The sequence below is a fragment of the Lactuca sativa genome, chromosome 2, assembly GCF_002870075.4.
Source record: "Lactuca sativa cultivar Salinas chromosome 2, Lsat_Salinas_v11, whole genome shotgun sequence".
NCBI lineage: Eukaryota > Viridiplantae > Streptophyta > Magnoliopsida > Asterales > Asteraceae > Lactuca > Lactuca sativa.
In genome coordinates this window covers 196992250-197064010 of record NC_056624.2, presented here as the reverse complement: position 1 = coordinate 197064010, position 71761 = coordinate 196992250, and the positions used below count along the sequence as shown (strand labels likewise).

The 71761-nt window shown below is 35.1% G+C and overlaps 5 protein-coding genes and 2 long non-coding RNA genes across 38 annotated transcripts in view; 2 read left to right on the top strand and 5 right to left on the bottom strand.

The window, feature by feature from the left end:
* The window catches only part of LOC111899792 (uncharacterized), a 6239-nt gene extending 3636 nt beyond the window's left edge, over positions 1-2603 (bottom strand). For 13 of the 27 annotated variants that reach the window (XR_008230344.1, XR_008230345.1, XR_002853033.2 and 10 more), the window contains exons 1-3: positions 646-2331; positions 519-563; positions 257-349 (exon numbers count right to left, since the gene is read on the bottom strand). This is a non-coding gene — a long non-coding RNA (uncharacterized LOC111899792). The other 14 variants (XR_002853044.2, XR_002853047.2, XR_002853045.2 and 11 more) reach the window with 14 other exon arrangements.
* A 243-nt stretch (positions 2604-2846) lies between these two features.
* On the top strand, positions 2847-3385 carry LOC111899758 (glycine-rich cell wall structural protein 1.0-like). Its single transcript, XM_023895600.1, has 3 exons — positions 2847-2994; positions 3113-3184; positions 3231-3385. Exons 1-3 carry the CDS (start codon positions 2847-2849, stop codon positions 3383-3385), a joined length of 375 nt encoding a protein of 124 aa, XP_023751368.1.
* An 11628-nt stretch (positions 3386-15013) lies between these two features.
* Positions 15014-20560, bottom strand: LOC111899795 (uncharacterized). 5 transcript variants are annotated; one of them, XR_008230029.1, is made up of 11 exons: positions 19771-20560; positions 19633-19692; positions 19144-19537; positions 18947-19035; positions 18413-18681; positions 18048-18322; positions 17369-17455; positions 17184-17247; positions 15591-17093; positions 15372-15471; positions 15014-15273 (listed from the first exon to the last, which is right to left on the bottom strand). XR_008230029.1 is itself a non-coding variant. In XM_052768148.1 (8 exons), exons 5-8 carry the CDS (start codon positions 18457-18459, stop codon positions 17185-17187), a joined length of 468 nt encoding a protein of 155 aa, XP_052624108.1. In that variant the 5' UTR covers positions 18460-18681; positions 18947-19035; positions 19144-19537; positions 19633-19692; positions 19771-20560; the 3' UTR covers positions 15014-17184. The 5 variants fall into 5 exon arrangements, 1 of the variants encoding a protein (XP_052624108.1); XR_008230030.1 differs by having other exon boundaries at positions 15372-17093; XR_006188409.1 differs by having other exon boundaries at positions 15014-15795; positions 16735-17093.
* A 17711-nt stretch (positions 20561-38271) lies between these two features.
* Positions 38272-42435, bottom strand: LOC122196523 (uncharacterized). 2 transcript variants are annotated; one of them, XR_006188410.2, is made up of 3 exons: positions 41831-42435; positions 41540-41639; positions 38272-39228 (listed from the first exon to the last, which is right to left on the bottom strand). It is a non-coding gene; the product is annotated as an uncharacterized LOC122196523 (long non-coding RNA). The 2 variants fall into 2 exon arrangements; XR_006188411.2 differs by having other exon boundaries at positions 41860-42429.
* A 4037-nt stretch (positions 42436-46472) lies between these two features.
* LOC111899794 (uncharacterized) lies at positions 46473-47838 on the bottom strand. The gene is made up of 4 exons (XM_023895647.2): positions 47471-47838; positions 47144-47191; positions 46636-46687; positions 46473-46539 (listed from the first exon to the last, which is right to left on the bottom strand). Exons 1-4 carry the CDS (start codon positions 47646-47648, stop codon positions 46473-46475), a joined length of 345 nt encoding a protein of 114 aa, XP_023751415.1. The 5' UTR covers positions 47649-47838.
* A 1616-nt stretch (positions 47839-49454) lies between these two features.
* Positions 49455-50527, bottom strand: LOC111899796 (uncharacterized). The gene is made up of 4 exons (XM_023895648.3): positions 50252-50527; positions 50049-50152; positions 49830-49948; positions 49455-49724 (listed from the first exon to the last, which is right to left on the bottom strand). The coding sequence occupies exons 1-4, from the start codon at positions 50487-50489 to the stop codon at positions 49634-49636; spliced, it is 552 nt and encodes a 183-aa protein (XP_023751416.1). The 5' UTR covers positions 50490-50527; the 3' UTR covers positions 49455-49633.
* A 17275-nt stretch (positions 50528-67802) lies between these two features.
* LOC111899759 (ubiquitin C-terminal hydrolase 12) overlaps positions 67803-71761 on the top strand; it is a 7095-nt gene continuing 3136 nt past the window's right edge. The window contains exons 1-15 of the mRNA XM_052768624.1: positions 67803-67986; positions 68295-68412; positions 68655-68802; positions 68902-69059; positions 69251-69735; positions 69823-69931; positions 70023-70237; positions 70323-70432; positions 70506-70580; positions 70680-70758; positions 70842-70988; positions 71068-71148; positions 71255-71374; positions 71460-71582; positions 71676-71753. Coding sequence (XP_052624584.1) covers positions 67963-67986; positions 68295-68412; positions 68655-68802; positions 68902-69059; positions 69251-69735; positions 69823-69931; positions 70023-70237; positions 70323-70432; positions 70506-70580; positions 70680-70758; positions 70842-70988; positions 71068-71148; positions 71255-71374; positions 71460-71582; positions 71676-71753 — 2070 coding nt within the window. The 5' untranslated portion in view covers positions 67803-67962. The remainder of the gene's footprint in view (positions 67987-68294; positions 68413-68654; positions 68803-68901; positions 69060-69250; positions 69736-69822; positions 69932-70022; positions 70238-70322; positions 70433-70505; positions 70581-70679; positions 70759-70841; positions 70989-71067; positions 71149-71254; positions 71375-71459; positions 71583-71675; positions 71754-71761) is intronic.

Genomic DNA, 71761 nt, shown 5'->3' with positions numbered 1-71761 from the left:
CTAAAAAACATAAATACCCTTGCTAGTCAGCCGAATACTAACCAATTTTAAGAACAACGTTTGCAAAACCAACCAATTAACACAAGAAAGACCTTATATATCAATACATGAAACATAAGTTAACAAAAAAGAATAAATCAGTTTCTTTTAACATCAATACCCCTTCTAAAGCTGATAATTAGCAAAGGAATGACCAAAAAGATCCTGCTTCCATTTTTTTTATCTCTTGATAAAGTGATCTGAGTGGAAGATGTACCTTTAAGTTGATTGTTCAGGCTTTAAACTTGGATAATTTCACCATCATCTCTTCCTTGAGATTTATGAACTAATAAATTCAACATAGCAAAACCTATACATAGACAACCATTACAGAAATCATGAGATAACACAAACTCATTAAGAAAACTGGAGTAAAATATGCAAAATTTTCTAGTGAAACTAAAGAAGTGGTAGCATAAAGAGGCAGATCAAGATCTATAGTGCCATCATTGACCTGTATTAATTACAACAACCCGTACCTTCAATCAATGAGCCAAGATCTGAGCCAAGATCTGTGGTAAATCCTTCAAAACCAAAAAAAATCAGTGTAAACTATAAAGAAAGATAAATAGGAACTTGAAAACTTAAGGATCTTAGTGGCACTACCTGGATGAAGAGCTTCATTGTCAAAAAAACAAAAATGGCTCTTAGAGGTAATTCAAGTGGCTTCCGTAGAACCAACAAATGGAACGTTGTCACCACAGACAACCATAAACCCCCTATTTGGACTGAGCTTCATGTTATGAACAGAAAAATTAAAATAAAAAAATAAAAAATAAAAAAACAATATTATAGATCTTATATAAATCGTCATAGATCTTTTACATGCAAAATCAGAAGGAAAAAAGAAGAAAATCAGGAACCTTTCAATAAAACTGGGAACCAAAATCAAAATCAAAGCAATACCCAAAATTGCTTCTTCCTTGTCATAAAAACTGGATATTTCACCTCCACCTTCCACCACCAAACCTCTAGGAAGATTATCGTGGGGAAGGTAACTGAGATTAGAGACATTAGGGAATATACATGAAGAAATAGATGGTGGCTATGGTGGTTACTGGAGGAATCTGAGTAGGTGATGGGTTAAAAGATGGAGTGATTGTGGGAATCTTTCCATGAACCTACTCTAAAATCTCGTCTGATTGTGGGAAGTTTTCCATGAACCTGCTAATAGAGACACAATTAGGGCATGAAATAAAACCGGAAGATGTAAAATCGAGGAATGGGCTGATGCGATTGCCTTCCATCTCCAATTCCTTGATTCGCCTTCATGTCCAGCGAAAAAACCATGAATGAATGATGTAGAGTGATGTTATTTTTAGGAGGCCACAAAGACACTTGAACTGAGGAAACCCAAGAAAGCAAAAAACATTAAGGACGATGCTATAGAAACGCCATTACCACCTGTTTCCTTCGTGTTTCTTTTTGAGCAGTCAACGATCGAAGGAACCCACCTCCGTTTTCTTTCTCGATGAGTATTGGAGCCAGAAGTTCATCAAGATTCATACTACGTAAGGGTTTTCCAAGATCTCCTAATTGCTGTTGAGCTTCATATAAAGTTAGGTTATATGATGAACCTTGTCTTGCCAAGCCATCTGGTTTTGGTAGTTGGGGCTCGCCACGACGCCCGTTTGATCCCATTTTCTCAGTCCACACTTGGGATGTACCCTGTATTTACTAAAGAATCGATCAAAAGTGATGAACCAAAATTAAGATGAAAACCCCTTCCTTCAATCGATGAATGTTGTAAACATACCAGGCGCCTTTAGATTTGTAAATGGCGACCTCATCTTGATGTCGAGTCTTCCGGCAGCTTTGGTAGCCTGAGAATGAAGAGAAGAGTCTAGTGCTTGAAGAGGAATAAAAGAGTGACAAATGAGTAAGGAACCATCAAAATCGGAAATCATCAAAGGAAGGAAATAGTAATCGTTACTTTCAATCGTAATGGAAAGAGTTAGAGGATTAAGGAGCACAAAGCCCTAATCTTGAGGTTAGCTTTGAGGTCTACCGATTATAGCGCGATGACGGTGAGAGAGTGGTCGATGGGAACGTTGTGTTGTGGCAAAGGAGATGTAGAACATAAGAGGAAGACGGAATTTGGTGTTTCCGGTGACGCAGGGTTTTCTGTACCGACGTAGTTGAAGGAGACGAAGGAACATGATATTGTGCAGTCGATGAAGCTAACCCTGAACAAAAAAAAAATTGATTAACTTCACCGATTGAAATTATCAACTGAAATCGGGAAACCATGATATTTGGAGGATGATGAAGCGGTGGGAAAGCTACGAGAAGTAAAACCTTGGACAGAACGGCGGTGGGGGAAGCAAGTAAACACCAAGTAACACAACAAAATAAATGAGGTCCAATCACAACAAAATACTGTTCATCATGCAGTTTAGAATTAGTATATATATAAATGAGATTTTTTTTTAAAAAAAAATCTATAAGTCTCGAAATGAGATAAATACTAAAAAGCTAAAAAAAATAATTTAAATACTAGCTAGGTTTCGATGGTTGCGTGATCCAAAAATTGGCTATACAGCAAATACCCCAAAAAAATAATTAAAAAAAGTTGTTGAAATACAAAGAAAAAAAGAAAAAAAAATAATTTTATGCATCCGAGCCAACATATGCTTAACGATGTGTTTCTTTTCGCGACACCTAGACCATCACAATTGAGTTACTTGCTCTTATGTTTAAGTATCACAAAAAAAGGCGTCACAAAAGGTTTTTTTTGCATAAAACACGTTGTATAGGGCTTGAAAGGAAGGCCCCACAATGAACTTAGGTGTTGTTTGGTTTGCAGAATGTTACTGAAGGAATCTGAATTGGAATTGAAAAAGGAATTTGTCAGGAATTTGAATCCAATTCCATATGTTGTTTGGTTGGCAGGAAATGAAATTGGAATTAATTCCAGAATCTGTTTGGTTCGCAAGAAATGGAATTGGAATTCATGTAAAATGACATAATTACCTTTTTTCTGTTTTGCTTAATTTTACCTTGTTTTCTAACTTATACGTAAAAATACATTATGAAAATTATAAAAATAGTAAAATTTTGGCGGTGGTGGCAGTGGCAGTGGTGGCGGCGACAATGGTGGGTGGCGGTGATGGTGGCTGCGATGGTGGTGGTGACATTGATTGTGGTGGGGAAGTGCTGATGATGGGGGCAATGTCAGCTGGTGGTGACAGTGATGGCGGTGATGGTGATGGTGGTGGCAGTGACAGCTAGTGGTGGTGGCGGTGATGGTAGCGGCGGTCGTGGTAGCGGCGATGGTGGCAACAATGGTAGTGGTGGTGGTGGTAGTGTTATTAGTGGTAGTGGGGGCGACGGTGGTGGTGGGTGATGACATTGGTAGTGGTGGTGGGTAATGGTAGTGGTGGTGGTGGCGGCAATAGTGGCGGTGGTTGTGGTCGGAGGCAGCGGCGACGGTGGTAACGACGATGATGGTAATGGTGGTGGCATCGCAGGCAGTGGTTGTAGGTGGCGGCAGCGGTGATAGTGGGTGGTGGTGGCAGCGACTGTGGTAGTGAGTAGTGGTCATGGCGATGGTAGTGGTGGTCGGTGGCGGTGGCGGTGGCGGTGGCGGCGATGGTGGCAACGACAGCGGTGGTAGTGGTTGTGGCGGTAGCGGTGGTGGTGGTGGTGGTGGCGGTGGTAGCGGCGATGGTGGTTAGTGATAGTGATGGGGTTTTTTGATAAGTCAAGGGGTATTTTTGTAATCTTACACTTTCCTCGATGAGAATGAATGTTTTCCATCCAACTTTGGAAGAAATTCACTTTCCTCCATATGGTGGAAAGTTTATTTCATTTAGGAATCATTTTCCCTCCTCTAAGTCCAACCAAACGCATGAATTCGAGGGAATTAGAATCATTTTCCCTCGAATTCCATTCATTTCCTGCCAACCAAACGCACCCTTAGGGTTTTAATGCTTCCCCTGTGATTCGTTCTCCAAAGAATAAGTCTGAGATGGTTGGATATGTGTTCGCGTTATGATACCAAGTCGAATGGAGATTCTTGTGAGGTGATCGAGGCTTGATAAAAAAAACTTTGTGATCTAAATACGTAGAGAAGACGCTACATGAAAGGAAATTTGCTCATACATGAATGTGCTCTCATGAGCTGCTTGAATGCTTTCAAAAACAAATCTCGATGTATACTTGCACCTTATCTGATGTAGTCATGAATGATGATGCACACAGAGAGGAACAAGATGCTCTAGTAGAGGATAGCGTACCAGGTTAGGAGATGGCGCACATTGGTTAGATCGACGAGATCAGCGAAGTGTGTGTCGATGTACAGTATGCCAAAGAAGTATTGTCGAGAGGGAGATGTCACGCCTGTGGTAGTGCATACGAGGGTATAGGATGCACCAAAGGGTTGTTGATGTGCAAGTCGACTGAGATGGATTCGAGCTCAAGTCAACTTCCAGTTTCCAGGTCCATTGGGAGTAGGTGATCGGCATGATGGCATCGTTGGTGGGGAGGATGCATGGCTTGGTGCGCTGTGAGTGTATACGTATGTTCCTACCATTGTTGATGGTACATGAGGATGGAGACGAACTAGTACAGGTGCACAAACAAATAAATAAATAAAATAAATAAATAAGTGGCGCAGATGATGTAGATTTGAAAGCAGCCAAACAAAAACAAAAAAGAAAACGGGCACATGAAGTTTGTTCTCAGCGATATTTGTGGTGATGATGTGCCAAAAGTATTTGAGAGAGAAGGAAGTTGCGCCAAGGTGTGATTATGAGAAGCAAGGTGCGCCAAACCGTAAGGAGTTGCATCAAACCAAAGGCGTTTGATGCTCACATCAGCTATGATACTGAGAAGCATATCTGATGGCTCAAGAAGTGTTCTCATTAATGTAGATGGAACAAGATGTGAAGTTGGCTCACGAATGATTAACAGGTTGCGCCAACAACAGGAGCTCATTGTGAGGGTTTGCTGCACCATATGTAGCAAAGGTGCTCCAAGTTTGGAAGCTATACAAAGCGTTGGTACATGAGCAAGGGAGTGTGCGCACAACGTGATCAATTTAGAAAGAAAATGATTAGATGGTGCTCTCTTGTGGCTCATGGTTGTTTCAATTTGGAGTGCCAAGACTATAAAGATCATAAGGTGGGTTAAAATTGTTCCTTAGGTATTAAGGATCGATAAAAAAATCAAGATGACCGCTGATTATCAGATTATGGTTAAGAGAAATGATCAACAAAAAAAATCATGTGGTTAACTACCTGATGATCAAGAGAGTATGTTGTTAACGATGATAAGATGATGCTCCAAGTGTAGAACTTGATCAAGGATTGGGTTTGGGTGCTTAGATGCGCCAAAAACAAACTTGTATCCCATTAAATAAGGAGGATGGCGCACTTGAAGGTGTCATCGACTAAGAGCAATTGCACCAAAGACATTTGATCCAGAGGGAAAGTGCGCCAAGTAGAATTTTCTTTTGATTGGATGCTCATAAATTTGTGATGTTGCGTCAAGGACTTGGTGGAGGTGATTAGAGTAGCTGCTTGGGCCAAACGATTAATGCGCCAAAGAGAGGATGGCGCTAGAGAGGATGTGCCAAGGGAGTGATCAAGATCAAGGAAGGATGTGTCAAGGGGGATGGCGCAAGAGGGATTGCTCACGAAGACTTGATCACAAAGGCTTGATCACTTGTTGCGCAAGAGAGGTATCCTCCATTTTGCTTAATGATCACAAAAAAAAGAGTTGGAGCAAGAGGGGTAACCTTATGATATGAGGGTATGTGAACAAGCAAGAAAGATGATGCTTACCAGTTGATTTCTTGTTGAATCAATGAGCAACGGAGAGACAAGGCAACACAAATGACACAAGAGATATTCAAATCTATGTTATGTCAAGAGAAAAACAAAACTTTAGAAAGTGTACACCATGATCATCATAGAGTGTAAAGGAGTAGAATGAACACTTACCTAGAGTGATCAAGGAATGTGATGCTCAACACAAAATGATGATGGACCACATGATGATAATCACTAAACACATGATGATTCAATAATCAATGTTAAGTTGACTATGATGTACAAAAAAATACACATGCAACATATCATAATTCTCATGAGATTGACTTGTGACAACTAGGGTTTCACAAAAGAATTATGATGCTTACCTAGATTTTGGAGATGATCCATACAAGAAAGGGTTGAGTTGGAAAGAGGAATTCAAAATCTACTTCAATAGCATGGACTGGAGTAAAAGCATTAGAAGGTGATGGCTGGTTCATTTTATCAAAAGGTACTACCATTTGAGGACCAAAGTGGTTTGGATCCAGAAACCTTACATAACTTTCATCAAAAGTGACATCACTGCTTTCCTCTATCACCCTGGTTCTTTTGTTTGGAACCCTATAGGCTGCACCATGAAGGCAATATCCAAGAAAGATACCTTCATCAGCCTTGGGTGCAAATTTCCCTAGTTGATCCCAATTATTCTTGATGTAGCAACGACAGCCTAAGATGTGAAAGAATTTGACGTTGGGCTTCCTTTTGTTCATTGCTTCATAGGGAGTGACTTCAAGCCTGTTGTTGATTAAGGATCTGTTTTGATTGAAACAGGCGGCTGTAGTAGCTTCAGCCCAGAAGTATTGCGGTAGGTTTGCGAAGATCAACATGGATCGAGCGGCTTCACATAGTGTCTGGTTCTTCCTTTCAATTACACCATTCTATTGTAGAGTGTAGGGTGCAGAAAAGTTGTGCTCAATGCCTTTGGATACAAGAAAGGTATCTAAGTGGCTTGCCTACCCTAACTTCTATGTAGCAATTGAAGTTGATTAGCTCATTGGTGGTTTTAGATTTGTTTCGCATAAAGTACACCCATGTGAATTTGGTGTGGTCATCTATAATCACAAGAATGTATTTCTTACCACTTAAGCTAGGAACTGCAGTGGGACCATACAGATCAATATGTATAAGTTGAAGAGGTTCAAATACATTGTGTTCTGTTATACCTTTATGAGAAAATTTGGAAATTTTGCCTTGTTCACAGGCAGCACAAAGTATATTATTGTCAAGTTTTGACAATGGTATTCCTCTCACAATATCCTTTCCAATGAGTTTGTTGATATAACCAAAGTTGAGGTGAGAGAGTCTTTTATGCCATAACTAGCTGATGTCAGAGGCAGTTTGGAAAGAAGACAAATATATGGGGTTCCCTCAATCAGTTCAAAATCAAGAGGATACTTGTTCCCATTTCTTGGGGATCAACAAGGATGCACTTGTTGGTATCCATAATAAAACTATTGGTTTTTGTGAATAGAACCTCATGATCATTGTCACACAGCTATGCAACACTGATAAGGTTATGCTTAAGACCATCTACATATGCTACACGCTTAACGGTAAAGTTCCCGTTTGATATGTTTCCATGTCCCGTAAATTCTCCCTTCATGTTGTTTCCAAAAGTAACATACTGACATGGCCTTGTGATCTTGAAATCTATGAGATAACATCCACTGTCAATGTACCATGTATCATCGTGTGGTACCCCGGCACAAAAAGCATGCATTTAGAGAGAAGGTTTAGGTACCCAGTTTGTTTGGGTCCTTGAGTGTTAGCTTCCTTCGGACTTGGGGGAGTTAGGACAATCTTTTCATGTTTTGCATCAACCACTTTGGTTGTTGCTTGGTTTTTTGAGACCTTGGTTTTGACCTTTTTAGTGGTCTTCTTTTGAGGTTTGGTCTGTGGAAAAAACAGAGAGTTGGTGAACTGAGTAGGAATTCCTAGAAAGGGGACTCCATAGTTCACAGGCATTCCAAATTGATGAAACATAGGAAATTGGGTATTTCCCCTGAATTGATTGATCATTGGAAACCCATAATTTCCCTCCAAACATGTGATTCCCTCCTATGGATGGAGAAAAAACACAATATGGACCAAGAATAGAATTCATAGGGTAATTTCTATTTTGATACATGAAAGGATTAGTTTGAACAGGTCTTGGTCTCATCATTTCAGACAAATCAGGAAGATTGTTAGGTCTGAAATTATTCTGATAGTGAATTCCAGTTTGGTTTGAAAATCTAGAATTTGAGAAACCATGATTGGAAGGAGAGGTTGTTTGAGTCCTTGAAGTTTTAGGAGGACTGGTACGTTTTGTCTTCCATTGGCTTTGTTTAGCCTTAGGTAATCTCTTGGTCTTCTTATCCTTGTCATTATTTGTAGTCTTAACCAATTTGGGTTTTGAAGGATGGACTACATTTGGACCTTGTTCTTTAGAGACATCAATTATCTCTTCTCCCTTGTCTTTAGAGACATTAGTTGGCATTATAATTGTCTCCTGTTGTTTAGGACTGGGTGAAGAGATTTTGATTGGAACAAAAGGTCTCTTGAGTATTTCAACAACAGTTTTCTTATTACTCACAGTCTTCAAGGTGTCATCCTTTTTAACTGGAATTGGAGCCTTTCCAGTCTGTTGTTTCTTAGAATATTTACATCCTAAGTCCTTTGTTCCAGAGACAGAAGCATTAAGGGATGTAAATGTTTCTTGACTGAGGAATTCAATGGGTTCAGTCTTGGACTATCCTATTGGCTCATATGATCTGGTTTTTTTAACACTAGACATTGAGTCGGGGATATTTGATTTTTCAGAAGTGGCATCTTCTGAATTGAAACTTTCCATGGTGGGACATTCAAGGGAAAATTCTACTTAAGAGTCAGACTTAGTGCCCAAGTATGGAATATCATGAGATAATGTGTCTTCTAATAGGATGCTAGAGAATGAAGTGGCAATTACATCAGGACTGCAAGTTACCACCTCTTATTGATCCTCATTGTCTCCAGTGAAGAAACTTGGATCACATGGTAACAACTCTGGTTGAGTATTGAGACCCATAATTTCCTTATTCATTTCATCATAACCAAGACCATATTTGATCCATGATGGTTTTGGTCACTTGAGAATGGCATGTGAGTTCTGTTCAAAAAGGATTTTAGATGCCTTATAACTATTGATCTTTGTATTGATTTGGGTGTACATCTCACGATTGTCTTTTGAAATAATGTCACGTTGATTCAATACAATTTCATATTATTCAACTGAAGTGAGATGTGCCTCAGTTTTGATTGCAAGGTCATTCTCTAACCTAGCCATATTACATCTCAATTCATCAAGTTTGTATTGAGTATCGGTCAGTTCATCTTTGTGGTAACTGATACGATATTCAGTATTGGTGACATATTCTTTGATTATTTCAAAAATATGGTCAATGTCATCAAGAAAATGCTCAATAGTTAAATGGTTATCACGAAGCATAAAGTGTACATTTTCAACAACTTGTTGATGGATAGGAAAATGCTCTTTGTCATCATCAGCCATGAAGCATAAATAGTTCTTATAGGCTTCAGTTTCTTCTGTTTGATCCACTTCATCATCTGTTTCCTAGAATTCCACATTTGGAGTTTCCATGACCATGAAAGCTTTGTCTTTTGACTGATTCTTGATCTGCTCCGCCTTTTGAAGATAGTATGCTTCGTCTTTGACCTTCTTGTTTTTCATTCTGTAATCCTTGGAAAAGTGATTTTCACCTTGACAGTTATGGTACCTGATTACTTCATTATCGTCATGGGACTTCAACTTGTTATCTTGAACCCTTGCATTCATCCTCTAAGAATTGTAACTTTCAAAATTTGAATTCTGAGAGTTGAAGCTTTGTTGACTGTTGCTTCCTCCTTGGAAGTTTCTGAAGTTCTAATGGTAGTGTTGGGGTTGCTGATAACTCTATGCTCTAAAGTTCCCGGTTGTCTTGTTCACAAACTTCTTGAAGTTCGGATTAAACTTGGTCAGGAGTGCCATACATTCTTCATATTCCTTTTCCTCATTGATTTGAGGAGATTCCATTGTGGTTCCAGTGAAAGCTTGATGATTAGCCATGCACTCATTTGTGATCTGAAGAGGTTGTTAAGTTGGCATGTAAGGATTCTGGTTGTATTGTTGAGCCATACTCGAAATTTGATAAGGATATACTCCATATCCTTGGTTGGCAAACTGATCAGCAAAGTGATTTGGGATTGGATTGTGATGTGTGATCAAGTTTTGAGAATGATTTACCGTGGGTGCTAAATTTCCTAGGGCAAGTCCTTGAATATCAAAGGGAGTTGCTTGAGCTAGATTGTTGGCTTTCGGCTCATGTTGTTGCAGTTTGGCATACAGATCAAACAAAGACATGGCGTCTAGATTGGATGTAGTTTGCAGTATGATCATATGCATTGTATCCCATTTTGGAGAGAGATTGTTCAAGAATTTCATATTGAAATCCTCTTGCGATCTTTTCTCCTTTGAGTTTCTTCACCCTGTTGAAAACAATGTTGTACCTAGAATATGCATCGAAGAGAGTTTCATGAAGTAACATCTTGAAGTTGTCCATGTCTGTCAATGCAGCTTTCTTCCTCTTTGCAAGGATTTTATCAGTTCCCTCAAATTGTTTCTTGAGTGCATTCCAGACATTAAAGGGTAAACTCTTATCTTCATCAGGAAGTTTCTCATAAATGTCATGAGGAATTCCAGATAAGAGCTCTTGCATTTCCTTAGCCTCAAACTTCTTGATTTTTCTCTCACAAAGTTGAGCACCAGAGGAAACAGATCCAGAGATAACTTTGGAGGTTTCAGGAGAGACATCAGCTTCAGGGACTCTGATGTCCTTCAGAAATTCTGGAGTATGTTTTCAGTGGAGATGAAGGTCCAGATGTCAGAGTCATGACCTTCAAGGTAGTACTTGATGCGATCTGCCCATGAAGTGTATGTTGGATTAGGTGTCTAAGCCCATAACTATAATTGGTATGTACTTGACCTGATAGTAGCATGGTCCATTTCAGGTTGCCTTCACCAGAACAATTTGATAAGATGGATTTCGAGATAGAGGTTATTTTTTATTTATTAATATATTATAAGTATAATATATTAATTGAGAAATCATATTATTTAATTAGTATTTATCAAGAACTAACTTAGAATTAATTTAGTGATCAAAAGAGACTAATTAAATTAACAGGGGCTAATTAAGTAAATCAGTGATACTTATAGTTTGGGCTAATGATCCATGTTGATTATGTGGACTAAATATTTGTGGAGTCCATGAAGATTTAGACTAAAGGGCTTATCATATGGATTATTGGATTAAAGACCCAAGGGAGTGGATTAGGGTTTACAAGTTGAAACTCTAGGAATTCCACACTATAAATGTAAACCCTAATGCACCTAAAATTGGCCCAATGATTCCTAATTGAACCCTAGCTGATTTTAATGCTTCATGACCTCTCTCCCATTATCCTCCACTTGTTCATGGTGTTTGTGACTTGTTTGAGGCATCACACTTGGGGTGCTAAGCTCTTGAAAGGCCAAACTCTACATGCTACAACTAAGAGGTATTCTTATAACTAGTTTTTTATGTTTCAAGTATCCAAGTTGTATGCTAGTTATAGCTTTCATGCTTTGGACAATTTTTGTTGCATGTATAACTAGAGAAAAATTAGATCCAAAGCATTAGGGTTGTATGTGCACCATATGAGTGTTCAAGTACATAAAACCCAGCAGTGGTATCAGAGCCATGGGTGTTTTCTGTTATATTGATGCATCGGTTGATTGTTCAAAGCAAAAGAAAATCGTTTTTTGGAATCTGATAGATGACCAAAACGTGGTCAAAGTTACCACGACATGGTGGACCATCTGTGCGCAGATTTTCAAGTTTTTGGCCATTCTTAGATTAGGATCATTACCAAAAACTGTTTTGGACTATTAAAATTCGTTTTTCTTATAAGATAATGACTATCCTCATCTAATTAAAAGATGAATTGTTAAATTATAAAATAATTACCAGATTATATGATAAACTTATTATTTGTATTATTTGATTTATCTTGCTACATGAATTGTAATTAGGTCAAATTGGTAAAAGATAATATGATTATTTTATTGGTTAAAAATTGATCTAAATGGTTTTGAGTGGTTACAAAGCTTGCCATCAAGTTATGGAACTGAAAAAGTTTTTTAAGGAGTTACAAAACTTGTCATCAAGTTTGGAATACAAAAGATTTTCAAGAGTTACAAAACTTGCCCTAAAGTTTTGGAACTTAAAAAGTCTCTTTTATGAAACATTAACACTAGTAATTGAAAGGTTTCAAAAGGTTCAACTTTTGGGTTCATAACTTAAAAATTAATTAAATAGTTTTTAATTTTGAATTTTTATAGCCTTGATGTGTTTTGAATAGTTCAATTACACTCTTATGGATTTTATTAAGTTAATTAAATGTTTAATTAAGAGAGTATTATTAAATCCATAATGATATGGTTTAAGTTTAATTAAATTAAAAGTATAATTTATTAATAGTTTAAACCATCTAGTATTTTAAATGTGAAAATACACCCTTATACTATATAAAATTAAAAGTTTATTATACTATATATGTATAAGTAAAAAGTCAGTCTTACCGTTAGTAGGCCTCATTCACGAAGCTGGTCTATAAGGGGTGTTTAAGGAAGCGACCTGTAAAATGACTGCTATTGGGTATCCATTCTTACCCACCGCACTCTTGACCAATGGAGGGTCGTTAGCCAAATGGGTTTGATAGGACACTTAAATCTATTGGTTTATTAGCATAATATCATTCTTATGGTGTACATGCAACCCTAATTGCTTTGATCCAAGTTTTTCTAACTTGAACATACAACAATGAATACCAAAGCAATAACCCTATGACTAGCATACATATTTCGAAATTGACATATGATTAGGGTTAGAAACTTTACCTTTCTTGTTATGTAGCAATTACGAGTTTAATCCTTCATGATATTGTCTTCTGAAAGCCTATTGCCCTAAGTGTTGCACCTTTAATGGAGTCACAAACACTTAATGCAAGAAGATGACTTAGGAGAGAGGTGAAATCGGCAAGGGCGACTCAAATAAGACATAGTGGCCGATTTTCATATGCTAAGGGATATATTTATAGTTGAGGCTATTAGGGTTTTATGGTGGAAACCCTAATTTCATTGCTTAGGGCTTAAGAATTCTATGGATCACTTCTAGAAAGCCCCTTGGACAAAATCCTTATGGTCTTCCCATAGATTTCATCCAATCTCTTCTATTAGGAGTCCATATCCCAACTAGCAACTAACAGTTAATTGCAATATCAGTCCCCTTTATTTAATCAGTCTCTTATGATCACCAAATTAATTTCTGATCAATACTAATTAAATAATATGATTTCCAATAATATATTAATCTTGTAATATATTAATAAAACCATTTATAGTATGAAGTTATTATTCATATAATAAATTCTACTCTCTCTCCTCTTGTCATCCTATCAAGTTGCATGAGTGAAGACAACCCAAAAGGACCATGATCATAATCAAATAAAGTACATACCAAAAATAGTTATGGGCTTAGACACCTAATCCAACAGTCTCCCACTTGGATAAGTCTAATAACTATTATTACGTACGACTTCAAAATCTGATTAGCAATCGTAGCTTTCAAAAGCCACTGTCGAACTCTGATCTTATCAGCAACGCGTGCTTTAGATAAGGGATCATATATTCCTCCATTCTAGATATCGTATTAACTGAGACATGGATTATAATCATTTTCTCTGTTCATGTGTTGTTTCCCGATTTCCGATTTATGACGACTGACAACAAACTACAGTTGAACACATCAACTTAGTCCAGGCTTGGCCAACCTCTTAGCGTGTCATCACTAAATCATCGAGGGGCCCACATATATCGCTTTTATCCCACTTTGGGTAAAAGGAACGGATAATCTTCGACTCATATATTTGCTCTATTTACTCATCAAATCACACACAACAATATGTTTTATAACACCAAGTTACTGGTGTTTACATATTATCAATGAGCAACCGACTTGTAAACTACAACTATATGTCTCCATTTCAAGGATATAAGATATTATTGTCTCACAATCACGTGAGCGTGAGTTTAATCCAATACTCAAATCTTATTTCAGGAGCACTCATGAATATTGCATCAAACTTGTGCTATATCTAAACACTTAGACAATCTACAGTCGGATTCATGACAGTCTTACCTCATTACCTACTTCCAAAGTATGATTGACTGTGGATGTTTGAATAACCTAGTTATTCTAGAAGTCAAAACATGCGAAGTAAAACACAAATAATCGAATCCAATATGGCCTCAACACTTTGAGTATAAATGAAACATCTTTTATTTAATCACCATATTGATTACACATTATTCATTGTATAATGTTTCGAGTAATCAAATTAATACTTGAATTGAAACAATAGTCATCCCATGCTCCAAGCATGCATATTATGTTTACCTATGGTCCTTACTTTGTGAAATAGATCAACTGAACATATTTCCAATGATGCTCATTTCACAATTCCTAATCCTTACCACAAGTGTAAGAATCCCAAATTCTTACCACTATTAGAATATGTTAGATTCCAACATTTTATGCAGTGATCCTTTTGTAATGACATAACACCAAAGGCACAAAGACTTTGCCAATGAGATTACAAAGCGCTCTATTGGAGATTGTTACAAGACAGCTCCATAGATATGAAGTCTTGCATTCAAAGTACATTCCTTTGAACATCTTTCACTACTAGAAAAAAACGCCTTTTAAGACACGCAATGTGTGTCGTAAAACGCTCAGACGACACGCATTTGCGCATCGTCTATAGACGACGCGCAGTTACAACACACATTTAAGACACGCAATGCGTATCAAGAAAGGTCCTGTCATAAAGGAAGACGACATGCTTTTGTGTGTTGTAACCTTACGACGCGCGTTTAGGACACACATTGTGTATCATTATAGCCCCTGTCATAAATGAAGATGACACGCATTTGCGTGTCATAAACTTCAACAACCATTTACAATATGCTTATACGGCGTGCCTTTACGATACTCTTTTACGCATAATATAAAAATATAGAAAAAAAATATATCCCAAAACAATCAATTTCATCCAATAAAATCATGTCAAAAAATTGTAATACATTGATATTAAAGGGATTTGATTATACATTGTTATTAAGAGGTTTTTCCTAACTATATAACCTAATACTACATTGATATAAAGGGGAACCTTCTTGTTTCAGTAACTCATCATTAAGCTGTCTAAAGAAGCTCTGAAACCCTTCATATATCCAACCAATCATCATGTCTCTTAGCTTCAATATCAATCCCAACTCTTGATCAAAAACAACACAGAAATCCTACACAATAATTAAAGAAATGTAGAATATCAAACTTAAAAACAAAGGAAGTAGGATATTCTTTGCTATTTATATCAACAATTTAATGAGAAACTTACATGATGCAATTTTATCATGATTTTAGGGTATAAGTCAATCAACGTCTACTGCAATTTTACTATCTTTGTTGGCAGATGGAAGATGATTTAGACAATATATCTGTATAAATTAAGTTGCAGAGTTTCTTGAGTAGGATTCGTTAAAACTATGGAGCTTTTGTATTTAATTTGGAGCTTTTGTATTAATTTTTTTGAATCAGGTGCTGAATTTCGTGATACCTTAGCCTTACTTGTATAGTATGTTCGTAGAAAGAGTTGTAGTCTCACTCAGTTAGTTGACATATCACAAATCATCAACTCTCCTCTATCTCCACATACTGCACACATGTCATCACTGTTGCTGGTTGTGATACTTTGACCATTTGCAAGCAACAGAGCTATATCATGGAGTGTTATCACATTAGGCATATAAATATGCCGATACCTGAAAATCAAAATGAAAATATGAAAATGGATACTTTCATACTTTTTTCAATTATAAGCTAGGTTTTTACATTTTGTTAGGCAGTATTGAGGGTTTCTTTCAATCAAACTTCATTCTATGGTGATTTGTCAAGTATCTAATATGTGGGGCCTTTAGATCGATTCACATATCCCCAACTCTTTTCTATTAATCATCTACCCTAATAAATAAGAATGATTTTGCCACATGTCCTTCTCTCATTCAATTTGCCACATGTCATTTTGTCATAATTTAAAGATATATTTATTTTCCACTTGTCATTTATTTCATTTTCCATTTCTAATATATTATTAATTAGTTTCCATAAATTAAACCTACCATAACGATATTAATTTTAAATTTTAAATTTTAAATTTCAATTTCAATTTCAAATAAATTTACAGTTTAAACCTTTGTTTTTAACATTTTGTTATAATTAACTTGTTTAATATACGGGTCTGATAACTAAACAATAATTTTAATTTATTTATTTTTTGCATGTTTTTTTTCTCATAATTTTTATTTATTTCAAATTTCGAATTCAAATAAACTTCTCATTTAATCGTTTCTATTTAACATTTTGTTTTAATCAACCCGTATAATATACGGGTTTCACAACTAGTTTGTATATTATAAGATATTTGGCTAATAACTTGTTGACTAATTAGAGAAGTAGGATTGAATGTTGGAAACTGTATCACTAAATAACAAGATAAATTGAGTACGATGATGTTTCTTTTTGACTTTATGCACAAAGAAACGACTAAACATCTAAAATCATGAAATTGATACTTTTACATTAAATCCTAATCTTTTATAAATATTTTCCCCAAGTGTGCTAAATGAGAGTACACTTGGGGAAAATATTTATATAAGATTAGGATTTAATGGTGAAAGAAAATAAACAAGGCCTAAACATACGTTTTGTGTTTATCTTTGTAATTTATAATTATTTCAGCAGTCAAACGTATGATGCTCCTTTAGCTTGCAGCATCGATTTGTGGTTGATGCTAACTTGAATAAAAGAATGTTAGAAAAGCAATCTGCGGAAAAGATAGACATTAGATTATTTTTGAGAAAGAAAATAACATACCTCAGCAGCAGGGTCAAACATATTTTTTAGCAGTAGACACTCACTAGGGTTTCCAATTGGCTCTGAGACAATTTGTGGGGGCAAAATGGGAATTGTAGCTACTCCTGCTGCCACATTCATGCCTAAACCACCTCCTTGAACTGGACCAGATCCATTAACAATAGGTACTCCAATAGCCCCAAGAATACTGCAAAGAACCATCCAAAAATTTTAAAAAGACGAAAATGCCCCTACCCTATGTAACTAAACAAACACAGATTGAATACCCTAAACGCACCCTATGGTAATACCACTGTGATCAAGTTTTCCATAAGCATAGCTCTTGATTGAGCATTTAGTGCCTGTATAAAATAATAATAATAATAATAATAATAATAATAATAATAATAATAATAATAATAAATCAAAAGCATGATTGTTTTAAATAAATTAATTAAAAAACTTAGAATTATATGGACTCACCAAACCTCCACCATCATCATCATCATCAAAGTATGCTGCTTTTGCTCCTGTGTCTTGTGCACTAGCATGATCAGTAACTGAAGACATCTACAAATACAACCAACAAATTGTATTAAAAAAACTTTAAGAAGTTATAGAAATCCAAAGATAAATTGAAAAGGTGTAATAAAAATGGCCTTAAATGTGAATGGTGGTGGAATCCTCCATTCCTATAATCTTGTGCAAAAAATGCAATTACACCAAAAATGTAATTGTGGTTAGACTAAAAAAAGCGCATCAACTATGCCTAAAATGTAAGTCTGCTCAAGCAATTGTACCAAAATATGTCACCTGTGCCAAAAATAAAAAAAATGCAATTACACGAAAAATGTAATTATGGTCAATGTAAAAAAAACATAAAACTAAAAAACATCACAGTCATTTACCTAGAATTAAGAATTTGTTGATGCAGGATAAAAAAAAACAAAATAAAAAATATAATCAAAGAAACCACCAAGCAAAACTACGTTTCTTATACTTAATTTCCCGCATCTATGTGGATAAAAAATGACCATTCGTAATATGACAAAAGTAGCAACTTTTTGTTCCACCCAAAAAGGTCTTTTTCTATCATTTGTGCAAAAGACTTAAATGCCCTCATAATCATATCGAGAAAAGGAAGAAGAATTTTGAGATATACCTCTTTGTCATGGTTTTGGATTTCCATTAAACACGACTCAACAGACAAAGGAAGTTGTAGAGGCTTGCTGTAAAGTTTTCTTTGTTCAATAGGTCTGAGACTGTTCCATTCTTTGAGAAATTTTATAAGGGCAGGTTTGTAAATTGAATCATCCAAGTTGTCTGGATCTTTTGTCTCAAGTTCCTCTGGTTTGAAATCTTTAAACAATGGGGTAGGTCGTGTTTCTACTCTTTGGATACATGAATACAAGTGGATTCTTCCAGTGTATTTGCTGACTTGGAAAAAAAAAACAAATCAACTATAAACAATTACCATTTCCTTTTTCTTTTTTCATTTGGCTTATGAATTTAATATCAGTTCTTTACCTCAAAGCGAAGAGAATGTGATGAGATGCAACCTGTTTCATCTTCATCCCGGACAACAGGGTCCTCTTCACTTGGTTTTTCTATCAGATTACATGTGTCAGCTTCTCATGAAGTGTGTCTAGAATCTGGTGAATCTGTCCGCTATATGAATACTGAAAGCATCTCACTAGCTCATTGCCAGAAGATTCATCATTATATTCCCCTGAAATGAACAAATCTTCATCCCCTTCTCTTTCTTCAACAGTTTCAAGTAAAGAAACATCGTTAACCTGCAGAAACACAAGAAAACATATGATAAACTATCTAATTAAGTGAATATCAAGTTTCAAAAGCAGATATGTTCCACAAAACATGCAAAAAAAACAAGTGATCCATGAGTTCTGAAGAGAGTGTTCACTTTAAAATGTGACAGTTCCTTTCTCTTTTAAAATTTCTCAGCAAGTTAAATGTATTTGGTCCACAAACTCCTAAAGATGAATCAATATGTAATCCTAAAAGTGAATTCCAAAAATTAATAAAGAAGAGATACCATACCATGATCTCCTTCAATGAATCATACTTCCCATCTATAGTAGATGAAGTACGATGCAAACTTCTATTCAATTTTCTCTAGTGAGACTCATCTGGAGTGTTATGAAATAAAGATAAAAAATAGTCATTGATAGTTTAAAACACTTAATCATAAGTGGACCAAAAACTATATGGATAGACGAGTAAGTAATGTATCTCACCTTGGCACAAAATATATAAACATTGACTACTTTAGTTTGACCACGCCTATGTGCTCGACTTTCAGCCTACTGTAAAAGCATTATTATCATTTGTATAGAGGAGGGATAGATGAAAAACAGCATTATAGGATTAGCCGCTCTGATACCATAGTAGTGGAAGAATCAATCGTCTTTATTGATGATGATCATTAAATATATATACTGATTACATTCTGACCTAAAACTATATATGGTAAATATATTTTACATAAATACAAGATATATATTGCTAATAATTTGGTATACCGCATATTTCTATTGCAGAATCGATATCTGATTGCTTCAAAACCAAGTTTATGATTTGTCTTCGTATTGGTGGTAATTGCATCAAGACATGCTCCTTCAATCGTCTTATCTATATAACATATAAGAATATGAATACCGAAGCTAAGCTTCAAGATAATAATGAAAAAGATGATAAAGCAAACAATGAAAGAGATTGTGATTGACCATAACAGTCTGCTTCAGTAGCACATTTAGCTCATCCAAGCGAATACCCTTTGAGAAATCCTAAAAATATCAAAAAGCATGTAAAAAATATGCAGAATTTTGAAAGATATGTGTGGATAACACCCAAAAAAATGCTACCTGATAGACAATCCCATGATAAGTTCGAAGGTGGTGATGGACTTATGAACGGCGGTGAGTCGTTGTCGTGTGGCTGCAGACGTAATGGTGGTAACAGGGGGTTTATGGAGAACAGATGAGAAACCTGGTGGAGAATTGGATGGAACTGAATTCGAAGCCATAATCACCAAAATCAATAAGTCTTTCAGTAGACGATGATGAAGAAGAAGACCAATCGGAAGGACCGATGAAAGAAACAACAACTAGGTAGAAGGATGATCGGAAAAAGGCGTGCGAGCATCTGCAAAATCTAGGAATTGAAATTAGGGCTATAAATCATACTAATCGAGATATGGAGTAAGGTTTAGAGAATGAAAATACACATGCTGCAAGAAACACATGCAGAGAAACATAAGATTATGCGATGTTCTGGTATGCAAAGCCGGCGGGATGCTTATCAAAAGCTTTGAGAAGCATCTGAGTCGGTGTTCTTATCAAAAGCTTTGAGAAGCATCATAAGTCGTAACAACGATACGTGCATTCTTCATGTTTCTTCTCTTTTCTTTTATGTCTTAAAGGGAGACTAGGGCTTGAAATTTCTTGATCTTCAGAGTGACACTAGAGCAGAGATCCGATGAGACGATTAACAAGTAAGGTTAAGAGTAGCGGAGAAGCGGAACAGAGAGGAGGGAGAGGGGAGAATTGATTGCGAAGATGTAAGATAGAAAGATGGTAGAAAAGAACAAGGCGGGTTTTCAAAATTTTGGGGATTCCATTTTCCCCCGTATCTACTAAACGCGCGTTTAAAATTATAAAGCGACACTTACAAAGGACTCGCATTTAAGATACAACGCCCTCAGTGTTCATTAAAATTATAAAGCGACACTTACAGAGGACTCGCATTTAAGATACAGCGCCATCAGTTTTTTTTAATTTTTTTCCTTATGACACTAATTTAAGGGCACGCAATAATGCGTGACCTAAATCCTTAAATTTTTGAAGATATGACACTTTTTTAATGTCACTCTCTTTTGCGTAACATAAATCAATGAGTTTCGTGGTTTGCACGTAGTAAAAGGGTCTTTTCCTTGTAGTGCTTCTTGTATAAAAGTTTCTAATCTACATAAATTCTTAATATCCAACTCCCATTATGGAAACATTTCCATATTTACCATATGACAAAACATTATAAATAGAATCTTATCTATTTATAATAATGTCAATATGGTCCATCCATTATCATACTTCCAACTGGCCACAAATGACCAATCATTAGTGAACCTTAGATCGTCTCTGGCAGTTGTTTAACGTATTTTAGTCATATCCGGTTCTGGTCCTTTTCCCTCTTAATGCCCTAGGCATTTGGAATAAAAGAACGGCCAAATATTACAACATATGAAATCGATCCTATACCTGAAGCATATGGGATACGATACATACTGTCTTACATAAAGACATGATATTATGCTCCCACTAGGTTTGACATGTATTCAGAAAATAGTTGGACTTCTAGAAATCAATACTTTATGACTTTCTTGCCAAGGTTCATATTATATAATGTTTCGATAAGACTTTATCTAAGCTCATACACCTTTTATTAGAAAGCTCATATGTGTGTCTAACACTTTCAGAACTTACAACAATAAGTCTTAAATGTTTAAACTAATTGTCAAATCTCACAATTTGAACTATGAAGAGGGATTCAGTAATCATAATCGAATTTGAGGATGCAATTTACACAATCACTATCTCCTTAAAATCTTCCTAGTGAAATTGTTTCCTCACAATCATTCTCATGAAATGGAGAGAAACCTTATCACTTAGATTTTATGGTGTATGTTTTCCTATCCATATTAATTTTGTCATTTCAAACCACCATCATAAGACAGGGTTTATGACAAATTCAAACTCATATGGACTAAACTTGTTCAATCTTTATTTCTTGCCATCTGGCAGCACAAGGGCCTACCATGTCTTCCAAGTAGTTGAGCAGGTCACCCATATAGATCAACGAACTTTCATTGATTAAGGTGCTTTGCCTTTATGCATTCAAATGAGAACTCATAGGACTCACATGCATAGTCAACTTTAAATGGAATGACACAGAAATAAGAATGTGTCAACATGATAGGTTACAAACCTCAAGTCGTGTGCTAGTGATTAACAATAGGTTTACTCTTGATTGGTTCTTGAAACTTTTCAAGATCATTTAGACTCCCACTGACCTCTTGAAATATAAGATTCTCTTGTCAAGAAACATCCGTTGACAAACAAATATTCAAGAGTTAGTGCGAGTTCTTATCAAGAAAAACATATCACACAATTGGTCTTAGTTGATCTTTGTCTTATCCAAGACATCACAACTTACCAATTTCAAATGTGCAGGAATAAGAAGACATTTTCTACTCCACATTTGATGAGTGTGTTATAAACCTTCTTAATATGTGTCACTCAAGTCACAATCTTGGAGTATGACTCTAAAAATCGATTTTGGAACGAAGTATGATTCACCTTTTGATTTAACCATTTCAAAATTTTCCAATTTCTCTTCTTAGCCATACTAGTGCGCTAAGGTGTCCTTAGAGCATCAATTGTGACATGGTTTCATAATCATTAAGTTAATCATAAAACACGATACTTAAGTACTCTCCCTTCTTTTCAGATTGGAGAAACTTTTATCTTTATGCCTAATTGATTCTTTTTATTCATTCTAATATACATTGAAACTTTCTCAATGATTCAGAATCACACTAATTTTGTAAGCATAACTATATTTACTAAGACTTCATCAAATCATGACGAATATTCTTATTGTTCCTTGTGGTGGACTTGACCTAGTGAACAACAATGCGTACTAGATCTTTCAGTCCTTCACTTGACTCACATACTTATGTGCATCAAGGAATTAGTCTTAATTTCCCAAATACGAAGATTTTCATTCATCATACAATACCAGTTGCATGATTCCAAGTTTCTGTCCAACTGAAACTTGGGTGATGAGAATCATTCTTTATTTGGTAAATTTTTGACACTATCACAAACAACATAACTAAGAATCACTTCCATTTTCAATATTAATAACAATAGAAACATACAAACATCAATTTTCACAAAAGGAATTGCAAGGATATATATATATATATATATATATATATATATATATATATATATATATATATATATATATATATATATAAGACAAAGATCAAAATTTATTTTATTTATAAAAATGCGGAAAAACTTATCCTTACAATGCAATTACAAATAAAAACTATGTTACTAAATATTTCTAAGCAATCTATCCTAACTCTTAAACAGCAGCTCAAAAATCCGATCTTCGAACCATGCGATCGAAATCCATTTCTTCGTAATCAGACTCAACTCACTCTTCCTTTATGCTTCCTTTCTTTTCTTCGATCCCACAAAACATCAAAATGTAATCTTACCACATCATGTATTAAGAATCTACAAATAGGAACTTAATAAAGTTAGTGGATTTACCTGAAGCAGAGTCACACATCTTGACTCTCTCATCCTCGCGATCTTTCAGGTAAGTATGGCAGCTTCATAACCAGTTCCCCTTCTTATGGCAGTAGAAACAAACGGACTCTTTCGGAATAGCACATGGGACAATCTCAGATTCAACCTTTCTCTTTACTATCCGGTCAAACGGTTTGACCTTGGCCGATCCCTTTCCATTGGGAAGAGAAGACTTTTCTGGACTTCCAATGTTGCCATCGTCAACATCCATGGAAGTTTGGGAGGTTGACCTACCAGTCAAATTTTCTTTACCAGTGCGCCAAATCATTGTTGATTCAGCAGCAATAAGCAAATAGGTAAGATCAACGAGGGTCAGGTCGTAGTCCATCATATAGTAATATTTAATGAACTCACAATGAGTCAGGAAGTGATTGAAGAACCAAGTCAACAGCCAACTTCCTTGAGACACCGACATCCAACATTCCCAGCTTGTCAATATGTAACTTCATCTCCAAGATGTGTGCACACACAGACCTCCAGCTCCATGTTTGCTTGCCAATAGGGCTTGAGTGACCTTGAACTTTTCAAATCTTCGAACACATGGGTCAGGGAGAATAATTGGAGGAGGTGGAGGAAGTGAAGCATGATTTCCATTTCCACAATCCAATAGTGAAACATCATCTTCATGTGGAAAGCTTTTTCCAAAGGATTCGGGAAGGCCATAGTTGTTAGATTTTGACATCTACAAAACGGGAGAAATTCAAGTTAGTTGATTCAATCCTTAATATAACACCCAAATGAAATATTAAGGCTAGGACCCAACACAATATTCTACAACTCGGAAGAGGGATGTCGTAATCCAGTTGCAGAATATTTGAAGGTAGGTAAATGACGATTTACCAATTTCCACCATGAAAAACGAAAATGAAAATTAGGTTTTAAATGAATTGAAACTACTAGATCTTTTGAGATTCATTAAACATTTCAATGGCATGTTAATCTTGATTATGCCCTTCAAGTTTGTGACTGGGATACTGAGGATCAGAAACAAGGTGTGAATAACGATGCAAATTAGCTTAGTACTCTTGAAGACGTATATCACCTAATCAATGTGTCGGTTAGACACACACGCTCCATTGATCTATGTTAATCTAAGAGCTACCCATTGACATCCTTCATTGGTCCCATATTAGTGTGTCAGTTAACCATACACGCTCCACTAACGACCAACAAGGTGCAATGTGCAAATTCATGGATTGGCACCAAATTTATATTTTTCTTAAAGTAACTAAGATTTGGAAATTTATAAAAGGGTTTAGTTACTTCGTATTTCATTATACTTATTAATGAGAGTTTGTGTCCTATCCTACCCGTTTGGCTAACGACCCTCCACTAGTCAAGGGTGCGGTAAATAAGAGTGGATACCCAATGGCGGTCATTTTACAGGCCACTTCCTTAAACACCCCTTATAGACCAACTTTATAAACGAGGCCTACTAACGGTAAAACTGACATTTACTTATATATATATAATATTAAACTTTTAATACTATATAGTATAAGGCTGTATTTTATATAATTTAAAATACTAAGTGGTTTAATCTATTAACAAATTAAACTTTTAATTTGATTAATCTTAAACCATATTATTATGGATTTATTAATTCTCTCTTTTAATTAAACTCTCAATTAATTTAATAAAATCCATAACGGTGTAATTTGAACTTTTCAAAACACTAGGGTTTTAGAATTTAATATTTCCAAATTAATACCTTTTAATTAAATTTTAAATTCCAAAACTTGAGAACAAATTTTGAAACCTTTCAAAATATTAGGGTTTAACTATTTAAATTTCAAAAACTAAAACTTTTAAGTTCAAATTTAAACTATAAAACCTAAAGGGTGTAATTTGAAACTTTTCAAACTTACTAGGTCAAATATTTGAATCATAATAATCCTATATTATCCATATTTAACCAATCCATGAATTTTGATAAGGATATCCATACTAATATTTAAATATCGAATTTTGGCAAGAAAAAACAAGTTTTGGTAATTATCCCAATCAAAATCTGGCGAGAAATTTGAAAATCCGAGCACCAGAACACCCAACTCGTCGAGTTCATGCAACTCGTCGAGTCCATACATGGACTCGGCGAGCCAGCCTGTCAGACAGCAAAATTTTCGATTTTCTGATCCTTTGGCAGTTCACTTTTGCATCTATTCAATAGAAAAACGACCTAGGCTCTGATACTACTGTTGGGTTATTAGCATAACATCATTCCTATGGTGTACATGCAACCTTAATTGCTTTGATCTAGGGTTTTCTAACTTGAACATACAACTATGAATACCAAAGAAATAAACCTATGACTAGCATACATATTTTGAAATTGACATATGATTAGGGTTAGAAACTTTACCTCTCTTGTTATGTAGCAATAACAAGTTTAATCCTTCTTGATCTTGTCTTCTGAAAGCCTATTGCCCCAAGTGTTGCACCTCTAATGGAGTCACAAACACTTAATGCAAGAAGATGACTTAGGAGAGAGGTGAAATAGGCTAGGGCAACTTAAAGAAGACATAGTGGCCGATTTTCATATGCTAAGGGATATATTTATAGTTGAGGCTATTAGGGTTTTATGGTGGAAACCCTAATTTCATTGCTTAGGGCTTAATCAATCTATGGAGCCCTTTTAGAAAGCCCCTTGGACGAAATCCTTATGGCTTCCCATAGATTTCGTCCAATCTCTTCTATTAGGAGTCCATAGCCCAACTAGCAACTAACTTAATTGCAATATCAGTCTCCTTTATTCAATCAGTCTCTTTTGATCACCAAATTAATTTCAATACTAATTAAATAATATGATTTCCAAATAATATATTAATCTTGTAATATATTAATAAAACCATTTATAGTACGAATTTATTATTCCTATAATAAATTCTACTCTCTTTCCTCTTGTCATCCTATCAAGTTGCATGAGTGAAGGCAACTCAAAATGACCATGCATATAATCAAATCAAGTACATACAAAAAAAACATTGATGGGCTTAGACACCTAATCCAAAAAAATCCTCATTAAAAGTATAATGAAATACAAAGTAATTAAACACTATATAAATTCCCAATGTTAGTTACTTTAGGAAAAATGTGAAGTTGATGATAACCCATGAAATTGCACATTGCACCTTATTGGTCAGTTAGTGGAGCGTGTGTAGTTAACCGACACACTAATATGGACTAACGAAGGATGGCAATGGGTTTCTCGTAAATTATCATTGATCAATGGAGTGTGTCTGGTTAACCGGCACATTAATTAGGTGATTAATGACATCGAGAGTACCAAGATAATTTGCATGGTTATTCATACCTTGTTTGTGATCCTCGGTATCCCAGTCACAAACTTAAAGGGCATAATCAAGATTAAACATGTCATTGAAAAGTTCAATGAATCTCAATCTAGGAGTTTCATTTAAAACTTAATTCGTTTAAAATTTTGTTTTCGTGGTGGAATTGGTAAATCGTCATTTACCTACCGACAAATAGTTTTCAATTGGATTACGGCATCCCTCTTCCGAATTGTAAATTATTGTGTTGGGTCCTAGCCTTAATATTTCATTTGGGTGTTATATTAAGGACTTAAATCAACTAAACTTTAATTTCTCCCCATCTGTAGACGTCTAGTTTTGACAACTATGGTCTTCCTTATCCTTTTGGAAAAAGCTTTCCTCATTAAGATGATATTCCACATGGCGATCAAGGTGAAAGATCAATCTATTTGTCGTGCATTAATGGAACTGGAAATCATACTTCACTTCCTCCGCCTCCTCTAATTATTCTCCCTGACCCACGTGTTCGTCGACTTGAAACGTTCAAGGTCACTCAAACTTATTAGCAAGCAAACATGAAGATGGAAAGTTTGTATGTGCACACATCTTAGATATGAAGTTGCATATTGACAGGTTGGGAATGTTGGGTGTCGTTTTCCCGAGGAAGTTGGCTGTTGACTTGGTTCTTCAATCACTTCCCGAGTCATATGGTGAGTCAGTTTGTTAAAGACTACTATATGACAAATCACGACGTGACCCTTATTGATCTTACGTATTTGCTAATTGTTATTTAATCATCAATGATTTGGCACACTGGTAAAGCAAAATGGATTCGAAGATCTATTTCCCAAACTTCCATGGACATTGACAATGGAAACATTGGAAGTCCATAAAAGTCTTCTCTTTTCCAATGGAAAAGAGAAAGGCTAAGTCTGAGATTGTCATGTGTGCCATTTTGAAAGAGTCTGTTTGTTTCTGTTGCCAAGAGAAGGGGCATTGGATGCAAAATTGTCGTATCTACCTGAAATGAAAGGTAAAGTCAAAGTGTTTTACTCTGCTTCAAGTAAGTCCACTATCTAACTCTATTAAGTTCCTATTTGAAGATTCTTAATACATGATGTGATGAGATCACATTTTGATGTTTTGTAGGATCAAATAAGAGAAAGGAAGCTTAAAGAAAGAGCAGGCTGAGTCTGATAGCGAAGAGATGGATTTCGATCGCATGATTCAATGATTAGATTTTTGAGTTGATGCTTAGAAGTTATGATAGATTGCTTAGGAATATTTAGAAACATAGTTTTCATATGTACTTGCATTGTAAGGACAATATTTTCCGCAATTTTATAAATAAAGAAAATTTTGATTTTATCTTATTTTATATTTCCTTGCAATGGCATTTGTGAAAATTGATGTTTGTATGTTTCTATTTTTAGCAATATGGATTTGCTTCTTTCGTTTGTGGTAGTTTCTAAATTTACCAAATAAGGAAAGATTCGCATCACTCAAGTTTCAATTGGATAGAAACTTGGAATCATGCGATTTGTATTGTATGATGAATGGGAACCTTCATCTTTGGGAAATTAAGACTAATTCCTTGTTCACATATAGATGTGAGTCAAGTGAAGGACTAGGCGATCAAGTACACATTGTTGTGCACTGGTCGGGTCCAACACAAAGAACGATAAGACTATTCTTCATGATTTACTAAGAGCTTAGTGAACATGATTATGCTTACAAGATTAAGTATAATTCTGAATTATTGAAAAAGTTTCAATGTATAGCAGGACGAATAAGAAGAATCAAATAGGCAGAAAGATGAAAGGTTCTCTAATCTGAAAGGAAAGGGGAATACTTTACTATCATGTTTTATGATCATCTTAATGATTATGAAAACCATATAACAATTGATCCTCTAAGGACACCTTAGTGCATTTGTATGGCTAAGAAGAGGAGTTGGGAATTGTTGAAATGGTTAAATAAAAAAGGTGAATCATACTGCGTTCCAAAATCGAGTCTTAGTCATACTCCAATATTGTGCATTGAGTGACATATCTTAAGTAGGTTTATAGCACATTTGAAATTGGTAGTTGTGATGTTTTAGATAAGACAAAGACCAACTAAGACCAATGTGACATCCCCATTTTCACAACCAGAAAAGACCGATTTGTTTATTCTTTGTTTGAAAATCAGAGTAACCTTTTAAAGAAAAGTATTGCGGAATTTGTTCCCAAAAGATAAATATGATAAAGATTTATCAAAGAGTTTCTAAAGAAATGTATTTCATTATATTAAAACCTCAGGATGTCATGTTCGATATAGATTAAAAGCATAAACAGAACAACATAGGCCTTACAACATTTATTTATATCTACTGGCCTATAATCCATAATCCATCATCAAGTCATCCAACTATGCTCTTGTGCCACTACCTATAATAAATGAAACTGAGTGAGTCAGGCCTGGGAGCCTGGTGAGCACATAGGGTTTTCAACTCACAATAATAAGTTTATTAATTTCATCAAACCAGACAAACCCGATTACCCGTTCCCGTTATCCTCACTTTATGTCCCTAAATCATCTAATATAAGGGACCTAGCCTAAGGATTTCCATCGGGGTGACAACACTACTTTGGGGGTTCCTCAACAATTTATGTCAAATAAGGCAACCATGTGGGGGAACATTGAGTTGAAATAAACACCTATAGGTTGCGAGCCTGCTAGCGTTCCACTGGACTGTCTAGAAAAGTTTGTGGTCGTCATCTATACTCCGCTAGATGACTGGATCAACATCAACCTCGAGACCTCTCATCATTTTATTTCATCACACACCATCTATTACATCTACCCATATTTTACCCAACATTTTTGTAAATATAAAATACATATACAGTTTAAATCATTTAAAACATGTATAAAATTGTTAACCCGGCATAGATAGCAAGTATACAGATAATATGCACACATAACACGTAATTTATATAAGATACTTCATATCTATGTGTAATATGAAATTAACTATGCACTCATCTGTTACAGTGACGATCCAAAATTCGAGCAGCGCTTCGCTTCTTAACAATATGATTTCCTTCGATGAAACCTAGTATTATTACCACTAGATTTTAGTCTAATATTTATTGTGACTAATTATTAGTCTAGATTCATCATTAACTCAGAGTCTACTTCATGTTTTCTCATTCCATGTGTATGTAGCTCCCATATGGGTCAAAGTTGTCGATGGAGCAGCTATCAAAGAAAAGCCTTAGATAAACCTTCGGTAGTATCCAACTAATCCCAGAAAGCTTCAAATCTCCTTGGGACTTTTTGGTTGTTTCCACTTCATCACAACTTCGATCTTTGTTAGGTCAACCATTATCCCTTCATGGTTAACCACATGACCCAAGAATTGGACTTCCCGAATTCAAAAATCATATTTTGAGAACTTTGCATATAGCTTCTCCTTCTAACACTCCTCGTAAATGTTTTCCATGCTCTTCCTAGCTTTTTGAGTAAATCAAAATGTCATCTATGAACACTATCACAGATTTATCGAGGAATGGTTTACAAACCATGTTCATCAAATCCATGAATGTTGTTGGAGCATTGGTTAGTCCAAACAACATAACCAAGAACTCGTAGTGTCCATATCTTGTTCAGCTGATGATATCTTGACCTTAGATCGATCTTTGAGAAATAGTGCGAACCTTGCAACTGATCGAATAGGTCATCAATCCTTGGCAGTGGATACTTGTTCTTCACAGTTGCCTTGTTCAACTCTTTGTAATCTATGCACATCCTCATGCTTCCATACTTCTTCTTAACGAATAACACCGACGCTCCCCAGGGTCATGAACTATGTCAAATGAAACCGTTGTCCAACAACTCCTGAAGTTGTGTCATAAGTTCCTTCATCTTCGTTGGTGTTAATCAGTATGGTGCTTTCACTATGGTGTTGTCCCTGGTAACAAGTCTATTCGGAACTTTACTTGTCTATCAGGCGGTAATCCAGGAAGATCTTCGGGAAAAACTTCCGGATAGTCACACACCACTGGTATACTTTGCATCTCATTTTTCTCCTTCTTAGAATTGATCACAAATGCCAAGTACGATGTGCATCCTTTGGACAAACATTTTCTGGCTTTCATTAGGGAAATGATTCCAGAATTTACTCTACGTTTGTCCCCGTACACCATAAATGATTCCTTTCTGGGTGGGTTTACTCTTACTATCTTCTTCCTGCAAAGTATCTCGGCATCGTTGGCGCTAAGCCAATCCATTCCCAAGTCGATGTTGAAACCATTTAGCTCAATGGGTAACATATCTTCGTGTAATTCGTGTATGTTTAAGTCGATGACGATGTTCTTAATACGATCACTAACAGGTAAGAATTTGCCACTGGAAACTTCCATAATTAGGGCATTATCAAGTTTTTCTACAGGCAATGTTAGTTTCCCACCAAATTTATGCGATATAAAGCAGTAATTTGCTCCAGAATCAAATACTATATTGACAGGTAATCTATTTAAAAGAAAGGTACCTGAAGCGACATCTGCTGCCTCCTTCACAGCTTCTAGCGTCATTTAAAAGGCTCTTGCCTTCGGCTTCGGTGGTACATTGGGCCTTGTCGCCTCGTTCTTCTTCAGGCAATCCTTCGCAATGTGACCTTCTTGATTACAGCTATAGCACACCCTTTTGTTGGTGGTGCACTTGTTGGCGTAATACCCGGTCTTCCCACACTTGTAGCAGGTCACCTCCTCGCTATATTTCCCGAAGTGCTTCTTTTTGCACTTCTCACACCACTTTGCTGATAGGTTTTGTATACTACAACATCCTATGGTGCACATACAACCCTAAATACTTTGGATCTATGTTTTCTCTAATTATACATGCAATATTGTTTCAAAAGCATTAATCCTACAACTAGCATACAATTGACATAATCAACATAAAATGAATTATAGAACTACCTCTTTGTTGTAGCTTGTAGTTTTGGCCTTTAAGAACTTAGCACCCCAAGTGTGATGCCTCAAACGATTCACAACACACCCTTGAACAATTGGATGACTTCAGAGAGATTACTAGGCACACAAATCGGTTATGAACTCCAAGAACACTTGTTGTAACCGATTTTAGCCATGGGGTTATGTATATAAATGTAAGAATCCAAGAGTCATGGGTAAACCCTAATTCATACACTTTGGGTAATGATCCATATTACATGTGGGCTAACTCTTCATGGAAACTTACATAAGCTTAGCCCATTATGGATCAATAGCCTATACTATATATATATATATATATATATATATATATATATATATATATATATATAATTGATTTATATAATCAGTCTTCGTTAATTTAATAAGTCTCTTTTGATCACTAAATTAATTCCAAATTAATTCTTGATTAATACTAATTAAATAATATGATTTCATACTAATATATTAGAACTTATAATATACTAATAAATCATAAATAACCTCTTACCAAATATCCATCCTCAAATTGTCCTGGTGATATGCATCCCGAAATAAACCATGCTACTCTCGGGTCAAATCCACACCAATTTGATTTCTGTCCATCTATTGTTTCCCGATTTCCGATTTATGACGACTGACTAATTGAACAAATCACATCAGTCCAGGCTTGGCCAAGGGTGTCATCACTAGATCATCGAGGGGCCCATAGATATCACTTTTTTTCCTTTAAGGTTAAAAGGAATGGATAAAATTCGACCCATATGCTTGCTATATTTACTCATCAAATCACACACAACAACAACATGTTTTATAACACCAAGTTACTGGTGCGTTTACATACGTCAATGTGCAACCGATTCGTAAGCTATAACTCACACGTCTCTGTTTTAAGAATATAAGATATTATCGTCTCACAATTACTCGTGATAAAATCCATGAAGTGATTCAGATGAGCGTGGGTTTAATCCAATACTCAAATCTTATTCCAGGAGTACTCATGAACATTGCAGCAAACTTGTGCTATGTCTAAAACACCTAGACAATCTACAGTCAGATTCATGACAGTCCTGCCTCAATACTTACTTCCAAAGTATGATCGACTGTGGATAGTTTGAATAATCTTATTATTCTGGAAGTAGAAACATGCAAAGCGAAACACAAGAATAATCGCATCCAATATGGTCTCAAACCTTATGAATATGAATAAAACACCTTTTATTTAATCACCATATTGATTACACATTATTCATTGTATAATGTTTCGATTAATCAACTTAATATTTTAATTAGAACAATAGTTATCCCATGCTCCAAGCATGCACATTATGTTTACCTATGGTCCTTACTTTGTGAAATAGATCAATTGTAACCATTTCCAATGATACACATTTCTCAATCCAAATCCTTATCGTAAGTGTAAGAATACCAAATTCTTGTCATTTACTATAATCTGTTAGATTCGAAACTTAAATGCAATAATCATTTTGTAATGTCAATGCACAAAGGTCACAAAGATTATGCCAATGATATTCCAAAGTATTCCCTTTGGACATTGGTTACTGGACCAATTCCATGGAAGCGAAGTCCCATATTCAAAGCACATTCCTTTGAACATCCTTCTTGCATTAAAGTTTCTAATCTTACATAGATTTCCATAATTCCATATGACTAGCACTTCTGAACAAAAGTTATCTCTTCTCAGAAATTGTCAATATGGACCTTCCAAAACTTATACAATACTTCCAACTGTCTATAAACAACCAATCTTTGGTAACCCTCAGATTGTCCTCGACAATTGCTTAACCATTGTAGTCATATCTCGTTCTAGTCCCTTTTCCCTCTTAATGCCCTAGGCATTTGGAAAATTAGAACAGATTAATATTATAGCATATGTAATCAATCCTATACTTGAAGCATATGGGATACGATACATAATGTTTCACATAAAGACATGATACTTTACCGGTCTCTTGCTATAACATTTCCATATATAGAATTTCTTTATGTCAAATCTTTTCAACATAACATTCATATATATCCTTTAACTAAATTTGATTAAAATCTCAATCTAAGCTTTTAGATTTGAAATGAAGTATGGATTCCTCTCCCTTAATTATAGCAAAACAACTTTTCAAACCCTACAACTTTGCGAATTAACACTTTTGTTTTCTATAATTAACATTGCTAACTTGCAACACTTACCATAATAATCGTGCTCCCACGGTCCCACTAGCATAATAATTAAATTCTTATTAGCATAAAACTTATGCTCCCACTAGCTTTGACATGTACCCAAAAAAAAACTGGATTTCTATAAATCAATATTTATTGACTTTCTTACCAAAGTTCCGATTTCTGATACCAGATGCTTCGATAAGACTTTATCTAGGCTTCTCAAACTCATACACCTTTCCTTAGATAGCTCACATGTGTGTCTAAACAATTTTAGAACTTACAACAATAAGTCTCAAATGTTTAGACCTTTTGCCATTTATCACAATTCGAACTATGAAGAAGGATGTCTTAATCATAATAAAATTTGAGAATGCAAATATCACCAATGCTATCTCCTTAAAATCTACTTAGTGAAAATGTTTCCTCACAATCATTTTCATGAATTGGAGAGAAACCTTATGACACTTAGAATGTATGGTGTATGTGTTCCTATCCATGTGAATTTGTCATAGCCATAATCACAAGATAAGGTTAGTGACAAATCCAAACTCATATTGACTGAATCTTAATTTTCTGCCACCTGGCAACTCAAGGGCCTACCATTGCTTCCAAGTTGTTATGAAAACAACTGAGAACTCATAGAACTCACATGCATAGTCAACTTTAACTGGAATGGACACAGAAACAAGAATATGTCAACACGATAGGTTAAAATCCTCAAGTCATGTACTAGATTAACAATAGGTTTACTTTTGATTAGTTCTTGAAACTATTCAAGATCACTAAGACTCCTACTGTCCTCTTGACATATAAGATTCTCTTGTCAAGAAACATTCATTGACAACAAATATTCAAGAGTTAGTGCGGTTTCGTATCAAGACAAACACTTTCGACAATTGGTCTTAGTTGGTCTTTGTTTTATCCAAAACATCACAACTTACCAATTTCAAATGTACAAGAGTAGAAAACATTTTAATTTACATTTGATGAGTGTTATCAACCTTTCTTAAGACCATGTCACTCAAGTTACAATCTTGGAGTATGACTCTAAGACTTGATTTTGGAACGAAGTATGATTTATCTTCTTGATTTAACCATTTCAACAGTTCACGATTCCTCTTCTTAGCCATACAAATGCACTAAGATGTCCTTAGAGAATCAATTGTGACATGGTTTCATAATCACTAAGATAATCATAAAACACGGTACTCAAGTACTTTCCCTTCTTTTCAGATTGAAGAAACTTTTATCTTTCTGCCTAATTTGATTCTTCTTATTCGTTCTGCTATAAACTGAAACTTTTCCAATGGTTCAGAATTACACTTAATCTTGTAAGCATAACCATATTTACTAAACATTAGTAAATCATAACGAACAGTCTTATCGTTCTTTGTGGTGGACCTGATCAGCACACAACCAAGTGTACCCGATCCCCTAGTCCTTCACTTGACTCACATATACATGTGAACAATGAATTAGTCTTAATTTCCCAAAGAAGAAGGTTCTCCTTCATCACACAATACAAGTTGCATGATTCCAAGTTTCTATCTAACTGAAACTTGGATGATGAGAATCTTTCCTTATTTGGTAAATTATGACACTACCATAAACGAAGGAATCAAATCCATTTTCCAATATTGCTATCAATGGAAACATATAAGTAACAATTTTCACAAATGTCATTGTAAGGAAACTTAAAATAAGATAAACTTCAAAAAAACTCTTTATTTATAAAAAATTACGGAAAACTTATTCTTACAATGCAAATACATATGAAAACTATGTTGTTATCTATTCCTAAGCAATCTATCATAACTCTTAAGCAGCAGCTCAAAATTCTGATCATCGAACCATGTGATTGAAATCAATCTCTTCACGATCAGAATCAACTTATTCTTCCTTTAAGTTTCCTTTCATTTCTTCGATTCTACAAAACATAAAAATGCAATTACATTACATCATGTATTAAGAATCTCCAATTAGGAACTTAATAGAGTTAGACAATGGACTTTACCTACCATCCTTGCGATCTTTTAGGTAAATATGTCAGCTTCGCAACCAATGCCCCTTCTCTTGGCAATAGAAACAAACAGACTCTTTTGGAATGGTACACGGGACTATCTCAGATTTAGCCTTTCTCTTTACCATTTGGTCAAATGACTTGACTATGGCTGATTCCATTGGGAAGAGAAAGCTTTTCTGGACTTCCGATGTTACCATTGTCAATGTCCATGGAAGTTTGGGGAGTAGATATTCCAATCAAATTTGCTTTACCAATACGCCAAATCATTGTTGATTCAACAGCAACAAGCAAATAGGTAAGATCGATAAGGGTTATGCCGTGATCTGTAATATAGTAGTCCTTAATGAACTCACTATACAACTCAAGGAGTGACTGAAGAACCAAGTCAATAGCTAACTTCCTTGAGACATCGAATCCTAACATTCCATCCTGTCAATGTGTGACTTTATCTCTAAGACATGTGCATACACAGACCTTCCATCTTGGTGTTAGCTAGCCAATAGGGTTTGAGTGACCTTGAACTTTTCAAGTCTTTGAATTTGTGGGTTAGGGAGAATTATTTGAGGAGGTGGAGGAAGTGCAGTTCCACTACAACACAAAGAAGGGATTAACTTTCACCTTGATTGTCTTGTGGAATATCATCTTTATGAGGAAAGCTTTTTCCATAAGATTCGGGATGACCATAGTTGTCTGACCTAGACATATATAATGGGAGAAATTCAAGTTAGTTGATTTAAGTCTTTAATATAATACCCAACATGAAATATTAAGGCTAGGACCCAACACAATATTTTACAATTCAGAAGAGGGATGTCATAATCCAATTGCAAAATATTTGAAGGTAGGTAAATGACGATTTACCAATTTCCACCATAAAAAACAAAATTGATTATTAATTTTTAAATGAATTAAAATTCCTAGATCCTTTTGGGATTCATTGAACTTTTCAATGGCATGTTTAAATCTCGATTATGCCCTTCATGTTTGTGACTGGGATGCTGAGGATCACAAACAAGGTGTGAATAACCATGCAAATTAGTTTGGTACTTTCGATGTCATTTATCACCTACTCAATGTGTCGGTTAACCACACACGCTCCATTGATCTATGACAAACATCGAGCTACCCTTTGCCACCCTTGTTAGTCCAAGTTAGTGTGTCGGTTAACCACACACGCTCCACTAATGATTTGGCAAGGTGCAAAGTGCAATTTCATGGGTTAGCACCAAATTCATATTTTTTCTAAGTAACTAAAATTGAGAATTTATAAGAGTTTAGTTACTTGGTATTTTCATTATACTTTTAATGAGAATGTTCTATCCTACCCGTTCGGCTAACGACCCTCCACTAGTCAAGGAAGCGGTGAGTGAGAGTGGACACCCATTAAACCGCCGTTTTATAGGTAGTACCCTTATACCCCCCCCCCCCCCCTCCTTATAGACATGCTTCATAAATGAGACCTATTAACGGTAAGACTGACTTGTCTTATATATATATATATATATATATATATATATATATATATATATATATATATATATATATATTAAAGTTTTAACATTATAATAGTATAAAGGTATATTTTAAGCTTTTAAAATACTACATGGTTTAATTCTTATTAATAAACTATACTCTTAATTTAATTAACCTTAAACTATATCATTATGGATTTATTAATCTCTTTTAATTAAACTCTTTTTTTATTATTATTATTATTATTATTATTATTATAAGAAAAAAAAAAGACAAACTATATTAGGCAACGTGCAATGGGCAAGTAAATAAAGTGAAAGTAAGATGTTATATTAGACAAAACAATGAAATTACATTGCTTTTATCTTAAATTTAGCCCAATCATAATGCAAGAAATAGTAGTGTACTTTCATTTAATTGTCTAATATAGCATCTTACTTTGATTTCTTATTCTAAGATAAAAATAGCAACTCACTTCTCTTTTATCTAAGAACAAAAAAAATTAATAATGTTTTAATAAGAAAAAAAACTAATAATAGCATTGTCTGATGGTTTTTATCCAGCCTACTTATGATTCATGGCTTTTTTGGCAGCCTACGTACGAAACACAAGTTGATAGGGTACTACTTTTAATAACGATATTATGTTTAATACTTCTAAAATAAGGTAAATGCAAGAAAGATCAACTAACTTCAAATAATTTGTTAAAGTCTTACTTTTAAAAAGTTTTTTTTCTTTTATTCAAATTAACTTTTTATTTTTTTTTTTAATTTCACTTTTTTCATCAAAGCGTTGTACTTTGAAAGTATAGCTATAATTAGACATAGTTTGAAGACGATCACCTAATTATAGCATTGTGTTTTCAAAGTATAATATTGTAATAAGAAAAAAACCAATTATATCATTGTCTGATTCTTTTTAGTCAACCTATTTATGGAGCACAAGCCGAAAAGGTATTACTTTTTACCAAGGATATTGTATTTAATATTTCTAAAATTAGAGTTAAAGGCAAGAAATAACAACTAACTTCCATTGATTTGTTAATATGACTATTGTAAAAAGCTATACCTATATTTAAATATGGAGTAAATTACGCGAATGATCCCTATGGTTTGGGTTAATATGCACGCTTGGTCCCTAACTTATTTTTTTAAGTCGGAAAGTCCCTAGTGTTTGTTTTCGTTACGCGCTTGGTCCCTACTATTTATTTTTGTTACACATTTGGTCCCTATCTTACCTAAAAAGACTGTTATTTAAATAGTGAAAAATAGTGGCGTGGGTAAGGTAAGATGAGAGGATGGGATTGGAGGTGTGTTTATTTAAATAAATCAAAAAAACAATGGCAAAATAGTCTTTTTTTAGGAAAGACAGGGACCAAGTGCGTAACAAAAACAAAAAGTAGGGACCTTTTGAGTTAAAAAAATAAGTTAGGGACCAAACGCGCAAATTACCCAAAACCATAGGGAGTATTCGTGTAATTTACTCTTAAATATGTTGTGTAGATATTTGTATATGGATGTACCTATGTGAATAGTTTACAATTATCACTTGTATCTGGATGTATCTATGGGTCGGAATGTATTCTTTTAGATTTGTTGCTATTTTTGGTGTTTACTCTAATGAAATAGAACATGTTTGAAGGAATGGTTTTTTTTTGACTATTTGATGATTTTCATCTAAACTTACATTTTCAGCTTAATTTACACTGATATTGTTTAAAGTACATTAGTGTTTAAACTTACATTGTTAGCTTAATTTATTTCTCAAAAGTCAAATCCAACCATCTCATAGTTATTCACTGTGTTATACTCACCTCTCAAAAGGCTTGCCTACATCAAAACAAACTTCATATCTAAATAATTTAATTTATAGAATGATTTTGATTATGGCAGATATAGCAAAAATGATCAATGTTGAAGGAGTTTTCCCTAATATATCTACAACTGATCTCAAAATAGGATGCTCAGGTATTTGCTCTTTAGCCATTTTGTGCCAGGTGAAGCATGTGGCGACTAACCTGAATATAAAAAACCAAACAAAATTCAAAATAAGACACTTGTTTCTATTTGAGTTAATACAAAAATAGTGACTACACATACAAAGTCATGGTATGATGAGTTACTGAAAGATCAACGCCTTTAGATTTATAAAACTCCACTTACACTTGAACCTATTGATTAAAAATGGTAATATATAAACCCGAAACTACTCGCGTTGTACCTATTGTCCTCCTTAATAAATGAAAATGACTTTGCCACATGTCAATCTCTCATTTATTTGGCCACATATCATTTTGTCATAATTTTGAAATATATTTATTTTCCACTTGTCAATTACTTCATTATTCATTTCCACTATATCATTAATTTAGTTTCCATAAATTAAACCTATTATAATAACTATTAATTTTAAATTTGAAATTTCAATTTCAATTTCAAATAAATTTACATTTTAAACATTTGTATTTAACATTTTATTATAATAACTCGTTTAGTACACGGGTCTAACAATTAAACACGTTAATTTATTTTTTGCATGTTTTTTTTTCATAACTTTCACTTATTTCATATTTCAAATTCAAAATAAACTTTTCATCTAATCGGTCCTGTTTAACATTATGTTTTAATTAACCCGTATAATATACGGGTTTCACAACTAGTTCAAAATATGGCACATCTAAACCCAAAAACAAAAGCAAAAATCAATATCCAACAAAAAGTTCTTACGATTCATTCAATTTTACTCAATTGTCCCTAAGAAAAAGTAAACAGACACAATACATGTAGCATGTAAACAATAGAACAACAAAAGCATCATCATTTTGATAATCCCCAAGTAATCCTAGAGTGCTTCTAGTTGATCTGCTTTATTATAGTTATTTTGCTCTAGGGGTAGATCGGTCTTTTATTTAGTTATTTTGCAGGTTAGAGTTGGTGGTGATTCAAAGTAGTGGGGATATCACCTCGCTAAGATGTTATTCCCTTTTGTCCTTTTCTTTAGTAGTAGTAGTATATATATATAGTAGTTAGTAATAGGAGTGAGATAGCTAAGAATTAATCTGTAAAGAACTTTGTTCTTCTTGGAGAGACCATTCCTCTCGAATGAATGGAAATCTATCTTTAATTTTCTGGTATTATCGAGAGGTTTTGTTCGTGTGAATCTGTTAGAATGCCTGGGGTATATGATAGATTCAACAAGGATCTATCACATTTCCGTTTTGTTAAAAGTTAAACCTCGAAGATGATTTGGAACAGGGGTTAAATTTTATATTTACGATTTTATATATTATCTGATAGACTCAAAACCCTTGTTTCTTGTGGTGTTGTAGGGCATTTTTTATTAAACATTGTCATGTTTGTGCTATCAACTTGTGAAATAAGATACTAAGTGACAACTCAAGTATCTATCTATATCAAGCAAAATACTAACCTACATTTAGGAGATATATTATCTGATAGACTCACAAAATCCAATGATGTTGTATCCAGCCTCTATTCTTTTGACATGCTCTTCTCCAAGGTGGTGCATCTTTGTTGTCTCCGGGTAGGGACAATATTGTTATGTTAGAATAAATCTTAATATAATCTTTAAAAAAAAAAAAAAAAAAAAAAAAAAAAAAAAAAAAAAAAAAGAGGAGTAGAGAACCTTTACTTCATACCTTCTTGTAAAAAAACATAGAATGTTAACTGATAAATAGAAAACTTACATCTTGCATATCATACCCGGAACCACCTTGAATTATATTAAAAAAAAAAACATCCAACCATAAAAAGATTAAGATAAAGGTGTTTAGTTATTTGATTGATAATGTTCTTAGTTTCTTACCAATCTGGGATGCACGAAATTAACTTCACTGGGTTGGAAATTTCACACAGTTCTTTAGTAATTTTTAACAAAGAGTTACCTTCAGTCCATCTATGATTGTTACTGATCCAGATTTGCAAGCACACATGAAGTAGAATATATGTCCACAAATCAACTACAATATATTGATTCAACAAATACAAATGACAGATTAATCAATAGCAGATATTTGATTTTTAAAAAACAATAAACATCTATGATAAGTTAAAAAAAAACCATAAATGATCATACACCTTTAGAACATCAATGATATATTTTGAATTTGGATCTTGTCGAATAGACATATTAATTTATCAACTCATCTGCAGATATTAATTACTTAAATTCGCAAAAGGGTATTAACGTAATTCACCCATGTTTCTGATCCCGTGTGTGTTATTCATCTTCTGTAGTTTTCACATTTCTCCATTCACTTCTACTGTTTCAATCTCATCAAGATTCAAAATTTAAGAAAGTCATAATACCTTATTTTGTCTGTAATCTTCAGGCATCATAGCAGTTTCAATACAGGAGTGTCACATGGAGCAGAACATACGCCATCTACTTTTAAACTCGCCAAATTTACTGCACAATAGTGAAATTAACATCTGTAAATGTGTTTAATCTTTAACTTATTTGCATATTGATAATTAGAGAGATGAAAAAGTCACTATTATAAGACACATAAATGTCAAATGAACCATAAAAGAATCTCCTAGGCATTTAACCGAACACTTGGAGAGAGGGGTAGAAAAGTGGAGGAAAATAATATTTACATATAACATTCTGGGTAAACAGGCTTCACCTTCTACTTAGATGTATACAAATCGAAAAACCGTCGACCAGACACTGCCTCAAAACATTGGAAAATATGAGTCGAAGATAAAGAGGAATCCAAACCGAGTTCAATTCTGATAAGCTTAAAAAACATAACTTTCTGTAGAAAGTGTGAAGACCATCAGTGGTGGCGTTGGGCAGTCGGCGGCATGAGGGCCGACGATCTCAACGAAGAAAGTCTAATCAAATGGAAAGAATGAATATGGCATACTGGGTTTTGATCGAGATTATCAAAAGGTTGGAGAAGCACTGGAGTTGGTGATGAAATATCGTCGGTAACTGATATGATTAGGGCACCGTCAACATCGGCATAAACTGGAATGTCTGCTTGCTTGCTTCAATGGAGGTAGAGGCAGACACCTCCGAGAGAGTAATCAGGAATCAACTGAATCCCATCCCTGTATAAGCTTCGATATGAAGCGGGGTAACGTAATTCGATGCAGGAAGCGGTGACCGGATAAGGAAGAATAGAGGAAGGACGTGTATCTTGCAAGCCGATGACTCACATTTTAGCTAGAGCCAAAATTGACCTACCGGCTCCAAACCAGCCAGCCAAAAGTGGTTTGGCTTGGCTCAAAACCGGCCACTGTTCACAATAATAGTTGGGATTTATTGTAACTAGGTGGAGAGCCCCGTGTTGCGGGGGTCGGATGCGACAATTTTTTCCGTTGTTTGTTCTTTGTAAATGTTATTTGATTCCTTATCACCTACCAACATCATCTAACCCATGGTATACTTACAAAATATATGTGGCAACAACAAAGATGTGAAACTCCACCAAAGCACAACAGGGCAAAATAGTCAAAAGTTGAATTGAAATGAAGGAAGCCATGTCACGACACTCCATTCATAAATTGCCAAATCTAAAACAATAAAACTTACAATAACTTATATTAATACAATAAAAGCTGTATAATTCTTTGAATTTGACCAATTTTCATTAAAATGAAGATATAATTAAATAAAATTCTAATTCTTACCGATAAAAGCAATTTCGATAACCCAAAACAACAATAACAGTCATACAAATCTACCTTTAAGCATTTGGAAGACGACGAATAGCTGCAAAAGTTTTCATTTATTTTTTTTTCAATTTTTTCATATATATTAATACCTTATCATGTAACTCGGTTATTCTTTGTATAACGCTGGCCATTTCTTGAGCTGAATCTTCGTCTTCTTCTTTTGCCTTAAATTTTTTGTCTCTTAATTGTTCCTACCAACAATTTATAACATAAAATTTAAAAAGTTGTTACATTCATTTTGTATTTTGCACCACGTAACCCTACATATCTTCAACTGGCTCACAAAAAGTTCATATCCGTAGTTAGTGAAGATTTCTTGGAGGTCTTGACCATGTCTCCTTAAGCGGGAAAGCGAAAAAGCAATCAGTTTAATAATATAATTAGTTGACTTTTACCGTAATTTTATCTGCAAAAAAATGTGAAATAAAGCATACATTTAGATGATGAAAAAAACATGAATTAAGGGTTAATTTTATTGTCATTTGTATTTAAGTTTAATTCCAGACAAAAAGGTAAAATGGTCATTAATTGTTTACTCACGCGGTTCATCTAGTTCAACAACACTTTCTCAATAACATGATCTATCCATAAATGTTCAATTACGGGCTATTTTTAGCTATTGTCATTTGTTTTTCACTGTAATTTCAAACAAAGGGTAAAATGGTTATTTTTGTTATTCAACTCCTGGAAAAAAAAATCCCTAATTTTGCAAATGTCAAAGAATTTACTGATCCAATTCTTCCTATTATAGCATTCTAATTAAAAGTTTAATTTTTTTATTGTTTTATATAAATTCCCTGATTTCAATTTTATCATAAACAAGTAAAATGAAATATTATTTATTTACCGAAAAACTTTAAAAATGCAGGAAAAGTATTAAAAAAAATTATTATTTACACAAAAACTTCAAAAACCGGGAATAAATATAAAAAATCACAAAAACTTTACCATCAATTACCTTTCTCAAGCCCCATGTTCGTAAAACAAAACGACTGTTGGCAACTATAGTCGAATTTCTTCCGGTTTCCATAAGAGTTCGCGAAGCAGAAAAGGCAAGAATTAATCATGTTAAGGTAATCTTTTTTAATAAACACTTCTCTCTGTCGATATAATTCACCATAAAACAAATATGATTTACAAAAAATCAACGAAGGGCAATTATGTCATTTTCCATTATTTACATTCCAAATCCTCTAATTTATAAAGAATTTCGTTACATTTCCTGCGAAGCAAATGCTAGACATATCCAGTTACATTTCCTGGAAATATACAAAGTAATGGAAATGAATCTCTATGTCGATATAATTTACCATAAAACAAATATGATTTACAAAAAATCAACGAAGGGCAATTATGTCATTTTTCATTATTTACATTCCAAATCCTCTAATTTATAAAGAATTTCGTTACATTTCCTGCGAAGCAAATGCTAGACATATCCCGTTACATTTCCTGGAAATATACAAAGTAATGGAAATGAATTCCGTTACATTTCCTACAAAGCAAATGCTAGACATATCCAGTTGTAACAGCCTGGATTTTCAGGTATCTTTTATTCATATATTTTTGGTGTTTTGTGGGGGGGACTCGGCGAGTTGGAGCTCAGACTCGCCGAGTAGGATCGCGGATTCTAGACGCGGGTTCGTGCCTGGACTCGGCGAGTCCAAGGAATGGCCCTTCATTGCGGCTACCTTGACCTTGAGAGCACCAAAGCAGCTGAGAGTTCTTGTGAGTGAGATAAGAGGCCATTATTCACCAAATTTGTGTGTAATTGCAAGAAAGGAAGGGGAAAGTCAAGATAGAAGAGTTGGGGAGCTTGGATCTACTTCCATTTCGTCAAGGGAAGCTTCTTGAGGTATCATTCAGAGCTTATTTCCGTGTTTTCGTTGATATGGTCAGATCTAGGGTTTCTTCATGCCTTGTTTGCTTTGTAATTGAAGTGTGAGAGGTCCCATGGGGATATGGTACCTAGATCTGGACCTTAGCAGGTCTAGAGAGTCCCAAATGTCATGCTTTATGTCCTTCCTTTTGGGTTGGAGACTAAGGTTGCCATCTTAGAGGTCATTTCTTCAAAAGAGCCTTATAGGTGTTGCATGGTAGCCAAGACTGTGACTTTACGTGATGAATGAGCTTAGGAGGGCCAGATCTATGAGTTGTTGGAGCGGATCTGACCTCAGAAGCGAGATTGAGTTGATGCATGGCATGGACTCGCCGAGTCCGAAGAACAGACTCGGCGAGTAGCATGAAGATTGTCCTTAACCACTCAGCGAGTGGTCCTGCCGAGTTATGGGTTGACTCAGTGAGTCAGGGAGAGTTAGAGAGGGTTGACAGGTGGACTGAGTCGAGCTGGAACTCGCCGAGTTGAGTCGTGGTGGCCCCGCGATTCATGCCAGGTGGAACTCGTCGAGTCAGGGGAGTACTCGACGAGTTAAAAGAGAATCCTAGAGAGTTGGTGAACACGTATAGACTCGCCGAGTCCGGTCAAAGTTGACCATTGACCGTTGACCAGAGTTGACCAGTGTTGACTTGACAGGGTTAGTCAACCTTAGCTGTGAAAGTGTTAATTAGAGATATATTATATTATAGGAGGATTATAGCTCAGGGGATCGAACACGAGCGATTTCAAGGATTTGCGAGTTATCGAGATACGCGAGGTGAGTCTTCTCACTATACTTTACCTTGAGTAGGTAACCAGAGTTATGTGACAAAGTATTTGTATGCTATGTATGTTGTGTGTTGTACTGCATTATTTCTATGTGATTTATGTTGTGCATGTTTACAGAGTTAGAACCGGAAGGTTCCCAGAGTTAGAACCGAAGGGTTCACAGAGTTAGGACCGGAAGGTTCATAGAGTAGGGTCCACGGACCCACAGAGTTATAGCCTCGAGTGGCTATTATGTGTATGTGTGGTATTTTGGGGAAGTCACTAAGCTTCGTGCTTACAGTGTTTTGTGTTATGTGTTTCAGGTTTCTCTCAGGATCACGGGACGACACCGGCTCGATTGTACACACCAGAGAAAGAGTCATGTTTTGAGGATCCTGGTTTATTATGCAAGTGAAAATGGAGTTATGTTTTTGTAATTCGATTATGAATGAGATTTTAAGAAAAGTGTTTTAAAGAATTAAAAGATTATTTTTAAATGAAAAATTGTTTTGAAATTTACGGTGTTACACCAGTTACTTCAATTCACAATTCTTTTTGACAGATTCCAGTTTCTTCTAAAACATTATGTGAAACAGACACCTCCTAACTGTATAAAATTAGGTAGGTGGTCGACAGAGATTAAAAATAGCATATTTATCAGGTTATGTGTTTGTATACGTTTGCATACACATATGAGGTCACATGTTCAAGTCATGGAAACAACCTATTCAAAAAAGTGAATAATTACATGTATACAGAAATGGTCAATGTTCTTGATGGTTGTGATATTTGGATGAGTACCTGTCTGCAGAACAACACTTAGTGGCTCGCATTTCTCATCTACAAAAGCACAAACAGAGAAATAAGAATTTTTTTTTATTGTGATAAAAATGAAAAAATCCACACCATATTTCAGAAAGATGAATAAGAGAACGAAAAAAGTAAAAATTGAGAAGATATGTCTTCATCACCAACTATTCTGCTTGTATACCCAATCAATTAAAGGAAAATTCTAATCGGTGAGCATCAGATGTTTATATACCCACAGAAAAGAAATAATAAATTTATAGTTTACCTTATTTCCAAAGTATAGACAGCATATTTCATAACAGTTTGGAAGATGATTCCTATAGCAAATAAATGAAAATTAGAATAATAGAAAAGTTAGACTATGCGGTATGGGTCCAACGAGAAGCAACGAGGGGTGAGGTGGCACCCCTCAACGGCGTTATGACACGGGGAACACCGCCCCCCCCCCCCCCCCAACTTGTTGCATCTTGTCATGGCAAATCTCGTTGGCGTTGTGACGAATTGAAACGGGAGGAACACCAACTTTTTGTTTTTTTTTCTTTTTTCTTTTTTTTTCTTTGGTGTTGCATCTTGTTGCTTCTTGTTGCCCATTTCCCCACTTGGTGTTATAACACCACTTGCTTATGTGGCATGTGAGGTGGTGTTGCACTTGTTGCCCACACCCAATGCTCTTAATGTTCACTAAAATATACTAACTCACTCTTCAAAGTAATAGAATGGCCAAATCCATTGGAATAAAGAAAAACGCATGAATAAGAGTAGGTATGAGATACCAATCAAGTGGTGGGATTCATCTTCTTTACGAAAACCTTGAGCAAAACCTTGTAAAACAAAATTATTAGTCAAATTTGAGAGAAAAATTACAATATTCAACAAAAATGTAGGGAAGAACAACAAAATATGACCCCTAACTATGATTCATCATCATTAATCATGGACATCTTCAATAATCCTTCATATAAACCTGTATCTCACAACTATATAAACTTGTATCTCACAACTACGAAAACTGAACGTATAGAAAACCGAGCCATAAACAGATTTTTGTGAAAATTTGAACCCATCATGAAGAAGAAGAAGAAAGCAATGCGGAGATGTACCAACTTTAGGTCTGAAGGGACCCGAAACCTGAAACGAACATTGGTGGTGGAGCGTATGAAATCGGCGACCATCTGAATCGGATCCGAAGACGACTTCTCTGAGGTGGTGAGGCGGTGGAAGGCGATGAGGTAACGTTGATAAGATGAGAGGCGGTCGGGCAATAGAAGAAGTAAACATTGAAAGTGATTGAAGGTTTTGAGTAATAGGTGGAGGGATTAAGCGGTGGAGATTGCCCACTAAAAAGAATGAAGAAGCAAATGTATCTAAAGCGGTGAAAGAAGGAAGGGTAGGTAGCAGGGATTAACCAAGGAAGAGTATCTGTCGTATGGAAGGATTGGGAAGATTTGAGGTGGTGGGTAAATCAGACCAAGCAAAGTTAGGCGGTACCCTGATCCACAAATACAGCAAAATGTGACAAATACAGCAAAACTTCAGGGACCCAATTTGACAGACAAGGGAAGGGACGATTACTATTCCTTTTCTTCATAACTTTAATATATATATAATAATTTGTATGATAAATTACCATTCATAACTTTAATATATATATATATATATATATATATATATATATATATATATATATATATATTAAAGTTATGAATGGTAATTTATCATACAAATTATTATATATATATATATATAATAATTTATATGATAAATTATTATATATATATATATATATATATATATATATATAATAATTTGTATGATAAATTACCATTAATGGGTTTTCTCCGTTTATAAGAATATACTTTCAACAAAAATTATTGTTTAAACTCCCGCTGTAACATACGGGCTGAAAAACCTCGTTAGTAACATGAAATGAAATAAATAAAAATTTAGAAATTAAAGTTCCATTTTTAACTATGGTTCAACTTATGATCGTTAACAAATATGGTTCAATGATTCATTTCAAGAAATAATTGTATCAATATTAGTTGTGGGTTAACTCGAATAATTCTTCCATTTGTATAATTTAACCAAACATTGTTTGTGATTAAATCTAATATGCTACTCTAAATTCTAAATTCTAACAGTTCTAAATTTAATGTACATACCCCCATTAATGTTGATGGAAACGTCAACTGCAGCTAACGACATTCAGAATGTTGTATAAATCTAGAATGGAATCATAGACAAAGACAATGCTATTATTTGTTTCATGTTAAAACTTAGAATTATGGCGGGATTCTAAGTCTTAATGAACTTTATTAGAAAACTAACAAATTGATTAAGTTTATTAATAATGTAATGTGTGTCGAGTTGAATATGAAATTAAACACAAAGATTTATATAAATAAAACATTGAAAAGTAACTGTACATAATCGTTTCACATAATAGATCAAACTAAAGTTTCAAAGAAAACCCTTATGTTTAAATCAAATAACTTGGTTACACCTGATGATGGCAAAAACCCCAATACAATCAAAATTAAACTAAAAAAATGCAATGAACATAGCTTACACTAATCAAAAGATGAAGTTCTTATGCTTCTATAACGTTCGTCCATTTAAAAATATGGCTTTTAGGTTTTAAAAATTAAATTCTCGTGAAATTAATTGAAACAATGCTTATATATTAAAAATATGGTGTTGAAAAACCATCTGCATAACCATACAGACTCAGTTTTTTCATTGAAAACAAGAATATAGCTATGATTTTTTCATTGTTGTCGACTGACTAATGTTCTTTGTTTCAATTGCCTTTTCAGTTTACAGGATCTTCAGGTCTATATTCTTCCATGGTTCTATGCTACATCTTGAGCGTATTCAATATCTTGGACCTCGTTCATATAGGCTTAATTAGAGCTGTAGACAGAGCTATGGGTTGAGTTCATTTTTGTACATTGGCTACAAGCAATGCTATATTGAACCTTCTTATATCATTAATGGTTGCATACAATCAATCCAGATTACCCTTATCACTACTATTTCATGGATGAGTGTAAACTTAAGGGATCGCATTGAAACAAGTCTAAATAGAGTCCAATCCAGAAGGTTAATTTGATGACTTTGCATCACACTACATTCAGAGATAGTAACTTGAAACACACAATAATATTCAATTCGTTGTTTTTATTTCATGCCAACTATTTACCCTTTTTATTAAACAACTGAATTACATCGCCATTCGCCAACTCCAAGCCAAGCGTAAAGCGTTACTTCTTGGCTGGCTTAGGCGGCCGTACTATAAGAACCGGACATTTCGCGTGATGCGCACAATAATCGCTAACACTCCCCAAAAACGCCCTGCAAAATTAAAAATAAAAACCCAATCGATGGGTTCGACGTGGTCAACAGTTAATAACACAGTTTTCCTGTGCGAATTGACAGACAGACAGACACCTTGATTACCTTTTGATTTGGCCATGGCCTCTACTCCCAACAACTAGAAGATCAACATTCATCTCCTCCGCAGCTTCAACTATCATTTCTTTTGGATTCCCTCTGAGCAACACCGTCTTTGCTTTAGTCTACACCATGCACGATTCCACAAGACTTTTTAATTAATCCCAAAAAAATTAAATGTACCAATTCTAAAACTAAATAAAAACCTCCCTCCACCAACCTAACCTTGTGCTGTTCGCATAGCTGTGTGGCACGAGAACGAACTTCAGCTGCTGCTGCTTCTTGTGCCTTTTTCACCGAATCCATTACTGCCGGCGTCGCAAATACCACTATATATCACGTGGCAAATTTAAATAACTCATTTCATTCTCACCTCAACTCATAAACCTTAATTTCGTATTAATTAAACCGGAGAACGTTCCACGTACTGGGACCAATAGGGGTGGCGGTGAATGGCTGCTGGAAAGGAGGTTGCACATGAACCACCGTCATCATCGCTGGCTCCTCTCCCTCCTCCGCCGGAGCTGGGGTATTGTGGAGAAAGAGGTTTTGAAGAGCCCATTGGAGAGCATATAAACTTCCTTCACTCTCGTCTATGGCCACCAATACTTTCATTATTGTCTCCTGTTTCTGCAACTGCACCATGCTCTCCTCCGCCATTGCCATGCTTCTTATCTCGGTTTCTTAGTTTCTCTAAATTATAAAGGGTCGGAAGATACCATATATAGCCGTAATAATACACGTGGCACGTATACACTCAGGAAACTGACACGCCGTTAATGAGTCATACTCATATATATCGTCTTATCGAATGGATAGCAATAACATCTGCTTGGTTTGGTTTCTTTATCAGATGTTATCCATCGGTTGTAACTTGTAAAGTTGTAAATAGTTTTTTTTATTATTATTAAAGTTTTTGTATTTAGGTGGCCTTTGAAACTTTTTATTCGAATTTCAATGGGTTTTTCATGCTATCCAAATTTCAAACTAAAGAAAATAAAGAAAATGAATAAACTAATGATCAAATATTCGTCAAAAAGAATAATTTTATAAGGATCACGACGAGCTCAAACTAGAAAAAATTAATGACGATGTTCGTGTCGAACTAAATTTAAATGATGACGATGAGCTCGAGCTAGAAGAAATTATCTGACCGATATGGACAAAATAAAAAGGAAGGGGAAGGGGGTTTATTCCAACTCATCGAATTTCAATAGCGACAAAAAAAAAATGTAGAAAGCACCGGGACATTTGATCGATACAATATAAATTTCGTTGAATGTTTCGCAACTTGACAAAGGAAAATTTGCCAAAAAAAAAAAGAGACGTGAAAAGAAAAGAAATGGGAGTTATGCAACTCTTGATGCAAAAAATTAACAATTTTTTGGGACAAACCCTCAAACTAATTTTGAAGATGAGGAAGAAAATCATGAAAAAGATATTTCCCACTAGATTATTTCATATTTTTTTAAATAGTTTTTATGTAATTTTTAGATATGTTATCTAGGTTTTATTATGTATTTTTTATTTTAAGTAATGAAATCTTTCTATTTTTATTAGTTTTTTAAGTTTATTAATTATTTATTAATTAAATCTATTTGATTTTTTAATTATAGCCTTTAAAATTAAATTAATTTTATTTTTAAAAAGATAAAAATGAAAGATAGTAAAATATGACTATTTTTTGGTTTTTGAAGAGTGCAAGGTGAGTGAATAAAAATTAACATGACGCTGGAAAAATGAAAGATAAAATATAAAATACACCCTTAGATCTAAAAATGATCTACACAAATTGAAAATGAATAAAACGGATGAGGGTATGCAATTTTGACCATGATAGCATTCTATGACTAAAGGCGCTTGCTAAGTTTGTCTATTCAATGATTTGTCATTTAAGCTCGTAATATTCAAACACTATATGAAAATATCATTTATAGAACGTTGGTAAAAGATTCCAGAAAAAAGTAATTATAAAATATCCCTCAATAAGATGTGGTCAAAACAACCAAAGTGTCAAACTGTAAAGTCAAGGACTCAAGGATGCTATCAACATGTCTCAGAGGTTAAAAAATCAAAAACTTGCTAATACGGCAATTTCATATGGGGTCATCCAACGAATTTTCAAGGTATAAAACAACAGCTTTTCACAATTATAATAAGTTAAAATCTACAAAATTTACATATAAAGTCATAAACTATGTAGATCAGTAATACTTAGATTATATTTTCAGTAATATAAGCTACATTTGCTATAATTTCTAGTTATTAAAATTAGTTCAATAAACCATATGACCTAATATTTAAAAAGTGACAAAATAATTAATTGGTAATAATATTAAATTTGGGTTGCATTTGTATCGTCTTTGGCCCAAAGAATTGAGCACAGCAAACCATTGTACACAATGGTACCGTTTTTTTTACCTTACCGGTTAATAAAATCGGACCGGTTTTCATTGATTCAAATCGATGTTTTTAAAGAGATCTCAATAATTTTCGAAGACTGGTTTTTGGAAGGTATTTTTAACCCAGCTAAATCATTTTTTATATTACTATTAAATAACATGATTTATTTTTAAAAAACTCGTTAGTTTGATGGTGCGATTGTGTGAAACTAATTATCTCAACAACCGGGTGGAAATCCGGTGAATCGGTTATTCGGTAGGTAAGTTGGGACCAAGGAGGCATCGGCTGCTTTTGGAAAGCAGCTAGAGGGCATCAATATGAGCCGAGGCGGTAGTAGTGATTTGGGACTCGAGGGTGGAGTCGTTTGCTATCCGGTATGTTAAGTCACTTGCAGCTTGGATTAAATAATCTCAGAGCAATTGATTGGACCTTATTGCACAACTCTCGTATGAGTTTAACCGTTGCAGGGATGTGTCTTTTACTCGAAGGATTATCTAGGCCTTATGTCAAGTAAGAGGGTTCTACAACAATGAATGGTCAGTGATTCGTAGCGGACTGTCTGTCAGGGAGTCAGACCGGGTTTCAGAATTTTAGATTTTGGTCAAGGTGGTAATGATTATTCCTCAAGGGTTAATTTCAAAAATGTGAAGATTTGTTCATCGCAAAGAAGTGAGGGCCCTGCTAAGGCCCGGTTCGGACGCAGATTTGGCATGTTGTTGTATGTATGATTTGCTCCTTTAGTTCGTATCAGATTTGTGGATGGGGTGTTGGGTTGTCTGGTGTGGCTGGGTGTTAGTAAGGAGCAATTTCGAAGACGAAATCTAATTTAAGTGGAGGAAAGTTGTAACACCCGGTTCCGAATCGTTTCATTATTCAGGGTTGTGGCCCGATTATCTTTTACCATAAGGCTTAGGGCCTTGGGGAGGAAGAGAATTAACCATTTTTGGATATGGGCATTATAGATTAGGTGATCTGAGAGTTCGGTTGTGTTTCGGAACCCAAGGGTATAATCGTAATTTGGCAGTTCGAGCCTTTATGAATTTTGGTTTTTTTTTTCCGGGAAGTCTTAAGGCGGGGTGAGTTGGTAGAAGTGTAGGGCTTCTCGTTGCCTTTTTGTGGATATAAGGATTGCGAAAATGGACTTAGAACGAGGGAGTTATGGGCAAATGAAAATTAAGTGTTGTAGATGTTCATCGAGTACGCGGGGCGTAGTGGGTGAATGAATCGTGGCTTCCTTTTGAGTACGTCGGGCGTATTGAGGGGTACACGGGGCGTACTCCCTTTAGCTAAGAAACCCTAATTTTATGGTCTTGACCCTATTTAAGCTTCTTTTATTCTTTGAACCTTGCCTCTTATCAGCCTTCATACCTCTTAAACCCTAACTTTGACCCTTACCCACTATTTTAGAGTTCTTAAGGTCTTGTGAGGAATATTGGAGTGTTTTTATGCATTTTGAAGAGATTAAAGGTTGTTGAAGGATCATCACTTGGAATAGGGCTTGTAGATCCATAAGTTACTCACCTTTTTCACCTATTGAAGGTAAAAAGCTCTCATATTGGCATTTATTTGGATAGATCTTGTTTGGGGTGGTATATGGCACATTTTGGTCCATTTGGTTTGTCTTTATGAGGTTGGGCTTGCCCCAAGAGTTGGACGCTGGATCTGGATGTTTTAGGTGCCAAGTTTATTGCCATAAGAGCTTCATGCATCATGTAGACTCCATTTTAGGGCCATTTGAGCCAAATACCCCATGCATGAACATCAAGTTTGTAACTTTACGTGTATTATGGACCCTAAGAGGCTAGATCTATGTTTTGGATGTGTTAAACCCGACTAAAATCATCTGTATGGACATGGAATTTGGTGGACTCGGCGAGTCGTTCATGGGACTCGACGAGTCGGGGTATGGTTCCCCAAGCCTTTTCTGCTTTGATCGAATTGGTTGAGTCTAGAAGAGGACTCAACAAGATAGATGCAAATCTGGACTTGGGAATCTTGGAACTCGGCGAGTTCAAGGCAAGTCCCAACTGCATGAAGGCGTACTCGACGAGTTCATAAGGAACTCGACGAGTACAAGGCTAAATGTGTCTTCTTGCATGTAGAAGGACTCGACGAGTTCAAGGATGAACTCTTCGAGTCAGTTGTTGAGGGTCCCGGCCTTGTATGAAGTAGAACTCGACGAGTGCATGCAAGACTCGGCGAGTAGGATCGAGGTCTTAGTGTTTTGAGGATTTGGGGACTTGGCGAGTTTTGGGTCAACTCGGCGAGTCAGGTCAACCAGGCGTTGACTTTGACCCAGAGTTGACGTTGACCAAGGTGTTGACCTTGACTTTGGCTTTGAACTAAGTAACCTTTGTAAGGGTTAACAGTATGTAATGGTAAATTAAGGAAGGTTGTTATGCGTAGGAGTTGAGAGGAGTTAATCCCGACATCGAGGACAGTTCAGCTACTGCACGACATTGAGGTGAGTTACCTTCGAGTAAAAGTGGGTTTAAGGCACCAAGGCCGACCCACTAGTAGAGTTGTTTGGTAGATGATTGTCTTTGTGATAACCATCTAGGTTTGCTACTACCTGATGTGTTTATATGTTACTATGATATGATGTTATGTGATAGGAGGTAGTAGGGGGAATAGTCCTCGAGTATGGTCGTAAGGACCGAAGGGTAGGTTGGGCACCCTAGAAAGGCCTGGTAGGGTAGATCAAGCACCCCCAAAATTGCTTGACATGGGTAGGTCGGGCACCTCAGAATCGCCTGACAGGGTAGGCCGGGCACCCCAAAATTGCCCGACAGTATGTCTGTTGTATGGTATGTGGTATGATGGGGGAAGTCGCTAAGCTTTGTGCTTACGATTTACAGTTTTGGTTTCTGGTACCTCTTCGTCGAAGGGGAAGGAGCTGGCACGGTAGCAGCGCATCGCACACACATGATTTCCGCATTTTGAGATCCATGGGATTGTAGTATGATATTATTACTATTGATGTTATGATTTTGAGACATGTGATTATGGTTTTATGGTTTTATATAATATTGATGATGTTTTTCAGTAAACGGTTAGATAAGTAACATAATTAAAAGCAAAATTTTTGGTCTTGAAAATTGGGATGTTACAATAAACCCCTAAGTGGAAATTTGAAATTCACTTCTTCCCAAGAGTTATTTTCGAAATTCTCCTTTTTCCTCCTCTCTCCTCTTAAGCTTCTAATTGATAGGGTTTGGGTGTGAACCATTAAAGCCACGAGATTTTTGGTGCTTGCTTTCTAAAGCTAGACCAATAAGGAATCATTGTTTGTTTACTACAAAAAACAAAAGATATGTAATTTCTATGAACATTTATTAATTTCGAAAATAGCTACATACTTCTTATTTCTAGGGTTCTTAATATTCAATTGTTTGTTGCAAATCATAGTGTTAATATAGTGTTGGATTAGTGTCAAAGCCCATAACTATTTCGGTATGTACTTGACCCGATTACGAGCATGGTCCTTTTGGGTTGCCTTCACCAAATCAACTTGATAGGATGATTTATGGAGAAAGAGAATAATTTTGATTTATTAATATATTATATGAATAATATTTTAAAGGAGAAATCATATTTTTTAATTAATATTAGTCGAGAATTAATTAGGAAAATAATTTTGTGGCTAAAAGACATTAATTAAACTTGGGGGATTGATATTGTAATTATATGATAGTTGAAATTGGCCTATGTATCACCTTGGAACATAGGTTGGACGAATTATATGGGAAGCCCATAAGGAATTCGTCCAAGGGGTGTTCTAAAGGAAGTCCATGGGCTGCTTAGGGCTTAAGCAGTCTAATTAGGGTTTCTTAGTTGCAAAACCTAATAGCCTAACTATAAATAAGGACCCCTAAGCCCCAAAAACATGGTGAACTGATTCCTTAAGGTTTCTAGACGTTTTTGGGTGCTTCCTTCTCTTCTCCAAGTCATCCTCTTGCTCTTGGTGTTTGTGAGCCATTAGGGGTGTGACATTTGTGACACTAAGCTTTCAAGAGTCAAGATCAAGAAGTTTGTGATTGTTATTACTACATAACAATCAATGTAAGATCTAAACCATATTTACATATATGATTACGATTATAATATGCTAGATCTAAGGTTAATGAGCTTTGGATAATTTGCATCTACAATTAGATAAACCTAGATCCAAAGTTTTAGGGTTTTGCATGTGCACCATATGATTGATGATTTGCTCAAAACCCATCAATGGTATCAGAGCCTAGGGTGTTCTTCTATTATATTTGATGCAAAATCATGCTTTTAAAGCTGAAAATATGCGAATTTTGAATCTGACCTGATTCACGTCATGAACACAGTGTGTTCACCTCGTGAATTCAGTCTAACAACAAATTTTTGAATTAAACCAGACTCATGTCCTGAACAAAGTCTGTTCACCTCGTGAACCCAGTCTGACAGCATGCTTTCAAAAATTTTGCCTTAATTTGCTTTGGATAATTACCATAAACTACTTTATTCAAATAAAAATCAGATTTTTTATGGTAATTGATATCCTAATCAAATTAATGGATAATTGTCAAAATTAAGATAATTATTTGTTTTATTAGATAAAGATTGATTATTTGTAATTTTGATTTGAATTATCTTGTGAAAAAAATAAATTAGGTCAAATTTAGATAATTCAAATTATTTGATTAAATTTAATTATTTGTAATTTGATCTAGATAGTTTTAAAAAGTTTCAAAATTTGCCCTCAAGTTTTGGAATTTAAATTTTTTATTATAAAGTTTAATTTTGAAATATTTAAATTCTAAATCCTAATGATTTGAAATGTTTCAAAACTTGCCCTCAGGTTTTGGAATTTAAATTTTGATTAAAAGGTTTAATTTTAAAATGTTAAATTCTAAAACCCTAATTTTGAAAAGTTCAAATTACACCCTTATGGTTTTATTAAATTAATTAAGTGTATAATTAAAAGAGAGTTAATAAATCCATAAAGTTTTGGTTTACATTTAATTAAATTAAAAGTATAATTTATTAAATTAGACCACCTGGTATTTTAAAAGTGTAAAATACACTCTTATACTATATATAACATTAAAAGTCTGATATTATATATGTATAACTTAAATTGCTAGTCTTACCGTTAGTAGATCTCATTCACGAAGCCGATCTATAAGGGGGGGTATAAGGTTATGGCCTATAAAATGGCCGTTTAATGGGTGTCTACTCTCACCCACCGCTTCCTTGATTGGTGGAGGATCATTAGCCGAACGGGTAGGATAGGGCAAACCCGTTCCATTAAAAGTATAATGAATTATAAAGTAACTAAATGTTTTTTGACAAAATTCCCAATCCTAGTTACTTTAGGCAAAAGTGAATTCGATGCAATTCCATGAAATTACACTTTGTACCCTTGCGAAGACGTTAGTGGATCGTGTGTGGTTAACCGACACACTAAATGGTTCTAAGCAAAGGTAGTAAATGGTGACTCAATGTTTGTCATAGTTTGGTGGAGCGTGTGTGGTTAACCTGCACATCGAATATGTGACTATAACATTGGGGGCACCATGTAAGTTTGCATGGTTATTCACACCCTGTTTTGTGATCCTCGGCATCCCAGTCACAAATCGAGGGGCATATCGAGATTTAAACACGCCATTGAAAAGTTCAATGAATCTCAAAGGATCTAGGAGTTTTTCAATACATTTAAAACTTAATCTCTTTTTCGTTTTTCATGGTGGAAAATTAGTGAATCGTCATTCACTTACCTTCAAATGTTCTGCAATTTGGATTACGACATCCATCTTCCAAATTGTAGAGCATTGTGTTGGGTCCTAGCCTTAATATCTCATTTGGGTGCTTTATTAATGAATCAATCGATCAACTAACTTGAATTTTTCTCCCGTTTTGTAGATTTCAAAGTATGACAACTATGGTTTTCCCAAATCCTGTGGAACAAGCTTTCCACATGAAGATGATATTCCACGATTCGATCGAGGAACAAGAGATCATGTTTCACTTCCTCCACCTCCTCCTATTGTTGTCCCTAACCCACAAGTTCAAAGGCTTGAAAATTTCAAGCTCACTCAAACCCTTTTGTCAAATAAACATGAAGAAGGAAAGTCAGTGTGTGCACACGTCTTAAAGATGAAGTTACACATTGATAGGTTAAGAATGTTGGGAGTCGTTGTCTGTGAGGAGCTAGTTGTTGACTAGGTTCTTCAGTCGCTTCCTGACTCATATAGTGAGTTCGTCAGAAAGTACTATATGATATACCACGACGTGACCCTCATCAATCTCACCTATTTGCTTATTGTTACTGAATCAACGATGATTTGGCTCACTGGAGAAGCAAAGTTGATTGGCAGATCTGCCTTTCGAACCTCCATAGGCATAGGCAATGGCAACGAAAGGCATGCCATGGTCGAAAAGTTTGACCATAAGAGAAAGGCAAAGTCTGAGGTAGTTCCATGTGCTCTTCCAAAGGAGTCAGTCTGCTTTTATTGCCAAGAGAAGGGGCATTAGAGACGAAGTTGCCCTGTCAACCTGAGAGATCTAAAAGATGGGAGAGTCAAGACATATGGCTCTACTTTAGGTAAGATCCACTATCTAACTCCATTAAGTTCCTATTCATTGATTCTTAATACATAATGTGATAAGATTACATTTGAATGTTTTACAAGATCAGAGAAAAGAGAGGAAACTTGATGGAAGAGCAAAATGAGTCTGATCACGAAGAAATAGATCACGATCGCATAGATTTAAAGATCGGATTTTGACCTTATGATAGAGTTGTTAGGAATATTTGATTGCATAGTTTTTCAGTAGATTTTGCATTGTAAGGACATGTTTTTCGCTGCTTTTATGAATAAAATAAATTTTTGATTTGTCTTATATATATATATATATATATATATATATATATATATATATATATATCCTTGCAATGAAATCATTGTGAAAAATTGATGTTTGTGTATTTCTATAAATGGATGTGATTCTTAGTGTCAAACTTTTCTAAGTAAGGAAAGATTCCCATCACCCAAGTTTCAATTGGACAGAAACTTTGAATCATATGATTTGAATCATGTGATGTATGGAAATCGTGGTACTTAGGAGATTAAGACTAATTTCTTGATCACACAAATATGTGAGTCAAGTGAAGGACTAAAGGAATAGAACACAATGTTGTGCACTAGTCAAGTCCCCCACAAATAACAATAAGACTATTCGTCATAATTTCCTAAAAGTCTAGTAAATGTGGTTATGCTTACAAGATTAAGTGGAATTCTAAATCATTGAAAATTTTCAATGAATGGAAGAATGAATAAGAAGAATCAATTAGGCCAAAAGATAAAAGTTTCTCCAATCTAAGAAAAAGGGGGAGTGCTTTTGTATCGGATTTTATGATCGTCTTAATGATTAAGAACCATATCACAATTGATCCTCTAAGGACATCTTAGTGCACCAGTATGGCTAAGAAGAGGAATCGGAAATTGTTGAAATGGTTAAATCAAAAGGATGAGTCATACTTCGTTCCAAAATCAAGTCTTAGAATCGTACTCCAAGATTGTAAATTTAGTGACACACACTCATCAAATGTGAAGTAGGGAAATTGTTTTTCTTACTCTTGCATGTTTGAAATTGGTGTGTAGTGTTAGTCTTGATAAGGATCTGCACTAACTCTTGAATATTTGTTTATCAAGAAATGTTTCTTGATAAGAAAATCTTATATGTCAACAGGTCAGTGGGAGTCTAAATGATCTTGAAAAATTTCGAGAACCAATCAAAAGTAAACCTATTATTAAACACTAGCACATGACTTGAGGTTTGTAACCCATCGTGTCGACATGATCTTGTTTCTGTGCCATTTCGATTTAGTAAACTATGCATATGAGTTCTATGAGTTCTCAATAGAATGCATAAGAGAAGCACCTTATTCAATGAAAGTACATTGACTGGAATAGATGAGCTGCTAGATAACTTAGAAGCAATGGTGGGACCCTTGATGGCAAGAAATTAAGAATGAACAAGTTCTGTCCATAAGAGTTTGAATTTGTCACAAACATTATCTTTCGATTATGGTTATGGCAAATTCACATGGATAGGAACACATACACCATAAAATCTAAGTGACATAAGGTTTCTTTCTTTCATGAAAATGATTGTGAGGAAACGCTTTCACTAAGAGAGATTTTAAGGAGATATCGATTATGTAAATTGCATTCTCAAATTCGATTATGATTACGACATCCCTCTTCATAGTTCGAATTGTGAGATTTGACAATTAGTCTGAACATTTGGGACTTAGTAATATAATTTCTAAATTAGTTTAGACACACATGTGAGCTATCTAAGGGAATGCGTATAAGGTTGAGAAGCTTAGATAAAGGCTTATCAAAGCATATCGTATTAGAAACAATGAACTTTAGAAGTCAATAAGTATTGTTTTCTAGAAGTCTAGTTGGTTTCTAAATACGTGTCAAAGCTAGTGGGAGCATAAATGTTATGCTGGAAAGGATATAATCATCATGTTAGTGGGAGCATGATTATTATTTAATTATTGCAAGTTGGCAATATTAATTATAGAAAAACAAAAGTTTTACTTTGCAAAGTTGCAAGGGTTGAAAAGTTGTTTTTTTTCTATAATTAAGGGAGAGAATGTTATACTTCGTTTCCAATCTAAAAGCTTAGATCGAGAAATTTTAATTAAATTTAGCCAAGGGTATATTTATTATTTGCATTCTCAAAATTTCGATTATGATTACGACATCCCACTTCATAGTTCGAATTTTTGAGAACACGGCAAATAGAAATATTGTGACGATATTATAGTACGAAACTGGTAAAGTATCACGTTTTTCATTGCGCCATTGTATCCCATACGCTTCGGGTATAGGATCGATTGCATATACTGTAATATTCGACCGTTCTAAAATTTTCCAAATGCATAGGGCATTTAGAGGGAAAAAGGAAATAGAACCGGTTTTGACTAAAATAATTAAACAACTGCCAATGACAATCTAAGGTTCGCCAAGGATCGGTCGCTTGTGGACAGTTGAAAGTATTGTCATGGATGGACCATATTGACATTATTATGAATAGATAAGATTTTATTTAGAATAAGTTGTCATATGGAAAATATGAAAATATTTCCATATTGGGAGTTGGATATCGAGAATAAATGTCTAGATTAGAAACTTTTATGCAAGATGGATGTTCAAAGGAATTTACTTTGAATATGAGACTTCATGACTACGGAATTGTCTTGTAACAATCTCCAATAGAGTATTTTGTAATTTTATTGGCTGAGTCTTGGTGACCTTTGTGTCGTGACATTACGAAAGGACTGTTGCATAAAATGTTAGAATCTAACATATTCTAGTAGTGGTGAGAATTTTGTATTCTTACACTAATGGATTAGGAATTGTGAAATGAGTGTGATTGAAAATGTTTTTCAATTATACTATTTCACAAAGTTAGGACCATAGGTAAACATAGTGTGCATGCTAAGAGCATGGGACAATTGTTGTTATAATTCAAGTAAGAAGTTGATTATCCGAAACATTATACAATGAATAATGTGTAATCAATATGGTGATTAATAAAAGGAGTTTTATTTATACTCAAAATTTTAGGGCCATATTGGGTTCGATTATTCTTGTGTTTCACTTTGCATGTTTTGACTTCCTGAATAATAAGATTATTCGTACGTTGCACAGTCGCTCATACTTTGGGAGTAGGTATGAAAGAAGATTGTCATGAATTGGTTTGTAGATTGCCTAAAGCGTATTAGACATAGCAAATGTTTGCTGCAACATTCATGAGTGCTTACGAATATGATTTGAGCATTGGATTAAACCCACGCTCACTTGGATCACTTCATGGATTTTATCACAAGTGATTGGTGAAACGATAATATTTTATATTCTTGAAACCGAGATGTGTGAGTTGTATCTTGCGAGTCAGTTACACATTGATAATATGTAAACGCACGAGTAACTTAATGTTATAAAACGTATTGTTGTGTGTGATTCGCTGAGTGAATGCAAGCGAACATTGAGTCAAAGTTTATTCGTTCCTTTTACCCAAAGTGGGATAAAAGCGATATCTGTGGGCCCCTCAATGATTTAGTAATGACAAACGCAAGTGCTCGGCCGGGCCAGGACTAATTTGATTTGTTCAATTAGTCAGTCGTCATAAATCGGAAATCGGGAAACAATACATAGACTGAGAGAATGATTTCAATCCATGTCTCACGTCTATACGATATCTAGAATGGAGGAATATATGATCCCTTATCTTAAGGACGCGTTTTTGATATGATCTGAGTTGACAACAACTTTTGAAAGCTACGATTGCTGATCATGAGCTGAAGTCATAGGAAAAATAGTTATTAGACTTATCCAAGTGGGAGACTGTTGGATTAGTGTCTAAGCCCATAACTATTTCGACATGTACTTGACCCGATTACGAGCATGGTCCTTTTGGGTTGCCTTCACCAAAACAACTTGATAGGATGAGCTATGGAGAAAGAGAATAATTATGATTTATTAATATATTATATGAATAATATATTCAAGGAGAAATCATATTGTTTAATTAATATTGGTCAATAATTAATTAGGAAATTAATTTTGTGGCTAAAAGACATTAATTAAACTTGGGGGATTGATATTATAATTATATGATATTTGAAATTGGGCTATGGATCACCTTGGAACATAGATTGAACGAATTATATGGGAAGCCCATATGGAATTCGTCCAAGGGGTGTTCTAAAGGAAGTCCATGGGTTGCTTAGGGCCTAAGCAGTCTGATTAGGGTTTCCTAGTTGCAAACCCTAATAGCCTAACTATAAATAAGGTCCCCTAAGCCCCAAAAACGTGGTGAACTGATTCCTTAGGGTTTTTAGACATTTTTGGGTGTTTCCTTCTCTTCTCCAAGTCATCCTCTTGCTCTTGGTGTTTATGAGTCATTAGAGGTGTGACATTTGTGACACTAAGCTTTCAAGAGTCAAGATCAAGAAGGTTTGTGATTGTTATTGCTACATAACAATCAAGGTAAGATCTAAACCCTATTTACATATATGATTTCGATTATAATATGCTAGATCTAGGGTTAATGAGCTTTGGATAATTTGCATGTACAATTAGATAAACCTAGATCCAAAGTTTTAGGGTTTTGCATGTGCACCATAGGATGGATGATTTGCTCAAAACCCATCATATAGATCTTTTAGGTTGCATCTGGACTTAGGGTTTAATTTTTTTTTTTTTTCCGCCAAAATAAGATTTTTGTAACCTATAAAACCCATCAATTATTTCTCCCCATCCATATACACCAAAGTAGACAGTATAATATGGAAGTAATGATCTTGTTGTTTCTCAGGCAATTGTCTCACTTTGTAGCATAGTCAATGAAATTCGCAACTCCAAAAAATGGCCCAGTTGGGATACCACACCACCTTAAAATCCATTCCCTAACAGTTGTGGAAAAATTGCAATTGATGTCAACACATTTTTGTGTCCGGTTTATAATATGCAACCAGAGTTTATTGAACATGCTCATTAATTATGAGTGTGTCTTGATTTCTTCCATTTAGCATTAGGTTGGTCATTGATAGGGTTTGATATCCTATCGTATGCTATAGTACATGAATGAATTTCTTGGGTATATCATTTGAATATTAATAATGTGCCAAAGAAATACTTGCATGCGGTTGTTATTATTACATTTTCGTCTATTTGGGGCTTCCATAATGCTTTAGTTATGGCAAGAAAAAAATCGATAAATGATGAGCTTGTTAATAAAGATCGGAACACAATCTTATTGATGGATAGCTCGTAGATATACCAAATTAATAGTTAAATAGTTTAAGATGGATAGCTCGTTGACTTTTTTTTACAACTAGAGTTAACACTTTTCATGGTTTTCAATAATAATACCGAGTTGAGTTTTTTTTTACCCATGTTGAGTTTTTTAAGCTCGATGGTCCATTCTTCATGATTTTCACTCCCTTTTGCAGGGAAACGAGGGTAAAGTAAGACTTGAGCCAAAGTATCAGTGGTTAGACCATGTAAGATTCGTCTTCTGCCGTTAACAACACTATGACCAATGCCATTAGTGTATGGGTTCGAACCATGGTTCGAGTCATGGTTACATAAATAGGAACATCCACGTGATCAATAAATATTTTCTCTTTTCTTCATTTGGAGATTGAAAGATGATTGCAGAGTTGTGAATGGATGATTTTGGAAAATCGATGTAGTTAACGATGCTTGTGAGTGAGCTTTTTGTTGTTGGGTTTGGCAACAATGATGAAAACACCCAATGAGCCTAAAAAGAGCGCAAAAAAGAAGACGATGAATGGTACATATTAACTTAGATCATATAATATAGATTATTTAAAAGGTAATCTCCAGAAAAATCCAAATATTTTGGTTATTGGTAAAAAATAATGAAAAACCCTAAAATTTTGATCAGTTAACGACAAGCCCCAAAATTTGGATCAATTAACGAAGAAGAGGAGACACTAGCTAAATCTGTGAAACCGGTCACGAAGGGTTATTTCAAAGTTTTAGCCGGTAATCTGTCTTTTTTTGTAAACAAAATTTAATTTGGGATTAAACCGTAAACCAAGCCAAAATATTATGGCTTTATTAGAGATTTTCCAAAAAAACATCATCTCCAACTTTGTTGGAGTAAAATTTGAGTAAAAAATAAATTTTTTATTTTTTATAGTTATAAGTCCAAAACTATTTTTTTTTAAACGATAGTCGAAACCCATTAGACCGGTTATGCATTTGGAGCTATTAGACCTGTTAAACTCAACAAATAAAGGGGTACGATATACTAAAAAAAACACTACTATATTGCACTAAGAGGTAGTACAACACATGTAGAGTCGATCCACAGAGACACGGGACAAATGAGTCTATACATCTTTACGTAAGGTATTTTGGTCACCAACAGTAAAGAGGGGGGGTTTTGAATGCGATGATTAGAACAACTAATTAAAGACAAAAGTAATTGACTAAATAAATGAATTAAATTCAAAAATTGTAAGGACTCCAAATCTATGTATGACAACTTAGCAATGCAATTCCAAAATGACATGATACTTGCTCAATTCTATCTAAGTTGGTACTTGAAAGTGTTAACAAGCTCTAACACTTCCCATTCACCACATTATTTAACCAAAACAAACTCTCTGAGTAACCCTAACCTTACTAACATAATCTAAACAAGCTCTTAGAATTAGATTAAAAGATTGTATCAAGCTTTATGTGAATGTTCCCAACGACACCCAATACTCCTCACATGGTCGGGAGCGTAAGAATGTGTGAATAAGATTTACACTAAATTCATTCATTGGAAATCAATTTAGTGCTTGTTACTTAGTCTAATTCACAAAACAATTACGGATTTTGCAAAATAGATAACATGAATGACCTAACCCTAATTCAAATGGACAATAAGAATCACAAGTAGAATCAAACATCTGATTAAAGCAAAATCAAATTCACTAGATATATATTAAAAGCAAACATAAAGTCATATGATTGAAATCACAACCAAGAAGTCAAAACATGAAGTTGGAGAAACTAGAGTTCTAGCCACACATGGCTAGAACAAGATCACAAGTTGCAAATATGGAAATACTGTGCAATTACAACTTACAAATAAGAGAAATAATGTTTCCAAATGATAAATGATCAAATCTTTGCAAAAACCTTCGAAATCCCCTCACCAATAATGCTCTGATATGATGTGTGTCTGTAAAAATGGTCTAATTACCGTCATATGAAAAATAGGAAAAACTGCCAAAAGTTGGTTATATGGTCGAACACGGACCGTGTCAAAATAGAACAAATCAAGACGGCTCGTGTTGAGTCGAAAATGGCATACAATCCTCGATTTTTCATTCCAAAGCACAATGCTCAAAGTTGTTTATTTGGGACAACACAACCCGTGTCAAAATAGACTAAACTGACACGGGTCATACTCAGTGTAGTCAACAACTCCTTTTCTAGTCAAACACGACCCGTGCTCCTTTTGCAGTGTAAATCCAACACGACCCGTGTATCCCTCCGACTCCGATTCCAAACTTCATTTTTTCAACTTTTCCGTTTTTACCCCGATCATCCCGAAATCTTCACCAATGCTTCCCGACACCTCCCAAAGAGTGTTCCAACCTCCTGTTTGCCTGAAAAGAACATGAAAGTGTGCAAATAAGGTTGTTCTAGAGACTAACATTAATATGATGAAATACAAGAAAAATGAAGAACAACTATACTAAATAGATGCATAAAAAGGAACTAAAAGGTATCCAAAAGACGCACAAATTGCACCTAACATGAGCTTAAAAAATAATCAAAACCAAAAACCGACTAAACCGGTTATGCATTTACGTTTTAACCGACAAAATCGATACCAAAAACCGACTAAAAACGAACCAATTTTTTAAAAAACTAGTTTCGTTTTAACCGACAAATGTACACCTCTACTAAGAGTTGCGTGGTTGGCTCAACATTGGCCACTATGCTCATTAAAACTAGAGGTGTATAAAATCAGTGTAAAACAGGTTTGGTCTTATAAGTTAAATACAAAAATGGATAAAACGATTTGGTTCTTAACGAGTCTTTTCTTGAAAGAAAAAAAAGTGTGAACATTATATACTTTTTGTAATTAGTATAATGTGGTTTCCAATAAACTGGTTTTCATTTGTTTAGTTGGTAACCGGTCTCTTAAGTAATAGAGAAAAACTAAAAAACCAAATCTGGTTACCTTTCATATTAATTGACGGATCATATTCAAATCAGTTAGGTAGTGTTTGTTTTTTGTCTGCAAATCTACGTGACCTCTTCTGTCTGCACCGCGCAGACCATGCGTAGATATTAGCCTTCGCAGTCTGTTTGTTTTTTTGAAGACTGCAGACCTAAAAATGTTTCGCGCCCTCTTATTGGCGCAGATGTGGACCAGAGTCTTCTAACATTTTTTCAGATTGCAACGTTTGATCCATTTTTTCTACTGTAAAGATCTACAGATATGATTCACAGACTGCAGACATTTTGTCTCAGAAAAAACAAACAGTACCTTAGTAAACTGCAACCATTGTTGATTCGAATCGTGTTATTTAGTTTATGTTGGGTCTACGCTGACCCTTTGTTATGCTTATTATATTTGTTTTTAATCATATTCAACACTTTTATTGTTTATAGATTAAGAGCTCAACTCATTTTGACCATTAAAAAAAATTCTTTCCCACTACAGCCCAATTGATTAACCTATTTGGGCTTTTATCCAAGTTTCTAGAAAAAAAAGACAAGTGAAAATTGTTTATCAGACTTGAGACTTCATTGAAAGGTTGTGATTGCGTGTACACGCACCCCACAATTTCCATATGCACATACGAATCATAGACATGTGTGTAAGAATATCATTGGTTAAAGTAACCAGGATCGACAAAACCGATCATACAGAAGCCGTGCCTCACTTTCGCTCGTAATTACCTAAATTGCCCTAACGATTTTACGAAAATTCCAAATGTGTCCCTACTCCCATCGATGCTCAGGACAATAAGCGAGAGTGCTTTCGTTATTCCGCACACAGTTTTAGGGCGCATCAGTCGCCATTGTCATCTCTCTCTCTCTCTCTCTCTCTCTCTCTCTCTCTCATCATTTCCAACACTTTCTTTCTCTCTAGAAACCAACGTTGATCCGACGGTCTTCGCCTCACCCGAACCGTGACTATGGTCACTCCACAACCATTAGATGTATGTCTCTCTTTCCGTGTTTGGAAGTTTCAGTTCTTGCTGTTATGTACATCTGAATTACTGTGAAGTGTTGCTGTTACGATGGGTGCCGTGTCTGCGGGATTCATGATCTTTTGTTTGGTTTTACGATCGTGCTAGGGTTTTTGTAATTTAGTCAGGGGAGTGTATTAATGTAGTTCAATTGGCATTTGGAGTGTGAATTTAGGGTTTTTATGTTTTCTGGTGATGCCTTGGGGTTTTTCTTGGATCGGATTTTCAGCAGTTGATCGACTGTTTGGATAACTACTAATTTTCTATTAATTTGACAGCAAGAAGACGAGGAGATGCTTGTGCCGCACACGGAGCTACTGGAAGGGCGTCGACCGGTGCAAGGTCCTGTGGCTTTCGATGGTACTCCGCCAATTGAAGTTCCTCAGCCAATGGAAGGTTCTTGTTTCCTTCATCCATCATGACTCATTCTTTTTTAAACTCTATTTCAATAATGAAATAAATAAACGAATTTCAGTTGAGGCTGGAAAGTGTTTGTGTGCATGGTATGAATGAATACGTACACACGTGCTTTGATTTATTGAACTTAGGAACTTATAACTAGCATGTGTTGTAGTCTGCGGCATGTTGTGTTCTTATTTGGTTATTTAAGTTTCCATTTTATAATTTGGATTCATTAGTTGCGGGTCAAGAAGTTGCTAGCACAGGGGAGAATCAAGCAGTCGATGAACCTCAGACTTCTAGGTTTACATGGACCATTGAGAATTTCTCTCGTCAAAGCAATAAAAAGCTATATTCTGATATCTTTGTGGTTGGTGGTTTTAAATGGTAAAGATTGGTCTTCTCCTTATGGATTTTCCTTTTTCATGCATTTGTGTTGTATTCTTGTTCATTTTCCAACATCCCATCTGGTTTTATTTTTGGCAGGCGTGTGCTTATATTTCCAAAGGGAAACAATGTGGACCATTTGTCCATGTACTTAGATGTAGCTGATTCCTCATCATTGCCATATGGTTGGAGTAGATATGCACAATTCAGTTTGTCTGTTGTTAATCAAATTCACAACAGGTTGACTGTAAAGAAAGGTATGTCTTATGCTTTATAAAACTCTTATCTTTATTAGAGGGCAACCTATAGTTGTGGTCTTATTTTTCTGCATTAGAAACACCTATCAGAGTAATGAGCTAGTATCTTCATTTTAGTAAGAGAATTGTAATTAGAGCTTGCAATCCAGACAGTGATCTTATGATGTCTTAAAATTAATCCTTTTTGACAGACACACAACACCAGTTCCATGCAAGGGAGAGTGATTGGGGGTTCACATCATTCATGGCTCTTAGTGATTTATATGACCCTGGTAGAGGTTTTATTATGAATGATACTTGCATTATTGAAGCTGATGTTGCTGTGCGGAAAGTGATCGACTATTGGACATATGACTCAAAGAAAGAGACGGGTTATGTTGGTCTTAAGAATCAAGGAGCAACATGTTACATGAACTCTCTTCTCCAAACCCTCTATCACATGCCTTACTTTAGAAAAGCTGTCTACCATATGCCAACAACAGAAAATGATATACCCTCAGGGAGTATTCCCTTGGCTCTTCAGAGCTTATTCTATAAACTCCAATACAATGAAACCAGTGTTGCGACAAAAGAACTGACAAAATCTTTTGGATGGGACACATATGATTCTTTCATGCAGCATGATGTCCAAGAACTTAATAGGGTCTTGTGTGAGAAACTTGAAGACAAGATGAAGGTGACTTTTTCTTTTTCACATCTCTCATAAAAGCCTCAAAATTTGCTGTTCATATTTATCCTGACTTCTGATTGTTGCTGGGTTCAGGGAACAGTTGTGGAAGGGACAATACAGAAGTTATTTGAAGGACACAATATGAATTACATTGAATGCATCAATGTGGACTTCAAATCGACAAGAAAAGAATCATATTATGGTATTAATCGTGCATGAAAAGTTGCAACTCTCAACAGTTTGATGTATATAAATTAGTGATCCTGTTGACAATATCATAATTTTTGTATCAGATCTTCAACTTGATGTGAAAGGCTGCCGGGACGTTTATGAATCTTTTGACAAATATGTTGAAGTGGAACGTCTTGAGGGTGACAATAAATACCATGCTGAAGCACACGGTTTACAGGAGGCTAAGAAGGGTGTCCTGTTTATTGATTTCCCACCTGTTCTTCAACTTCAGCTAAAGCGGTTTGAGTATGATTTCACAAGGGATACTATGGTAAAGGTAAGTGATTGTTGAGAAAGTTTCTCTAATATTTTATGCAGCTTATTTCAAATGACCATCTTTGTTGTTCTGATTCATTGTGCAGATAAATGATCGTTACGAATTCCCACTGGAGCTCGACCTTGACAGGGAGAATGGCAAATACCTATCACCTGATGCTGATAAGAGTGTCCGGAATCTTTATACCCTGCATAGGTATCAAATGTGGCTATCAAATATTGGGTATTTGCAAAATCAGGACTTACCTTTTCACCGTGTATCTTGGCAGTGTATTGGTTCATAGTGGTGGTGTGCATGGTGGACACTACTATGCATTTATCAGGCCAACGCTTTCAGATAAATGGTGAGTTGTATATGTTTAATCATTTCCTACATGTATTTTCAAGTGTTTTCACATGAGCCCTAATCATGGTGTGGTCTTGGTAATCATTGTTGCAACTAGGTTCAAGTTTGATGATGAAAGAGTATCAAAAGAAGATGTGAAGAGGGCCCTAGAAGAGCAGTATGGTGGTGAGGAAGAGGTAAATGAGTGCATTGCTTTCTTCAGCTTCTGTTTTTCCAACTATGAATTTATCCTTGTCTTTTCCTTCATGCCTTGCAACAGCTACCCCAGACAAATCCTGGCTTCAATAATGCTCCGTTTAAATTTACAAAATACTCGAATGCATACATGCTCGTTTACATACGTGAAAGCGACAAAGAGAAGATAATCTGTGATGTAGATGAGAAAGACATTGCTGAACATCTTAGGGTAATTAAACACATCAATCTTTTAGATTACTTTTTAGATGAGAAAGGCCTTGCTTGAAGTTGTAATTATTCTTTTCCAGATAAGGTTGAAAAAAGAACAAGAAGAGAAGGAAGACAAGAGAAGATATAAAGCACAGGCTCATCTGTACACTATTATCAAGGTGGTAGATGATTAGTGGTAGATATTATGTCATCTCAAATTACTGAATGGGTTGGTTGTTTATCTCTTTTATGAAAATCATATTACTAATAGTCATGAATGTGCAGGTTGCCCGTGATGCAGACCTGTTAGAACAGATAGGGAAGGATATATTTTTTGATCTTGTTGACCATGACAAAGTCCGAAGTTTTCGTATACAGAAGCAAATGACATTTAACCTTTTCAAGGTATTTCTTAATTTTTTTTTTCTTGTTTTGATGACATGTGGATTATGTTCAATACATGTTGTTCTTATAGTGGAGTGGTCTGCAGGAGGAGGTTGCCAAAGAGTTTGGTATACCTGTTCAATTTCAACGGTTCTGGATATGGGCAAAGAGACAGAACCACACATACCGTCCCAATCGCCCTTTAACAGCACAGGAGGAGACACAATCGGTATATGATGACGTGGCTTTTACCTACTTGCATTCTCACTTTAAGTTTTTGACATGTATTCAATGACAAGCAACGTACCATGTGGAAGTGTAGGTTGGGCAATTGAGGGAGGTTTCCAATAAGAATCACAATGCTGAACTAAAATTGTTCCTGGAGATAGAGACTGGACCGGTAATGAT

Excerpts from the sequence above, each read along its gene's own strand:
- LOC111899758 (XM_023895600.1), top strand. The coding sequence starts at position 2,847 with ATGTTACTGAAGGAATCTGAATTGGAATTGAAAAAGGAATTTGTCAGG. Across the intron at positions 2,995-3,112 it reads GAAATGGAATTGGAATTCAT|TGGCAGTGGTGGCGGCGACA; the intron begins GTAAAATGACAT and ends CGGTGGTGGCAG. Across the intron at positions 3,185-3,230 it reads TGGTGGTGACATTGATTGTG|TGATGGCGGTGATGGTGATG; the intron begins GTGGGGAAGTGC and ends TGGTGGTGACAG.
- LOC111899795 (XM_052768148.1), bottom strand. The coding sequence starts at position 18,459 with ATGAAGATGAAACAGGTTGCATCTCATCACATTCTCTTCGCTTTGAG. Across the intron at positions 17,456-18,047 it reads TCCAAAACCATGACAAAGAG|ATGTCTTCAGTTACTGATCA; the intron begins GTATATCTCAAA and ends TTGTATTTGTAG. Across the intron at positions 17,248-17,368 it reads ATGATGATGGTGGAGGTTTG|GCACTAAATGCTCAATCAAG; the intron begins GTGAGTCCATAT and ends TATTTTATACAG.
- LOC111899794 (XM_023895647.2), bottom strand. The coding sequence starts at position 47,648 with ATGTTTACTTCTTCTATTGCCCGACCGCCTCTCATCTTATCAACGTTA. Across the intron at positions 47,192-47,470 it reads TCCCTTCAGACCTAAAGTTG|GTTTTGCTCAAGGTTTTCGT; the intron begins GTACATCTCCGC and ends TTGTTTTACAAG. Across the intron at positions 46,688-47,143 it reads TGAATCCCACCACTTGATTG|GAATCATCTTCCAAACTGTT; the intron begins GTATCTCATACC and ends TATTTGCTATAG.
- LOC111899796 (XM_023895648.3), bottom strand. The coding sequence starts at position 50,489 with ATGGCAATGGCGGAGGAGAGCATGGTGCAGTTGCAGAAACAGGAGACA. Across the intron at positions 50,153-50,251 it reads CGCCACCCCTATTGGTCCCA|TGGTATTTGCGACGCCGGCA; the intron begins GTACGTGGAACG and ends CGTGATATATAG. Across the intron at positions 49,949-50,048 it reads AGCTATGCGAACAGCACAAG|ACTAAAGCAAAGACGGTGTT; the intron begins GTTAGGTTGGTG and ends TGCATGGTGTAG.